At 38.8% G+C, this 72089-nt stretch overlaps 3 protein-coding genes across 6 annotated transcripts in view; all 3 read left to right on the forward strand.

Annotated features, from left to right (window-relative positions):
- Positions 1-15280: 15280 nt before the first annotated feature.
- Positions 15281-20344, forward strand: LOC131299166 (ninja-family protein 1-like). 2 transcript variants are annotated; one of them, XM_058324767.1, is made up of 3 exons: positions 15281-15453; positions 16225-16697; positions 19616-20344. In XM_058324767.1, the coding sequence occupies exons 2-3, from the start codon at positions 16235-16237 to the stop codon at positions 20104-20106; spliced, it is 954 nt and encodes a 317-aa protein (XP_058180750.1). In that variant the 5' UTR covers positions 15281-15453; positions 16225-16234; the 3' UTR covers positions 20107-20344. The 2 variants fall into 2 exon arrangements, with proteins under 2 accessions (XP_058180750.1, XP_058180748.1); XM_058324765.1 differs by having other exon boundaries at positions 15281-15438.
- A 12408-nt stretch (positions 20345-32752) lies between these two features.
- Positions 32753-34315, forward strand: LOC131299167 (uncharacterized). 2 transcript variants are annotated; one of them, XR_009190647.1, is made up of 6 exons: positions 32753-32877; positions 32965-33248; positions 33341-33476; positions 33556-33693; positions 33773-33888; positions 34149-34315. XR_009190647.1 is itself a non-coding variant. In XM_058324768.1 (5 exons), exons 1-5 carry the CDS (start codon positions 33177-33179, stop codon positions 34177-34179), a joined length of 465 nt encoding a protein of 154 aa, XP_058180751.1. In that variant the 5' UTR covers positions 33138-33176; the 3' UTR covers positions 34180-34311. The 2 variants fall into 2 exon arrangements, 1 of the variants encoding a protein (XP_058180751.1); XM_058324768.1 differs by lacking the exon at positions 32753-32877 and having other exon boundaries at positions 33138-33248; positions 33341-33448; positions 34149-34311.
- Positions 34316-71013: 36698 nt separating this feature from the next.
- The window catches only part of LOC131299168 (glycerophosphodiester phosphodiesterase GDPD6-like), a 7973-nt gene continuing 6897 nt past the window's right edge, over positions 71014-72089 (forward strand). Inside the window, exon 1 of one of the 2 annotated variants that reach the window (XM_058324770.1) lies at positions 71014-71156. In XM_058324770.1, the coding sequence (XP_058180753.1) occupies positions 71144-71156 (13 nt within the window). In that variant the 5' untranslated portion in view covers positions 71014-71143. The remainder of the gene's footprint in view (positions 71157-72089) is intronic. The other variant, XM_058324769.1, reaches the window with a different exon arrangement.

The following is a 72089-nucleotide window of genomic DNA, read 5'->3' on the forward strand; positions in this document are numbered from 1 at the left end:
CATGTGCTTCCTAAAGAATTGCAAGAAAGTGTAGCCACTTTTGACTTTTAGATTGACGAGGATTTTGTTGCTTCAACCACTCCATGTGCTTCCTAAAGAATTGCAAGAAAGTGTAGGGAGGTATTCCCGAACAGATATAATTAAGACATATGGTATGAGGCACCGTGGTAAAGATCTAATAAGAGAAATAACATGCGAAGTCATTGCTCCAAATAGTCTGTTCGGCCTAGAGTAAGGCCGAACAGACTGAGAGCTCATGAGAGCTCCTAAGAAGACAATGGTCCAAATAATTGATAAATAACCAGTTACATGTGAACTGGTCTAGACAATCTGTTCGGCGATAAGACAGCCGAACAAGGAAAGAGCTCCAATCAGTTGCTAAGGCAAGAAGAACACTCTGGAAAGGTCCAGAAGCTGTGTTATTCCGTTAAAGAATGAAATCCCGAGGAAATAGGATCTAGAATAGATACCCAATGAAAGTGGGATGATCGGTCAGCTATGGAAAAGAGTCCTAAGTGGACTAAGGTAATGAACTGATAAGGGAATGAGAATCCAAAATATTCTGGTTTCCTATACGAGGTAGGAAACCTAGTGCAACACGGATACTTGGGCGGCAAGCATCCATGAATCTATAAATATGAGGTAAACCTAGAGATAAAGGTACGATATACGTTGCATTCTCATATTCTCCTACTGATAATTAGGGTTTATTGACTAGTACGTGATATTAACTTTGGCATTGGAGGGCCTTTGCCACGAGAGGCAAAGGTGCACTCACCCCTTATCTGAGATTAGGGTTCTGACGACGAATTAGGGTTCCGGTGAAAAGGCACGAATAAGCCGTTGCAATCCAATTGATCCGAAGCATCAATTGTTTTCATCCCCATACAGAAAGTATCATAAGATGAGCTAACATATATACCCTAATATATCTAACAAAGATGGAGATATAAATGTCTTACTCAATATAAGGTTGAACATCGCTTGTGTTCTCTGACACGTAATGTTGTGCTTGCTGCCATGCTTCGCGATCAATAGTCACAGCATGGCCCCCTGGTAAAGGTCTTTCAATTTCTCTATTATCAATTGTCATGTTCCTGGCGGTGGGAATCCTAATTGCATCTAACCCAGATAAATACTCTGTGCAAAACTCAACAGCTTCCTCTACAATATAACTTTCAGCAATGCAACCCTCGGGACAGTTACGATTACGAACATAACCTTTTAAGACCTTCATGAACCTCTCAAATGGATACATCCATCAAAAGTGAACTGGACCACAAAGTCGAACTTCTCTAACAAGATGCACCGTCAAATGAACCATGATATCAAAGAATGATGGTGGAAAGTACTTTTCAAGTAAACATAATGTGATCACCATATCAGATTGCATTTTGTCTAACTTCGACACATCTATCACTTTACTACAAATAACATTAAAAAAGAAACATATTCTGATAATCGCGTATCTCACTTCCTTTGGCAGCACAGATCTTATTGACACAGGTAGAAACTGCTGCATCAAAACATGACAATCATGCAACTTGAGACCATAAAATTTCAAATCCTCCATCGAGACACGACTTCTGATATTCGAAGAGTAACCTTCAGGAACCTTGAGTTCAGACAATGTTTTGCATACTCTTCTTTTCTCCTCTCTAGACAAAGTATAACATGCTGGAGGTAAGTATGTTCGCTTGGCTCCAATTTCTGGTGCTAACTCTTCCGGTCCACCCATAGCTACATGGTCAAGGCGAGCATTAATTCCATCCTTTGTTTTTCCAGGAATGTTCGATAATGTCCCAAGGAGTGCTTCTAAAATGTTCTTCTCAGTGTGCATATAGTATCCACGATGTGTCGGACTAACAAGTACTTCCAATACTTAAGTTTAAAAAAAATTGATTTTTTCTTCCAACACTTTGTACATGCGTCATTTGGTGAACTTTTTGTTTTGTTTTTTTTCCTCCATATTGTTTCAATCCCTTCAACCTTTCATAATACCTCCTCTCCCGTTAACGGTACATGGGGGACTCTGAAATCTTGCTCTCCATTGAAAGCCTTTTTTTGCCTCCGATATGGATGATAGCGTGAAAGAAATCTTCTATGACCTGTATATATATTCTTCTTGGAATGTTTCAATCTACTAGAAGAAGTTTCCTCACCACAAATTGGACATCCATAATAGCCTTTCACCGTGCAACCGCTCAAATTTCCATACGCGGGGAGATCATTAATTGTCAATAATAGTACAGCCTTCAACCTGAAATGTTGTTGCTAGTAAGCATCAAATGCCTCAACGCCTACCTCCCATAACATTTTCAAATCATCAATCAACGGTGCAAGATAAACGTCAATGTCATTACCAGGTTGTTTTGGACCAGATATCAATAATGTTAGCATCATAAATTTTCTCTTCATGCACAACCGCGGAGGAAGATTGTAGGTGACAAGTATAACTGGCCAACAACTGTACCTGCTGCTAAAGGAACTGTACGGATTTATTCCATCAGCAGAAAGAGCTAGGCGAAGGTTTCTTGGCTCCGCAGCAAAATCTAGCCACATGTTGTCCACCAACTTCCATGATGGGGAGTCTGCTGGGTGACGTAGTTGGCCATCACATTCTCTTTGACGTGCATGCCATGTCAAGTTCTCCGCTGTTTCTACCGACCTATACATGTTTCGGAACCTCGAAATAGGTGGAAAATACCATATAACTTTTGCAGGCACACTAGTTCTAACTTCTGTTGAATTTTTTTTCAACTTCCATCTAAACGTTTAACATGTAGGGCATGAAATCTCATCTTTGAACTCCTTTCTGTAGAGCATACAATCATTGGGACAAGCATATATTTTCTCATATTCCATACCCTATGCAGCCAAAGTCTTCCCCACCTCATACATGGATACTGGTAGTTCATTACTGGCAGGTAGCAACTCACTGATTATCTCTAGGAGATTTGAAAACCATTTATTAGACAACCCACTTCCAGCTTTGAAGTTAAATAACCTAACTAAGGCAGATAACTTTGTAAACTTCATGCAACCGGGATACAACTGTTTTTCAGCATCTTCAAGTAATTTTTTAAACTTATCAGGATCAGTTGCACAATCATTGTATGCAGCCTCAACCATTTCTCTTACCTCTGCTATAACATTTAAGGGAGGCGTCTCAATTTTCTCACCAAAAAACTCAGGCGGATTGACACATGGTGGTGGTGTGGTGGTAGCCGCTTCGCCATGCCATATCCATGTATCATAACTTTGGTCAATACCATTGAAAAAGAGATGATTTCTAATCTCCTGAATGGATTGTTTTCTCATGTTCCCACATAGTCTACACGGACATCGTATGGATTGGGGATCTTGACCATGCATAATAGCAAATTTCAAAAAACTTGCAACCCCTTCCTCATAGTCTTTTGATCTTCTGTCCTTGAGCATCCAAGATCTATCAATCTCTTGTAGATTCTAAAATACCTATACTGGTAGAACATTAAAAAAAGAAAAAACTACGGAGGAGGATTGAAGTACATAAAACAATTCTCATATTTCTAAGAAAAGCAGATATCCACACATGCACCCTATACCATCAGTCTTATGCAAAATACCAACAAGATTTCACAAAAAAAAAAAAAAGGTTAAAAGTATATAAACTAAATAAGTAAAGAGCAAACAACTAAGCTTACCAAGAAAAAATACTATTGGATTGAAGGGAGCACTTCTAACAATCAGCTTGATATAAGCTCCACAACCATGTCACTGTTGCCGATCTTTCTGTGGAGACACAAAAGATAATAGAGTGTAAGTTGAATTTGTATCAAGTTGGACTTACTACCGATTGCAATGAGCATATAAAGCAATTCGACAATGAAATGACAAACAATTTCAAAACTAGTGATACGAAGATAATTGACCAAAATGGCCATTGCATTTACTTAATCATGTACTGTTATTCTGTCAGTTGTAATAGCTATTCAAGTTAAGTGCAGCAGTGAGATGCTTTGGCATCCTAGTTTGATTGTTGAGCAATTGGGTTGATATGTTGTTTCTAGTTGCTCACCACTTTTTATTGACCTATCCTTGTGGGGTTGTCCCTTGGAATGTTTATGCCTTACTAGGGGGTACGTCCCTAGGTTTATTGTGAATCTTTTATGTAGCAATTTGTTGTGTGGCTGCCCTGTAATGCTCTTTGCTGCTATTGCTGCTTATGGCTGTGGCTACTTTGGCTGCTTGCTGCTGTAATGGCAGTAGGTAGATGCTGCTATTGTTTTCTAGAGCTGATTTCTACAACTGTTCAGATCTGCTACATCTGTTCTGATGTTGCTTCCTGTTGTAATGGCAGCTACAGTTAGCTGCTAAACTGTACTGTTATGTTGCAAATCTGATCTGTATTGTTTTATTCCTAAGGCTACTGCCATGTTGCTGCTATTCTGCTATTTCCCATGGCTGTGGTTGTCTGTTTCTACAGATCTGCTATTGTATCTCCAGCCCAGCAACTAGACGGATCTCTTGGTGTTGGTGTTTCATATCCGGAGTAGCTGGTCTTCTTGACAGCTATGGGTTGCTAAAAGTGGTTCCTCTAGGCAGTGGTTCAATCCAAATTGCTATCGGCTGTTTTCTGTTAAGTCCAAGGTGCTGCAGTTACTTGTGCTTGTAAATAAGCTGAATTTTGTCAACTCACTGGTGGCAGCTACTGAAGCTTGTTCAGTTCAGTCCAGGTATCACAAAGACTTATTTCTGGTTGTTCACTAATTCGGACTGCTCCCATTGGTGAATCAGATTCCATCTCAGAATTGGAATGGCGCTTTATTCCTTTTGTAGATGGTTTGGAAACAAATGTATCTCAGGGCTTCTCTTGATATTATTTGTTTTGTCTCCATCTCATTAGTTCGCTACATACTAATATTATCCACCCCATGTAGCCATTTGGCTTAGCTTTCCAATTTTCAAACAATCTTTGTTTTGTTTTGTTTGTCTCCTGGGATATGCCCCTTATGGGCTATATATTCGGTTATCCCTTTTTTTTTAATTTCAAGCTAATTTACCCAAAAAAAAAAGTGCAAAAGAATAAGAATTGAGACCAGCATTAGGAGAGGGACGCAAATTGGAGTAAGCTGGAGGAACACTTTCCACCTTAAACTCGTCTATTAATTTCTCCTACTTTAGTGCATGGGCCAAGTTCTCCCTACATTTACTCCACTTAACACAAACCAAAACCTCTGACAAAAATCTAGAATAAATGTAGCTACAAATACAAGAATACCAGAATTAACAGCTTCAAGTCTTCATGAAAATGGGGTTAGTTTCTAAAAATCTGTATGTACCCTTGGAAACTACTACTCCTCCAGGGGAAGCTTCTACGTACTCCTACCATATTTAAGGCTCCCTTTCCCCAACAGTATGGTCAAGGGGCATACAAACATCCCCATTAATCAAGGGGTCCCCCCAGTGCCCATCTCCCCTGTTGAAACAAACAAATCAATAGCATATGTAAAAATAAAACTACTCTCAATAACACATGCATATGTTCGATTTGCGATTTTGTCAAAGAATCACTTTTCCTCAAAGAATTTTACCGATAACTTACAAAAATAAATGAGGTAGAAACATAAGATGGGGTCATACTTTTTGTAAAGTAAGGATTTTTAGATCTAAAAGCTTTGGCTCTTTCAAGAGGTCTAGATTTCCCATTGCTGGATGAAAATGGATTTTTGACAGTAAATGGATAGTGTCGGGGTCTTTTGGCAACGGACAAGCCTCCTACAAGCAAAAATCAAGACATATTTTAGAGTTGAAGAGCACATGAATCTTTTTCATAGTTCGTTCACAAAAATGGATATCAAGACATATTTTAGAGTTGAAGAGCACATGAATCTTTTTCATAGTTCGTTCACAAAAATGGATATTCTTAACTCGCACCTACAGAGAATAAGCAAAACAAACATCAAAGCAAAGCAATACTTACTTTTACTTTCTTGGCGCTTGACAGCCTTATTAATATTTGGAATTGGTAGCTTTAATTCAGTACTAGTGATTTTACCATAACAATCTCCAAAACAGAGAGTACAATCGCAATTCCTAAAAACCCTAGAACTCCAACAAAACGGATCTAATTTCTGAAGAAGAAAAGGAGTACTCACCGTGGGTAATTGAAGATCTCAGTGAAGGCGCTGTCACACGATGAAGGCAAATAAGGGAAAGATGCAAGCGAGAGGAGAAGGAGCCGTCGCATAAATCGTTTCTAGAGAGAGAGCTGAACGGTTGAGAGTAAGAGAGCTGAAGGAGATGGGTTTCTCCATAATGGTTTTTGTTTGTCGTACTCGAGCAAAAAATTAGGGGGAAAAATTGGGGGGGAACATTGGGGGGAAACGTGGGGAAAATCTTCTGGAAAAAATTGGGTTTAGAAACCACCGCCATGATCGACATTACCAGAGAAGCTGCGTGCAACTGGGTTTACAAACTGTGTGCAACATTATATGTTATATATCTTTTAATAATATTCAATATTAGTATTTTGCAGATCTCTATTAGACATAACTATTTTAATAATCAATATCGCTGATTTTGTTGTGCTAATTGATTAAATCATTATCGTAAAAACATTGTCTCCATTGGATTTAAAAAGCTCCTTGATTGGGACTCAATTTATTTTTTGGATGATAGCTATCGTCCGATCAAATGTGTAACAATCCCCGATCAACTTTATTTTTTATGTGGATGATGAACTCCATAATATGTAAAAGATAGACAGTATGGATTGAATTAAAACTCTGGCGGGAGTCGGGTCTTGCAATCTACTCGGAATGCATCAAATGTGGTCCTATCAGGCATTTGCTCATATCCGATGATCTCTAATTTTGGTGACAATGTTGGAATTAGTGAGACGTGAAATCCTAACGGTTCGGATCGACCACTGTAAAATTTGAGTTGATAACGACCTTTATATTCTATATGTACAATGTAGTTGTCAACAAACTAAGTTTTGTGTTATACGTGAACATACAGTAGCCATTCGACTGTGACACGATTACGATGATCCAAACCATGGCTTTTGTTTTCTTTGTTAATTATATCATACTCGAAAAAATTGGTCTCAATCAGGTTCAGAAAAGCTTCTTTATCAAGTCACAATGTCACTAACAAAATGGATTTTTTCCGTCCGACCAAGTGTGTAGCGATACTTGATTAATTTCATTTTTGCAGGAATGATTTACTTCATATTATGTAAAAGATGGACAATTTGGATCGAAGAAAAAGACTGATCAAGTGGGCGTCGGGTATTGCAATATAATACTTTACTGCATTGAGATGCATCAAACATAGTTCAATCAGGAGATTGTCGATATCCGATGATCTTCGATTTTGGTGACGATGCTGGAATTAGTTAAAGATGAAATTCTAATGATTCAGATCAACCATTATTAAAATATAACAGATTGATTAAGTTTAGAACTTATTCGTACTGTGTGTAATATGAAGACGCTTAATTATTGCGCGGAAAATCACGAACGTAAGTGGGTGCTTTGATTCAATAAGCAACAGTCAGAAATAGCATATATATATTTAATATCCTAAGACATTCCAGATTCTCTTGTGCGTGCTAGCTGTAGCTTGTAAATTGTTGCTGGTCGGGTGAGGGTGTGTTCGAGCCTTGGGCATGACTTTAATTTCCTTTTTCAATGGTTATTACAGTTACAATCACGCTTTTTTAAAATGAGATCTTTAAGTAAACAATCACTGTTTTACTAAGCGAGATCTAAAATATTTAAGTAACAATCTCAGTTTTTCTGAAACGAGATATATTCTTTTACATACAATCTCAGTTTTTCGAAAATGAGATATATTCTTTAAGTTATAATCTCACTTTTTAGATTATTGAGATTAAAAAATCTTTTCATCTCAGTTTTTTCATATAGCTGAAATTAAAACTATAGTCCATAACATTTTATTACGCTTTTACAAAAAGTGAGATCTTCTTAGTTTTTGGACCGTGACCTTTATATCATTTTGTAGTGGTGTCTTCTCTAAACCCAAAAACTCATTTTCGCATAATCAGTTCTAGAATGAGGGAGCCAAACGGTCAAAAACTCTAAACTCATTTTGGATTTTGAGGTAGGTTTTTTAGAGCAATGAGCGAAGAGAGATAGATAAAGATTTTTTTTTGAAAACCGTGCGCAAGGATTTTGAGTACACAAACGAACAAGCCCAAGTCCAAAAACTCTAAAACGAAAACATAAAAAATGTAGGTACCCAAACAAGCCCTGGAAAGGAACTCTAAAATGAAAATATAAAAAGTAGGCACCCAAACAGGCCCTGAGTCGAGAGCATTTTCAAATGCAATGTGGCTCATTTCCTACATGATGATGATAGTCAGCACTTCTCTTATCTGCAATTTTTTTTTTTAAATTTTGGCGATAAAAAGGAACTCTAAAATGGAAATATAAAAGTAGGTACCCAAACAGACCCTGAATTGAGAGCCTTTTCAGTTGCAATGTGGCTCATTTCCTACATGATGATGATAGTCGACACTTCTCTTATCTGCAAATTTTTTTAAAAAAAGTTTGATGATAAAAAGGAACTCTAAAATAAAAATATAAAAAGTAGGTACCCAAACAAGAGCATTTTCAGTACGTTGCAATGTGGCTCCTTTCCTGCATGATGATGATAGTCGGCACTTCTCTTATAAGCCAAAAAAAAATAAAAATTTTGGCGATAAAAAGAAACTCCAAAATGAAAATATAAAAAGTAGGTACGCAAACAGGCCCTGTGTCGAGAGCTTTTTTAGTTGTAATATGGCTCTTTTCCTGCATGATGATGATAATCGACACTTCTCTTATCTGCAATTTTTTTTTTTAAATTTTAGCGATAAAAAGGAACTCTAAAATGAAAATAAAAAAAGTAGGTACACCAAAAGGCCCCGAGTTGAGAGCATTTTCAGTTACAATGTGGCTCATTTCCTGCATGATGATGATAGTTGGCACTTCTCTTATGTGAAAAAAAATTAAAAATCAAAATTTTGGCAATAAAAAGGAACTCTAAAATGAAAATAAAAAAAGTAGGTACCCAAACAGGTCCTAAGTCGAGAGCCTTTTCAATTGCAATGTGGCTTATTTCCTGCATGATGATGATAGTCGGTACTTCTCTTATCTGCAATTTTTTTTAAAAAAAATTGTCGATAAAAAGAAACTCTAAATGAAAATAAAAAAAGTAGGTACCCAAATAGGCCTTGAGTTGAGAGCCTTTTCAATTGCAATGTGGCTCATTTTCGGCATGATGATGATAGTCGGCACTTCTCTTATTTACAATTTATTTTTAAAATTTTGGCAATAAAAAGAAACTCAAAAAATGAAAATATAAAAATTAGGTACTCAAACAGGCCCTAAGTCGAAAGCTTTTTCAATTGCAATGTGGCTCATTTCCTACGTGATTGATTGTGTGTTGTATTTTATACAACCATTGTGTATGTAGCACTTCTGTTTTTTGTAAAAGAATTATTGGCCATAAAAAGCTATCCCTATTTTCCTTTCTTGTCAGATGGCACAACATATTTGAAGCGTGTGGTTAACATCAAGGCTTTTTTTGCAGCACGTGTCGGAGAGAAGCGCGTGTGTGAAACAGCTGTCCGTGACGTCATCTGAGTGTGACTTGAAACCTCGTACCGACACGTGACCCTTTTTCTCCCCACCTTGGTCGCTGACATACACGTACTCCTAGGAAAAGTGCACCTTTTCCTCTCTCTTTTATGGTCCCACATCCTCAACTCCTCTTCAAAAGACAAGACAAAAACATTATTCTCTTTTCTAAAAACTAATCCCTCCGTCCCAATTTACTTGTTATTTTTGGAGTTCGTGCCATTTTTTAATTAATTATATCTTATGATTTATAATATTTTAGATGATTTCAAAAATATTGAATTATAGAACAAATTGAGATTTATCAAACAAGATCTATATTGAATATAAAATTCATTACCACTTTAAATATATAACTAGTTTTTTAATCCAGTTAAACCAGAACTGGGACAAGTAAATTGGGATGGAGGAAGGATTTCGTAAATGAGAGTGAGAGAGATAAAAAACAGATATCCTTAACCCAACTTGACTTGGCGCTTCGGGGGAGGATTTCGTAAATGCGAGGGCCAAACTGTAAATAATAAAATTTTGAAATTTTAAGGTTCGAGAATCTATAGTTTGTGTGGTTTAAGTTTTGAGGAGATTTTTATAATATTTATGTGTTCTTAACAAACAAAAAATAACTAATATTAATATTTAAATTTAAAAAAAAACCTTGAAACAATGCGGAGGCCTTGGCCCCCATGAGCCTTATAGTAGTTCTGTCTTTGTGCTTCCGGCAAAATTTTCATCTTATTTTTTGGCACAATTTTTTTCGGTTGTTGGCATAATTTTACTCCAAATTGTTCGTCCCTTATACTGTTTTAGGATGTTTCAAATTGCTATACATCTTTACAAAATCAAAACTAAATGTATTCAATCTTCTAAAAATAGTCCATTTACCAAAAACAATTATTTCATTCAAAAGTTAAAATATAAGAGTATCCACAATGCTATAAAAAGTTTTTAAAGTTAGCAATATTGATGCAAAATATGGCTCACAATGATATAATCAAACTTAATAACCTTCTTAGAAATAATCTAATTTTAGGCTTTGGATAATCAAAACTAGCAACCTTTTGACAATAACCAATTTAATAGACCCTACATATTTTCAATCAAATACACCAATCATTATAGAAAAATGTTCTATCTCTCTTCCCTTTTACTCTCTCTTTCTTTTCGAACAATATTTTTGAAAAAAAATATTTTACTAAAACAATGTTTTTTTTAGAAAACAATTTTTAAAAATAGTTTTTTTTTTCAAAAAAAAAGTTTCAAAAACCATTTTCTATTTCTAGTAAATAGTTTTTATTAATTTCAAAACTATTTTTAGAAAATCTATTTTCTACTGTTCACAGTTTTTAGTTTTTTATAGTTTGAAAAGATGACGTGACAAGTTTTGGTTATTCAATTTTGATTATGTCATTATAGACATATACATTGCTAACCTTAGCAATCTCATAAATGGATAATCAAAAGCTGATGTGACATCTTTTAGTTATCAATTTTTTATTATAGCATTGTGGATACCCTAAGAGTAATGTTGGAAATCAATGTATCTTTTTTAAGTGTGAATGCATTTATTGCATGTTTCCTTAAAAAGTTACTCCCTTCATCCTAATTTAAATGTTCCCTACGGATTTCAGTGTATTTTCAAACCAAAAATATATATTGGAAATTGATTTTAGCACTTCAAAAATTGATGGAGTGGCTCCAAAACGACGTCATTTTGTGTATCAACACATTTCAGTTTTGAAGTCCCTCCATCAATTTTTGGAGTGCCAAAATTACAATCCACATATATTTCTATCATTGAGTACTTTAATTTGGTGTAAGAAAATAAAAAAATAATATGTAGAAATATATTTTTTGAGTTTGAAAATGCACGGAAATCCATAGAGGACATTTAAACTAAACAACCAAAAAGACGGTGCCAAAATACTTCCAAAAAAATTATCCCAAAGGAGGCTTGTTATTTGGAAGATAATTTTCCTCTCAAATAGTGTAAAAACCACCATCCTATTATTTTTCTCTTCAAAAATGATAATCGGAAATGTGAATTGGGCATTGATTTCATCGATTTGTACATCCTCTCTTTCTCTCTCTTTTCTTTTGAATTTTAAATTCAACTTTTTTATACATATAAGAAACATGTCTTCAATTGACGAAAAAAATATGAAAGTAAAGGTAGAGATGACGAAACGAAAATGCCAAAATCACTGGCAGATTTATTTTCCTGACTGACTTTCACACTTCTTTTTAGCCATTCGGCCTTTTTCTGTAAATAAGTAAATCAAAAATATTGTTTGTTTATGTTTGAAACAAAAGAAAATTTGCGCCCAGCTCCAAGCTTGACCAAAAATTTGTAAAAACATTCTACATTATTAACCACTTTCTATCAAGTCTTGAGATTCAAATAATTTCTATATTACCACTCATCTGCTAGATCTTATCTAGAGCCGGCCCTGATATTTTGGGAATCTAAGGCGAACCTACAAAAATGAGACCCTCAGTTCATTTTATGAGCAAAATGATAAGTCGACTTCAAAGGCAATAATTACTAGCATTCAACAAGGGCTTCTCCTTAATCACAAGAACAAATCGTGTTATTCTAGGGATTTGATTTCATCTCATAAACGAAGGAGGCGCTATCCTTTAATTGTCAACCCAAGAGAGTCTTATATGAACTAACTGAGTTAAGTGATTCAAACCTCCACATGGCACTCGGACAAGGTTGTCGGTTAGCTAAATTTGATTATGACTCATTTGTAATAACTGATGAAGATACTAAATTCGTCATTTACAAAAAATTAGGAGTGCGATAAATTTACCGCGTAAAGAGTTTTGTCGGGTGTGTAGATTTGGTCAGCTTTCAATTTTCATGGACATGGAGTCAAAGCTTTCTTTATCTAAGACAAGGAAAAACTCAGTTGTATACTTCATTGATACTGAGGTAGTAGTCGACAATATGGCAAACAATGCCAGGACTCAGGAGCAGGGTATTGGTGCCAGATAGAAACGACAAGATAACTACGTCCAAAGAGAGAGAGAGAGAGAGAGAGAGAGAGAGAGAGAGAGAGAGAGGTGGCTGAAACCTAATTGTTCTCACCGATGCTCGCTAAAACGGTTATTGATTGCAAGGGGTGGAACAATACAAAGGGTGTTGGAGGAACATGCATGAGACAAAAACATAAAAGGAAAGGGAGGTTTAGGCACGTAAAATTTTGTTTGAATTTAATTTGCTACTGATAAGGAAATCAGGTATTAGTGTCTTCTAAAACAAAACCGTAACCTAATTAGAACTTTTTTCGAGGACATGATTTATCTCAGGTCGTCCTTCCAAATCAAGACCCCAAAAAGAAATAAGTTAAAGGACAATAAACTTACTATAGGATTACCTTGTTAACTACTACTAATAAACACAAGTGTCTCATTTTGAATATCTTAACCATTCATTTTGTAAGCTTCTATGTTGATATTATCCATCCAAATTAAATAGATCATTTTAGTCACATAAAGACGAGTGTGGTTCATTTGGAAACATAAGCAATAGGAAGCAATTACCACTTGTCCTCATTACTAATATTTTCAATAAATCCACCATGTTTTCTTAAAATACGCTATGAATGTGGTTCATTGGCATATATACTGATCTCCGATTAATCCAAACACTACAAGAAAAATTAAAATTTGTGACGAAAAAGTGGCGACGGAATTTAATTTCGTCACTAAATGAGTATATTTGGCGACGAAAAAATAAATTCCTCACTATTTTGATAACTTCCGTGATTATACTTGTTTAGCGACGAAATACATTTTTTGTTGCCGAAAGCTTAAAAAAGATGTCGAAATTATTTTTCGTCGCCAAAGATAATCATTTGGTGGCAAAAAATATATTTTGTCGCCAAATGAGAGCAATTTAGTAACGAAATATTTATTTCGTCACCAAATGCTTAACTTTGGTGACGAAAAAAATTTCGTCACCATTTTAATGCTTTTAGCGACGAAAAATATATTTCGTCGTCATATGGGCACTTTTCGTGACAAAATTTATGAATTGCACTTTTGTTACTAAATGTATTTCGGACGTAACTCTTTTATTAAAAACTCCGATTGAGATAATTCAAATTGGGTTTGAACAATAACTCAATTGCCTACAAGTTTCATGTTTATCAAATTTGCTAATTTTAATGTTTAAAAGTTCAAAATTACATTCGAAATATATTTTCATGTTCAACATATGTGTTATATATTAGATATTTCAAATATTTATTGAAAAGAGTGTGTGGTGCCGTTGGTTGGAACTTGCGCGAAAAACTCAATGGACTCGGGTTCGAAACCCAGCAGGAGCAAGAAAGAATGATTTTTTTTCTCATATGAAAACCTTTTTTGCAACGAAAAATTTCGTCACCGATGTGTCACATTGGTGACGAATTTTTTCGTCGCTAAAAGAAATAATTGATGACAAAAAAATTCGTCATCAAAAAGCACAATAAACGAGGAAAAAAATTTCGTCACCAATTATTCATTTTTTGGTAACAAAATATTTCGTCATCAAAAGGCACTATAGGTGATGAAAAATAGATTTCGTCACTAGGTAGGAATCCTCGACAACCTTTAGTCGACAATTTTTTTTTCGTCACCTATATTATTTGTGACGAAAAATATTCAATTTGTGACGATTTTCATTCGTCACCCAATTGAATTTTTCTTGTAGTGAAATTTTTACGCCAACAATGTATGTTTCAAGATTTATAAAATGCGGGACTCAAATGCAAAATTAAACCGCAGGGGGGATTCTATTTTGCGTTAGCATCGGAATCGTCACATTTGGAGACCGGTGCCGACCCTTTTTTTTTCTGAGAAAATCACACAATTAAGGATGTCATGTTTAGGTGAGAAGATCTCCATTCTTAAAGAAGGCAGTGCGAAAAATCTGGTTGGGGTGAGAGAAAATTACTTTTTCAGTGTCACGCGTCATGATGTATTGACACCTGTCTTCTGTCAACTTAATATTTCAAGAATATTCCCTCTCTTTTTTTAGCTGGTAAGAGGTAGTCGGATAAATTTACGCGCAACTCAATTATTTTCTATCCGATCTAGTCACAGGCAGGTCATTCACTCTAGAACTAGAGAACTTACAAAAGATTTTTCTCGTACGACCTGACCCTCGTAGATTGCCAAATTTCAAACTTAGAATATATGAGTTTACAACTTATTCCTGTTGTCATTTGAGCTACTTCTTGGATCAACAATACTACGCATATTCCTATAAACCACATCCCTCTCACACATGTGTCAACTCCACACATTTATTTATAGGATGAACCCCACATATATATATAAGATAAGAGTAATCGGGGAATGACCAGTAGGTGTGTCATAGTATTATTGTTAAAAAAACACTCATTTCTTATCTCCCCGTTTTTTGTAGTAGCCTTTTTTTTCCCCCTCCTAAAAGCGACTTAAGTAGGAGTGTATCTCTCAGATATCAGGAGTCAGGAAGTAGTAACTGAGAAGTGTGAAAAATAAAATAAAAATGAAATAAAAAAGAGTCAAGGCATCAAGTCGTAACCGTGCATGAGACCTTCTACATCTACACTTCACCACGTGGAGTTTCAAATTTCCCTATATAATACCCCCCTCTAACAACTCACTCCCTCCCCATCTTTTCTTCTATCTTCTCTCTCCACATAAAATAATTGGGTTTTTTTTTTTTTCTCTCTCTCTCTCTCTAGCTTATCTTGTCGCCGGCGGGAGAGCTCTCGCCGGAGTTTGTTTTTCCTTCTGAAGTCTTCCTTGCTCAAGTTACTGTCGAAACCTTGTAAGCTCATTTTGGGTCTCTCTCTCTCTCTCTCTCTCTCTCTCTCTCTCTCTCTCTCTCTCTCTCAGTTTTTCTCTCAGTTTTTTATTTGAATGGGGGTTCTGGACCTGGTGGTCGTGGGGCCCAATCAAGATTCTTTTATTTTAAAAAGCTATTCCTACCAGTTTTATAGTGATCACCTATTATAATTTTAGATGCATAAATTCGTATATAGACACGGGTTTGCACACAAATGTATCTGATACTATTTTTATATCTGTTGAATTTCACTATTTTATGGAGCGTTGGATGATTCTTAATGCATCTATATTCAAATTTGTGCATTTTGTCTATGTTTGAATTCGTGCCCACAAAATTGCATGCGCAGACTCTTCCAATAATACCACTGCCTGGATTTGTTGCCCCACCAAAAATTTCAGGAACACATTTTTAAAACACAAGCACAGTCGTAGCAGCTCGATGTACATATGCGGACTCATATGAATCGAATAGTCCTGGACACAGTTTTTTTCGGAATTGTGTCTCAAAATGACGTATACGTTCGTAAGATTGCTCATAAAATCTGTGGGTGGTACTGGTAGCTGTTTGAATGCTGAATATTCCGCCCTGTATTTTGCATGTTAGTTTAGTCGTAGCTATCACCATATCTACAAATCCAAATCGATCTCTCGATCGCCCCTCTTCTATTTCTTCTCTTCTGATCTTCTAAAAGGAAGACAATTTCCCAGCAGAATCATGCAATACATTTTAGAGTACTGCTGATCTTTTTTACTTGTCTGCTTGTAGTAGTAATTCAATGGGGGAAGCATGCAAAGATGGTGTCAACCAGCTTCCAGTTTCAGAGTCACTACTGGACCTCGGCCTCTCCTTAGGCGGCTGTTACAGCCAAATTCCCTCGGCGATCCCCCTGACTATCCGAAACCCGCCGCTCAGAGGAAACCCGACCCGAAACGACGCCGTGCTCACTGATTTCTTCGCTGTGTCGCCGCCGAAGAAGCCGACGGCGGCAGAGCTGGAGGTGAGGAGGGTGAAGGCAATTCAGGCGAGGAAGAGATTTGAGGCCAAGAAGAGGCTGGTGGAGAAGCAGAGGAGGGGAGGATTTGGCGGCGGCGGTTGTAAGGAGGAGAAGAGTCCGGCGGCGGCGGAGAGTGAATCTGCTGGTTGGGCAATCGACTCGGCTTCGAGGAACAATGCTTTTTGTCGAGCCATGGGGAAACTCCAGAGCAATGTGGGTCCATCTCACAGCCTAAGGACTCAAGGTAATCTGTTATCGAAAATTATTCAATACTGCTGGAGTATATGAACAGTATATTCCCTCCTCTCACATAACACATAGGGCCCACGCGGAGGACATATGTGGAATTTATGTGTTATGTGATAGGAGGAAGTATACTGTTCTTATACTCTGAAATTATTGAATAATTACTCAATTTGTTATTTAATTTTATGTTTTGGTTTTTGTTTTTCAATGGATTTTAGTAATGATTTCTGATGGGTTTTTTTTTTTTTTTTTTTTCCTCTTTCAGTTGTTTGATTGTGCAAATGCTGTATAAATTGGTCTAATCTAACGTTATGTTTGAATACGTGGATATATATAGCTATAATCTTTGGTGGAAAAGAGAATCCAATTACTACGATGACTATAGGACACGGTCAACTAGAATTAATTAATGGGACAGACTGGACTGGACTGGACTAAAGGGTGAAACAATAGTAGACTGGAAATAATAATTATCAACTAATTGATAGAAAAAATTTCTGTTTATCCTAATTAAGATTCGGTCTTGCTATTGTCAGCCCACTGGGCTGATGATAAACACACTAAAAGACAAAAAAAATATGTATTTCTGTGCACTTTTTACATCTTTTAATACACATTCACACACCTACCATCGTCAATCCATTGGGCTGATTTTAGAATTTTCCATTAAGATTTGTCCGGATCAAAACATCAATTATTTTGAGTTTTTTTTTTAGTATACATTTGAACCGATGGTTTCAAATTCTTACAAAGCAAAACAAAACTTTTTTGATAGGATTGGATGAAAATAAATGAAGATACTCATTTATCGATATGTCTTCAACCTTTTTCTTTGAAGTTCAAAGGGGATGTTCCCGTGCGAATCTCAACAGATACTTGGTCGGATTGTTGATCAGTTTGAACTAAAGGAAAAAATTTAGATGGAATACTAGACAATATTCTTTGCTTTCAATAAGTCCATACAAATCTATAGGACATATAGAATGCATGCATGTTTATGAGGTATGCGCATCGGCCGAACCACATTTTCATAGAATTAGATTTTTCCATTAGATTAATTCTAGGAGCCCAAAGTATCTAATTGGCTAACTTTCCTTTCCCCTCAAGGACGTCCCTGTCCTCCAATTCAAAGCTTTCATATAGACAAATCCGTGATGAATGATAGAACAACACTATGACGAATTTGGGCTTTGGCGGCAGTTTTATCGTCCGCGATAGTGAAAAATATCGGTAAAGGGGTATGCAACCTGTGGTAATAACAAGCTCTCAGAAAAAGGTAGTTATTAATGACAGTTATTAATGGCGGTCGCAAAGTTTTGCTACTCTATCATTTACAGTGGTAAAAAAAAAAAAAAAAAAAAAACTGGTAATAATAGAGGAATATAAATTGAATGTATTTATATTCATAAAAAATACAATTGTTCATGTAGCATAGTGGTTAACACTTAGGGTACTATTTGAAAGGGTAAAACCTAGCGCATTTTTTCTCAAATAAACCTTACTGTAATTTACAGGCGTTTTCTAAATCGCCGTTACTAGTATCGTACCTTTACCGGTGCTATATTAATGCTACTAATAGCGTCCTAGTATTGGTGACGCCTGTATAAACGGTATTTGCATTACCATCGCAAGAACCACCGGTAAAAGTATTATTAGTGGCATTCATCCATTTAACGACGATGTTTTATTGTCGCAAATAATCATATTTGGCGTGCTGAATCTGATAGCGCTAGCATTTTTGCTCAAAAAAAGCTTTAGCGGCGTTTTCTAAACCGCTGCTACTAGTATCGTGCCTTTACAGCGGTATATTCGCCGCTAATAGCGTTTTGCTATTGGTGACACTGTATAGACGACACTTGCAGTACTGCCAATAAAAGTTTTATCGGCGGTTTTTATGCCTTCAACACCGGCATTTTATCGCCTTGAATAATCATTTTTGGCATGCTGAATCTGTTAGCTCGAGCATTTTATCCCAAATAAACCTTTACCGGTGGTTTTCTAAACCGCCGTTGATAGTACGTTATCTTTACTAGTGGTGTGTCCCTGCCGCTAGTAGTGTTTAAGTATTGGTGACGCCTGTAGATGACATTTGTCTTTAACAACGGTGTTTTATTGCCTCAATTAATCATATTTGGCATGCAAAAGCCGTTTCACATGTGTAAAATTATATGAGCTATACAAGATCCAATCAGATTCTAAAGCAAGATTAGATAAGTTATAGTTAACAAATTGATATCCATTTACGAGGAGATTTTTTCCCTTCCATTTGAGCTCCATTTTTTCCTCTTCCATTTGAGCTCATTTCCATGACGCCATAAAAGAATTCTGTTTGGTGTGCCTTGCTTTGATTTCTTGCATTCTTTTTGCAAAGTAAAATTTGGTATTTCTTTACTTGGTTTAGAAAGGCCATCAATATGAGTTAAAATTCTATCCACCATAGGTGGAAACCTTTGGTTTTCCACCACAGCCTGTTATGGGTCACACCAAATATTTTTTATTATAATCTAAATCGTTCATCTTGTAGAGCTCACATAATAGTACATACATGCAAAAAATGAGCTTGGGTAGACATCAATAGGTATATTAAAAATTGAATTTCGGTTTAGGAAATGGACTGCCATAAATAATTTAACTTCAAAATCTCTAACCCTCTATTCTGTAAACCAAAATTTAAGTTTTGATATACCTATCGATATCTAATCAAGCTGATTTTTTTCATGGGTATACTACTCTATGTGTTCTACAAGATGAACGGTTCAGATTATAACAAAAAAAGTCTTGTAGGACCCACATGCGGTGATGAAAACCCATGGTTTTCACCTATGGCGGATAAAATTTACACTCCATCAATATTCCTCTGCTTTAACTATAGATATTCGCTTACATGTTATCCATTATGGACCAAACTCGATTCAGGTGCTGAGACTTCAATTCCAACGAAATTTCCCACCATTTCCCAGCCCGCATTCATCTCTATGGCAAAGGACAATGGAAAATCACTCTTGGCCAATTACAGATCAGACGGAAAATCGCCTATACCCGGAAGCTCTCTATCGACCTCTGCGGCTATGGCCAATAAAATGGCAAATGGGAAACGACTCGCATCTTCTGACTCTCGCCCCGAAACTGAGCAATACCGAAAACTTAAGAAGGGGAGGGTCTTACCCGATGGTGCTCTAATGCTGAACGAACTGTTTACACAAATGCCTAGTGTTATCACTACCGGTAATGGTCCCGAGGGGAGGAAAATAGAGGGGTTTCTATTCAGGTACTTGGAAACAACAGTGAGGATCGTCTGCGTTTGCCACGGCAGCTTTCTCTCTCCCGAGGATTTTGTCAAGCATGCCGGTGGAGGCGAAGTGAGAAACCCCATGAAACACATCACTGTCTTGGCGTCGCCCTTTTAACTAAGTGCATTGCGTTTGAAGAATGAGGAGAAAAAAGGCTAATGAGCCTTCTCTGGTTCTCCCTCTTTAAGATGTAAAGGGTAAAAGTTCTTTCGCTTCACATGCAATGTTGTGAAGGGTTTGTTTGTTTTGTCTTTTTTTTTTTTTTTAAATTTTTTATTTTGGGGTACGTCCTTTTCCTTCCCTTTGTGTGGGAAATCAAAAACTTGAAAGTGCTTATAAAGTTTTTACTTCTTGAATTGTTGGCTATTGTTGATCCTTTAGATGAATTTTTTTGAATGCTTCTTCAATACTCCTTTTACTATATATATATGGGGTTGAGATTGGAATTTAAGATTAGCATAGGAAATCTGATAATTAAATTTCAAACAAATTTATATAGTAGTTCGGCTGATTAGTTTGTCCACTCTTTAGTGAAGTCTTCCCTAATAATCATTGGTATTCACTAGGTTTGCAATGCTTACAACATTGTTGATTTTTAGAGAAGCCAACAGTACTTCTTTACAAAAATGAATTCTCTCATGAAAATCTATCACAACTGTATCGCCCCATTTAAACCACCACACAGTAACTCATTGGAGTCTAATCATATGGCCCAAAATATGTAAGTGTAAGTTATAACTTGTCGAAATAAAATAAACCATGTACGCTCCTACTTATATTATTAATAAAAAGTTATAAGTAGTAGCTTACATATATGGTTAATTTGTTTTATTCTCAAGATCATCCACGTAGGGAGCATTACAAACTTACCATATTTCATAAATGCAACGTAATCTCCACCCAACTAAAAGAAATGAAGTCCAGATTTCATAATCCGGTGTAAATCGATCCAGATTTCATGTATTCATTTAATTCTTTCTACTCATGAATCATTAAATAGTCCCTAGTTTTCAGATTTTGCAAATCTCACACAGATTTTGCAATGAATGTTACCGTCCTAAAATCCCGTTCCTTTTTTATGTGGAGGATTAGTATAAATATCTAGCCTTTGTGGAAAACCCTAAATATGAATGTATACTAAGCTCGGCTTTGTTGCTGCCCACAGTTCAGAAAAAAAAAAATCGTCTCGGGTCCACTGTAGATGTTTGGACCTGGGTGTGTGTTCGATCTACTAGTTTCTCAAAATAAATACTTATTTTTTGAATTAAAGATAATGTATTGTGAAAGAATGATTAAGTATTTATTTGTAAGAAGAGAAAGTGGAATGGGCCGCTCACTCCTTATTTGTAATTGTATTGTAATAGGGCAAAAATATCAGCGTCTTGCCGTCAGCCCGCGGAGTTTGTCAAGCATGCCGGTGGAAGCCAAGTCGGAAACCCCATGAAACAAATCAGTGTCTTGCTGTCGGCCCTTTAAGGAAGTGCATTACATTTGAAGAACAGAAATCCTAAGGGAACCGACACATTCATATCGATGGGGTACCGACGGGAAAGTGGGGCTCACTCCGGGTCCCGCACGGATGATCTGAATTGTTCAAAAATAAAATCGAGTGGGTCCCGCGAGAATCAGCTCAATCCGATATATGTTGGTGCTTGATCCAATTTTTCATTTTTTTTATTCAAATTTCAGGACTCAGAACCCAAAGTGGGCCAAGCATTCCCGTATGAATGTGGTCGCATACCTATAGTGGGGTGCATGAGGAAGAAAAGGTTAAGGAGCCTTACTTGGTTCTCTTAAGTTGGTAATTAAGGGTAAAAAAACTGTTTCAAAGTTTTTTTTGACTCTAATTAAGGATCGCTTGTTTGTTAAAAATTATCAAGTGGTTCCTACTAACCAATAAGTTGTTAAAAGCCTCTTGGCGTGATGACTTGTTGCCTACTGTTGATCCTTTATATTAGTGTCATCACTTATTGCCCAAAATTGTTAGTGAAACTTGAAAGTACTTATAAAGTCTATACTTAGTGAACTGTTTGTCTACTGCATGTTAATACTTTAGATGAAATTTTGAGAATGCTTCTTTCAATACTTCTTTTACTATGGGGTTGAGCTTGGAATTCAAGATTATCAAATGAAATGGGATAATTAAATTTCTACTTTGTAAAACAATTATAGTAGTTCAGCTAATTAGTTTGTCCACTCTTTAGTGAAGTTTTCCTTAATAATCATTGGTATTCACTATGTTCGCAATACTAACACTGTACACCCCATTTAAACCACCGCACAATAACTCATTGGAGTCTAATCATATGACCCAAAATATGTTAACTCAAGTTATAACTTGTCGAAATAACGTTACAAATTAAACTCACCACTCATCCATGCAAGCAATGAGCACTAGAGTTATCATGGTATTTCACATGTTTTTTTCCTAGTGACTGAAGTCACGAGAATATATATTCCACAGGTTTTTCTTCTAATCTCCACATAAAGTACCAAGCCCACATGATTGTTGGGTTGTTCTGATAGGCTGTCAGCTGTGTAACACCCATAAAGACCATGAACTGATAGAGCCTAGTGTAAGGACCCCATATAGACCATTGGCCTGATAACTTGTTGAAACCTATCAACATAGCCCCCAAAATGCCCAAGTTACGTAGTAGTTTACTTGGTTTCTTATATTTTGAAGATCATATATTAGGCTACAGACATGAGGTGGGATAATACAAACTTTTGCCTTTATGTCCTCACAAAGGGTACGTTGAGCAGTAAAGTGTAGTATTTTTTTACTGGTGTTTACCCAAATGACCGAGTCACCACGATACTTCACCAAGGTATTTTACGGCTCTTTTCCTGTACAAACGATCGGGTGGGCTCGAGACTTCGTCCAGCCACCAGTAAAGATCTGCGCAATATTATGGCAGCTCTGATCACTAGGATTTACCACAAAAAAACTCTGGTAAGTAGGAAAAAGACCTGTGAAATACTATAGTGACTTTAGTGCGCAATCCATTGCAAGGGTGCAAGGCCATAAAGGTGGAGAATTTCTAACATCCTGTTCCACATCAAAAGTCCACATGGATGATCTTAGGAATATGAAAAATCATGTAAGCTAAAGCTTCTACGTACTTATAACCTGTGCTTAAGCATTTTGGATCATGTGATCAGGTTCCTTAAGGTTGTTGGGTTAGTTATCGAGTACATGGGGACAATTCTAACAACACAAGGATAAACAACTTAAAACAAGAAAACGGATGGTTCAGTAGATAAGCTTTTCTCCCTCGCACGTAAGGTGGGACAGTGAAGTGCTTCAATCCCAATCCCTTGTTTGATTGGAATACTAAGGGTTAGGATAACAAATTGCATTTTTCAATTATACCCATGGATGAAAACTTGGTCTATGCATTGACGGATAAATTTTTTAGTGCTGAGCGGGTACCACGTGGTGCCCGCTCGGTGCATCCGGGCCATCTATTTCCGTTTTAGACAGCTTGGATTTGGAGAGAGAGTAATGGGGTGAGAGGAGAGAGTGTTTTAATCTGGACCGTCTAACAGACTTTTGGGCAGCCCAGATGTGGGTGCTCGATACCACATCAGCCGGGTGACGTGGTACCCATCCGAACCCAAAAATTTCTCGCATGGAAGACCCACTCACGAGTTTGCAATTTTTGGACAATTTGAATTTTTTTTTTCATCCAATCAATTTCCAGATTTGGTGGAAAGTTGAGCAAAAAAATAAAGTACTATAATTTTCAATCCGGTTGAACCAATGCGAAGATCTTATTTTTCTGATCATTTTATCTTAAAGGGTCATAATTAATTTTTGATTCTAGGGCTCTCATTAGTTAGCCCTAAGAAAGTCATAAAACTAAATATTTCTTAAAGCTAACTAACGAGAGCCCTAGAGTCAAAAATTAATTATGACCCTTTAGGATAAAATGATCAAAAAAATAAGATTTTCGCATTAGTTCAAACGGATTGAAAATTAAAGCACTTAACTTTTCAACCATCTTTAGATAGTTTATATATTACTAAAAAACATGGTTAAAAAGTTAAGTGTTTCAAATTTCAATCCATTTGAATCGGTCAAAAAATCTTATTTTTTTATCATTTTATCCTAAATGCTCATAATTAATTTTTGACTCTAGGACTCTCATTAGTTAGCCCAAAAAGATATTTAGTTCTACAACTTTTTAAGAGCTAACTAACGAGGGCCCTAAAATCAAAAATTAATTATGACTCTTTAAGATAAAATAATTAGAAAAATAATATCATCACACTGATTCAAATGAATTAAAAGTTAGAGCGCTTAATTTTTTTCTTGAGTTTTTCTTGTCCTTGCACCCCCAAAACGACACAGTTTTGGGGCACTACAACCCTATGTAATAGAGGGTATTATTGGTATTAAGTTAAAATACCATGGGCAAGGTGGTCATTTTGCAAGAGGGAGCGTGGGAAAGGATTCCTAATTCCTGGTACCCCAGGGTATTAGTAATTTGGCAAAATAGGGGGATTATTGTAACGCCCCTAATTTTGGGAACGTTAGATAGGCAATTTCATTAAAAAAACTAAATAGAGTCTGGCTCAATATTCAACAAAAGTAGGGGAAACTAAGGTTCCTATGTACTGCTTCGCCTGGTCCTCCTAGCCAGCTGTTCGGCTCCGAAAGCATCCAAGGTGTACAGCTCACCCTGTTCATCTACAAAGTCTGACATATTATACCAGCGTCGCCCACAGTATAATATGTCAGGGTCACCAAAGGTAACACCATGAGCTACAGGAGTTCAATAGAATAATTCATACCCACTAACCCTTAACTTACAAACAATAGAACATAAATTAACAATTTCCATAAGTACAGTGCATATTTAACAAAACGGTCAACAATGATACATCCACATTCGCCATTCAACTAACATTGGTGTTCAAGATTTCGGAGTTTCTCCTACGCGACTCGTCGTAGACCGTGTTGCCATTTTCCATTTCTCATAAACCAAATCATCATTTCCAAAATCGTTTTTACCCACCCAATTTCGGTTCCGCCGCTCCGGGTTCCCAAGTATCCGCCAATGGTTCCGCTGCTCCGGGTTTCCATTGGCACACAATTGGCATTGGCACCTCTCCGCGGTAACCAAGCCACACACCCTACCTCGGTTCCGCCGCTCCGGGTTCCTGGATATCCGCACAATGATTCTGCCGCTCCGGGTTTCCATTGGCTCACAAACACACACGTACCACATAATGGGCTACTACGTCCAGCCACATTGCGGGATCCAAAACATTTCTCCTTTTCAAAACACGCCTTTTCATTAACCACACCATAGGTGTCATGTTTCTACTTTCTCGATTTCTGTGTCTCGTTTTCATGCATAAACTCCGCGGTAGGACTTTTCACATAAGTAAATATAAATCATTCATTGTAATCTTGAAACTAAACTAGCAAAAGCAGCCAACTCTATATTACTAATCATGCTCAAACCATCACTTAAAGCATAACGCCACATGTACGGACGCCTTTGGAGCGAAAATCACTTATGCTTTACAATAAGACAAGTAATATAAGTAATTCATATATATATGCTCATAACCATCCTAAGATCAAAATACGAATATTTTTATCAAACGATAAAGTCTTATCTTTCGAAAGTCGTTCTTTCTTCCTTTGTGGGAAGTTCAAAACAACATATGTTTATTAGAGTAAAAGTCAATTATTCAATATGTTCATACCACCATTAGCAAAACAAGTTTACTAACTATCATGCATTCCAAATATTATAAGCAATAATCTAACTTCTATTTATACTAGAGATAGTAAGTAGAGATATTCTACATTATACTTAGAACTAGAGAGTAAGGACATTCTACCGTTCTTCTTGGCGGTAGGGCGGCTACGGAAAAAGTAAGTCGGCCATATAACGGAGTAACTTCCTATGGTAATTTCGAAAGAGAAAGGTTTCTCTCGGAACTAGTTCTTGACCTAAACTACTAACTTTTTGGATCGAGAGGGTGGTCGAGTGGTGGTTTAGTGGCGGCCTAGGATGAGTTTCTTGAAGAACTCAAGAGGAAACTCAAGAACAACTCAAAAACAAGAAGAACAAAGAACAATTGCAAAGATTCTAGAGAGAGAAGTTGAATGGGTGAAGGTGTGAGTTGAATGGCAAAGATGGGGTGCTATTTATAGCCAAGCATTGGCCTCTCCCTCTCCCTCATGGCCGGCTCCCCCTCCCTCTCTTTATCCCATAGATTTTGCTCCATTGTCTTGTCATTTCAAGCATGCCAAGCCTTCCATGACTTGTCTTTTTCATTTTAGGCCATAACTTAGGTAATCATGAAGGGTTTTTAGTCTAGTCTTGTCCTAGGAGAGGTTGCTTGCAAGAAAGAACAAAAGAAAGTCTAGTAATGGGTTGTTAAATAGTACTTAGGTTGAGTGTGAGAAGGGCTAAAAGGGTAGCTTGTAAAAGTGCCCAAAACACAAGCACACACTTCATTCCTCCCTCTCTCTCCCATTCGGCCTCTCTCTCTCTCTCTCTCTCTCTCTCTCTCTCTCTCTCTCGTACCAAGTATGTATGTATGTGTGTGTGTGTGTGTATATATGTATATGTACATCTAGGAAAATCTAGGAAAGTAAGTCTAGGAGGCGAATTAAGTTCAAGGCTATTCTTCCTAGACTTGCATGCATGAACTCCTACAAAAATCTAGGAATACTATTTATGGAAGCAAAATGATGGGATTTGGTTTTGACTTGTCTAATCAAATCTATGTGTACTTCTTGGATTTTGGTAAGACTAACTTCTATTACTCAAGGGATAAAATTTTTCCTAGTAATTATTGTCCAATGGGTAAGACTTTTCCTAGAAAGTGTACATATAAGTATATAGGCTTGCTTGCATGGTGAGTCAAGGTTTACTTCCTTTGGAAGCAACATGATTACTTCTTTTGGAAGCATAATGATGACTACTCTAGGCCTAAAGGGTTCAATTAGGGTTTTGGAAGGGTTCATAAGGTTTCAAGAGGGTTGAAAGGGCTCATCTAGGGTTAGGAAGAAGTAACTAGGTGAATTGGTAGTTAGGTATCTCCAATTAATTGGTTATAAGCTAACTATACTTGCTATGTAGGATTTTTAGCCAAGAAATATAATTTTAAAGATTTTATTAAACACACTAGGATAATATACAAGTGCTTCTATAAGCATACTTGTCTTTTAGAAAAAGACTAGATTGTCCGGTTCGAAAAGATATAATTTTATAAGTTTCAAATCTCATTATGACGGATTATTAGAAATTAAAAAGGAATTTTAAAAGCAATCCAAGTAATTAAAATAAAATTCAAATATTTAACGAAATTTTTTATTTACCAAAAATCAGGGTCGTTACAATTACCCATCCCATCCTCTTGTTAATCCCCTCCATTTTTTTGCAATCAAACAAAGAGTTAGAAGACCCTTAGGATTAGCAATCATATCCCAAGACCTAACACATTTATCAAACATGACCTTTAAGAGTATAAATGATCTAAAGTTGGGTTTCTCTTTCTAGTGTTAAGAAGATGATCTACAGTGTTTAGAAGATGATCTACAGTGTTTTAGCCCATAAGACACAGTAATACGTACGTTGTATGCTATCTGAATGTGGGATGTCTTTTCTGTGGTTAAGGCAGTCGTTTATATTAGCAGCGGCAAAGCTAAGAAATGAAGTCAGAGGGGGCCGAATTATGAAAGAAATTTTGGTTCGGATTTTTCAAGACTAAATCTAGTCAATCAATTTTTACATAATTGTTTTGATAAAATGAAGAATTAATCTCAAGTATTGTTGATATCACATTGCTTTATGACTGGCAGCATCATTACCGCACGATATCACGTACAATAATTTACTGTGCTCAAAATGAAAAGAAATTGGTGGGGCCAAGGCCACTTCCGACTTCACGATAACTGCGCGAACAACATTTGTTAATTCTTATAGTTACCTATTGGTAGGCGGTAAATCTATTTTAAGGGGACTGTGTGCAAACAGAACGGGATTTGGTTCGGTTCTGTATCGCTTTTCAATTCAATTGTAATCCGTATACTCAATTTCTGTTAGTATTAAGTAATGAAATGGTATGCTGGATTTTCGCCGATGTATTCGTTCCTCAAGCCTTCGTTCCTGAACCAAAAATAAGTCCTTATTTTTTAAGAAGGCAATTTCAAGCTAAAAAATTATGAACTTATTGAAATCTAAAAATATGCAATATGGATCTTGTTTGGAAGATCTCGATGAGATCTTTTATACGATGCAAAAAAAATTGAAAATTTATTTTTTATTTACTTTATTTTTGAGTTTAAAAATGTGAAATAAGCTGCTTATTTTTTAAGGTTTCTGAAACGGGCCCTAACAAACGTACGTAAACTTCAATCATTACCTCATTCAGTGTTATGGCTTATTAATTACAGCTAGCTCAATAGTTGTTTTTGTTATTCTTTTTGTGTCAATTTATGATGCAAGGTTTACAATCTCATGATATCATCAGGATATATAAAAAAAGCTGTCAAACAATCTTGATTAGTACACATCTTGCAAATTCAATAAATATAGATAAACATAGCTTGAGAGACGAGATCGACATAGGGTATATACGTAAGAAATAGAGCCAGTCGAACAACGCACCAAACGTCTGGGCGTCCAGTCACCTATGATTCCGGTCTCAGATATGGAGACGAGGTCTGGCCTAAGATTCGGTTATCCTTTTGACAACAGGAACCAAACTCTTTGAACAATTAAACTTGGGATGATGCTATGGTGTCCACCCGCTGTTTGGGGACACCGTAATTTTTGGCATAACTGACCATTACAAGCATAACAAAAATCAGTAACATATATAACTAAGGCCTTACGAAGGTATAACCCCTAAAATCCCCAGAATTTTTGGGGATTTTGGGGGTTATGCATTTATAAGGTTTTGGTTATACACAACACTAGTCTTGGTTATGCTTGTAATGGTCAGTTATGCCAAAAATTATGATGTCCCCAAACGGCAAGTGGATGCCGTAGCATTTCCCTTAAACTTGGTGCAATTTTGCAACAACTCTAGGCTTGGAGGGCTTCTGTATTTTGGTAAATATATTTTCTTGTGTTATAGTAGCAAATTTTTAGCTGAGAGTGTTTTCTTCTAGGGAAAATCTATGGTGTCCACTGGCAAATCGGGGACACCATAACTTGCATCCAACGGTAAAAAAGGAGGCCACCAATGCAACTTTGACCAAAGATGACCGGTCAAACCAATCATCCCAACAGGTAACAAAATTCGGTATAATAAAACCACTGATGGCATAACAAGTTATAGGAAAAAGGCCACTTTAATTGAACGGCATAACATGACCTAAAAAGGTATAACATTCATCCAAAATAGGCATAACAAGACTACTAAATGGCATAACAAGGGAGGCATAATGGGGAAACCATTGAGGAGCATAACAAAAACCAACTTAGGCATAACAAAAAGTTAAAGAGGCATAACAAAAAGCAAAAAAGTTATAGAAGCATAATATGACCACATATAAGCATAACAATAACCTGTTGTAGACACCCCAATTTGGGCTTCCAGATTAGTTTACTTACGGTTTTTGATTCCCCAATGATGAAATGGATCAAAAACACTCCGAGAATGATAAGTGCTTGAGTTTTGAGTGTTTGAAAAACCCTTAAACCTAACCTAATCTGAGCCACTTCAAAAGGCCAAAAACCCTAATGACGCGCGTTGTTCCTAGATCCTCGCGCGACGGTCAAACTGCCAGGTGGTGGTCAACAGTCAACATTTGACCGTTGACCATCGCATGCCAGGGCACACCCTCGCGCGACAAATTGACTCCATCGCGCGCCGGACCAAACTGTCGCCAACTTTTCTTAAGGAGGAAACCTGGCCACCAATGCACCTTCAACCAACCTCGTGGACTGGCTGAACTCCTCTGTTTGCAGCCCATACCTACCTCATCTCTCCTTATAAATACCTCCATGGTTCATCCATTAAAAGGGTTACAACTTTGAAAGGTTACAAAGTTCCAAACAACTCAAGCCATCTTGTTTCCTTGCTTCTATCATTCATACGCCCTCAAGAACATAGTTTGTTCTTCCTTTTTCAAACAACCTCAAAGCTCAAATACTGTTTCAAAACTCAAAAGCCAAAGGTATAGCTTACCTTTGTTCTATTTTCTGTTCTGATCCCTGAGGGGGGCCGGCAGGGCCAAGGTTGGTTATCAATACCAGTCCTAAAGCTGGCAAGGTTTCAAAAGCCGTCATGGTACGAACCAGCGCGCGATGGTCCCACTCTCGCGTGCGACACTCCGTGGTTGCGCGAGATGGACCGCGTGGGGATTGGTGTCCTACTTTTTGTGTATTTATTTACGTATAGATCACTCTGCAAGCATGTAAAAAAACTAGTTTATTGCTTTCCTTAGTAAAAACTGTTAGCTTTGTAGTTAATTTGCATTTCTGCTATCTTGGAGTACCCTTGGGATCATTCTGGACATGTGCCAGAACCCATAAACATGTAAACCAAACACACTGGTTAAAAGGCTCAGACAATCGCGCGCCAGGCGCATCCATCGCGCGCCTGAGCATACCGTCGCCCGCCAGAGTGAGATAAGCGCGCAATAGTCTGCCTCTGACCAGTGAGTGGCCTTGCACGGGTAGCTTGACCTTAGGCCATTATTTTGTCCCCACACTGTTTATGGGGTGTTTTGTTAGTTTGTGGGGGGTTTTTTAGCCTTTAAATATTGCTTAGAACTGTATATTATGTTGCCTATAAATTGCTTGGTTTGTCCTGGGTGTGCACTGGTCCTTCTAGAGCCCAAAGGGTTTGAGAATAAAAGATGTGGGTTTGAGCTCATTGGCGCGCGCGTGTCTTAGAGTTACGCGCGTAGGTGTGAACAGCATGCGGTGACTTGTTCAGTGCATGCTGGTTTCTTCCTGCTCACGTCACTCCAAAACAGGGGCTTCCCAGTTTGTTTAAACTCCCACAGCAGTCTGTTTTCATCCTATACTAACTGCTCATCCATGCCATCTATCACATATTGCAAATTGTTACGGTTTTAATCCCCATTAAACTGTTCTCCCGCCCTTAATTGGCTAAAGAATTGATTAATCAAACAGAATCGCAAACGTTTTCGCAAATGCCTAAGTAGAGACCGATATCCGGATTGGGCAAAAGGGTGCCTTAAAACCCTTCCCCTCTCGTAACCTGGCTCCCGAACCCAGATATGGTTATGACGGACTGGTGCCTTCACCTTTTTCAAAAATCAAACAGCGCAGCGAGCGTTTCAAGTTCGGTTCCTTGGGTGTCGAACCTTCAAACCCAAGTGGCAGTTAGAAAATTTTCGTCTTTGGTTCATTGGGGTGATATTGAAATTAAGAACATCTTGCACGAATTTGACAAAATTGGAGGTTATGACAGTCAGGGGGTGGTGGTTCATTTTACACTGGACGAATGGACGAAGGTGGATGAAAAAACCAGTGGCAATGAAGTCGGCGTGTCCCAAATTTCATCTGGAGATGTAAGTGTGATGACAATTACTTTCATAACAGTAGCAAGTCTCTTACTTCGTCAAAATATGATACTGGCGAAGCACTTTAGGTCTGAAATGTTTTCTGATTTGCAAGCACAAATTGCTCAAGAAATGGACCTCAAGCATGGCCTTGAAGGACAATCCTCTCACCTCTTCACGCAACTCATGAGATTACATACATCTCAAACTTCAACATTGAACGAGTTTGAAACCCACGATCCTATGCTTAACCAATTGAAGGTTGTCTCAACAAATCCAACGCAAGCGAACCACCTTGCCTTTGAAATGTTGTATAAGCCGCAACAACAAGAACAACCACCACCACAAATGGCTCAAGAAATGGACCTGAACCAATCAGTCATCCTTGAACAAGAATCCTCTCCCCTCTTTACGGGAGTACATACATGTGATACTTCAACACCCAATGAGTTGAAAACCCTCGATTCTGCGCTCAACAAATCCAAGGCTATCTACGACATGCCAACCTCTTATTTTGATCAATATAACATGGGGATTGACACTCGAAATGAAAGGATAAAAATGGACATGGATGAGGATATAGTTTCACCTTTACCGGTATCGGGCTTTAAGTCACGTGGTGGTTCGAGTAGAGGTACTGACACTTGAAAGAGGAAGATACAACAGGACATAAATGAGGCTGTAGGTTCACCGTCATCGGTATCGGGTTTTAAGTCGCACACTGGTTTGAGTAGGGGAAGGAAAAAAAGTTGGCCTTTGGAAAACATGTCCTGTCGTTTTGTGCTAATGATAATGTGGAAGTCAATGATGAACCACGGCAGTTGCGACAACGTGTTGAGTTGAAGAAAAGCCAGTTCCAGCGTTCTCCGTTTACGAAGGACGGTCTTAAGAAGAGGAATCCTCCAAAAAACAAAAATCAAGCAAAAACTCAATCAACGATTATTGTGGATCAACATGAAACTATGGACAACATTGATATCAACGTTCCCATTGTGTGTATCTTAATATCATTTACATTTATTGTCCTTTATGTATGGTGTATTTCCAATTCATGATTGTGATATTTAATTTTCTGTCCAATTCAACAGTTTCGTGGATTCTATAAAAAATTCAAGTCTTTGAAGTTTGTTGGTGCTATGCAGGAGTTAAATCCATAAAGCAAGGTTATTACTCATTCCCAATTCCCCTTGTCCAATGTAGTATGAAGTCTAGCCCATTCTTGTTTTGTATTTGTTTATTGTCTTGTCTTGTCTTGTATAGCCGTATATTCGAGAAACGACGGATTCTCCAACATACCCAACCCCGGAACCCTTAAACGACCATGAAAAGTTGTTAACGGCTTTCATTTTTTATCCTTGTGATCCATTTACTGGGTACATTTTTCAAATTTCGCCTATATTCCTTTGTTTTCCCTTGTTAACTATGACATTTGTTTTTCATGACCAGAATCATACTTTCAGGGATGCTTACATGCACTTGAAAATGTTTGGAATTGAAAGATTCTTTGCAACCCGGTATGATTTGTGCAGCTTGAAACACAAAGCATGGATATTGGACACGATTTGTGTGATATGATTTTGCCACCTGGTTGAAGTATTTAATTTATTATGATTCATTTGCATTTTAGTCCAATGTGGTTACCTATGTATGATTAAATTTGGTAGCTGTGCAAATGACAAATGAGGAAAGGTCCAACCATCCAGACAAGCGCCACTTTATGTGGTATTTGCCGGTTATTGTATCGGTTAGTATAATTACTTTCCCATAATTAATTTCCCCTTGTCCTCTTTCTATCCTCTAATATTGGCATTGTTTATATTTCTTGTAATTTTGTAGAGGCAAATATTAGGCAATCCCAACCTCAATGATTGTGATTTGAAGAAGTTATGTGATAGCTACTTTGGAGATGCAAATTTTACTACTGACCTTAGCTCATGCTCCATGGTAAAGTTAAAAAATGTTGACCTAAGAAGTTAGAACTTTTGCAAAACGATTGTAAATTAAGATTTCAATTTGTCTGACCATCTGTCTTAGCTTACCTTCGGTCGTAGATATACATACCAACAAATGATGGTGGGAACCATTGGTTTTGCATCAAGGTAGACCTGGGCATCCAGATGGCTTACATTTTTGATTCAAAGCCGGCCACTCGATCCAATTTGTTCTGTAAGCGACTGACAAAAAAAGTGGTATGCCACACCTCACATAGATCATGTTTTACAGTTTTGCTGGTTTGTTTTCTGTCTGATTACTTGTATTTATGATTAGATGGAGGCATTACATCGTGCCTTGCGGTTGCAATATAGAGACCTCTATAAGGCTGATGTCAGCAAGTTTAACATTGCTAATGTTGAAAGGCAACCTCTGCAGCATGAGATCGACGAGTAATTTATTAAACACTTTGTTGTGTTACTTGTGCTACTTCTATTACTTGTGTTTCAAGTGGTTTACTGACAGACATAATCCTTTGCACGCAAATTTAGGTATGATTATGGATTGTTCATTATAAAATTCATGCAAGGCTTCAATTACCCATCTGGTGTACATAGGGTTAGTGGTTGTAAAGTAAAAGTACCTTCGTTATTGCGTAATGAACTGGTTGCTATAGTTTTGGTTTCTAAGGTTTATCTTTTTGGATTTGTAGATGGATGATACTGAGAGGCCAAGGTTGTTAATGGATTTGATTGTTGACCCAAATAATCGGGAAGCCGATACGGTTGTGGAAAAATTTGACGAATAGAAGACAAAAAAAGGTAAAACGGGCTTTGTGTACGCAGGTGGTCACTTGGTTCGTTTATACACTAACAATCTATAGGCTATGGGTTTTTTTTTTTGAGTTTGATCACTTGTTGTGCCAAAAGGGCTTCAAAGTAGTTTAATATGGGGTGGTAAATTTTTGATCTCCAGGGGGAACTACCATAGTCGGGGTAGTCGGGAATCCGCACCCGCATACTCCCACTCCTTGGAAGGGTACTAAATATAGATATTGGGTATCTGTGACTTTTGCTTATATATTGAACTGGACCTGTCATTGTTTAGACTAGGTTTGGGTGAAACTACTTGGGCTCAATTTGGGATGCTTGTACATGTTCAATGGGATTGTCATTGTTGGGACTTGGTTTGAGATACAATTGATTGACCTTCCGATTGTCGGGTTGTAGTATCACCCACATTTCTGTTGTAGTCGATGGCTTTGGTGGTTATTAACATTGTACACCTCCTACTATTAAAACCATGTCTTTCAATTTTTCTGGAATGCTTTACAATGGCATTGGCGGACACCAATGAAGACAAACATGTAAGGATACATTTTATTAATAATTTGTGTACTAAACTAAACACTTACATGTCATTTATGAAGTATTTATAAAGAATAAAACTAACTAGTAACGTAAACGTTTATGATTTGGGGTTTTCACGTAGCTGGGTTGGAAAATGCAATACGAAAACAAATAAATATTCAACTTCAGTTATTTTGTTAAAGTTCAGTTAAATTTTTAAATGTGACAGCCCATTGATTGAAAAATATGTTGTTGTTGTACATCTCACATGTTTGTATTGAACCAATTGAAATTTTTGAAAACCTAACAGAATGCCAACACTCTTTTCCGACGATGGTCAACTATTAAATTAAACTGATTTTACCCACGATATTTTTTGATGAAATTTTACCCACAATATTGCTCCACAAAAGAATTAATTGAAAGTAAAAAATCATTTATCTATTCATAAAGGGTGGCCAATTTTTTTAAACATACCTTTTTTTTTTGTCACCCATTGCTTCTCCCACCAATTTTTTGATGAAACAACACACGGCACTGATACGTATTCCCTCCACAAATCAAACACGTTCAATTTTTGTTTCAAAACATTTCCCGCCCATGTCAAAATTTTCAAACCATTTCCCCACTTTAAAATATTTCTCCCTCCTGTCACCTACCCTATATAAAATTTACCCTCTCTCTCTCTCTCTCTCTCTCTCTCTCTCTCTCTCTCTCTCTCTCTCAAGTACTCAATTTCAGTTCCACCCTCTCTCTGCTTTTAAGTTGGAGGATTAAACAAGCAAGGCAGCCTTCTACCACCGCATAAATGTGATTACTAGGTATGAAACCCTTAGGTATTGATATGTCTTGGATGTTCTGCGGCCAAAACAACCTATGTTTAAGTAAGTTATCTCTATTATGGCTATTTTAATGTAGTATTGTATGATCGATTTAGCTTTCGATTGTAGAGGGCAAATGGCTTAGTCCAGCACTAATAACAGGGGTGATGATTGGTTTCTCCCTCAGGGTCCTCTTTATGACCCAACAACACCAAATTGTCATTGTGGGATGTGGGCAAACTTGAAGATTGCAGGGCCTAACTCCAAATACAAGGGGACTTTGTACTATTCCTGTTCAAAAATTACAGAAAGGTGTAAGTTCTTTATGTGGTGTTTGCCCATATTCGGGCAAAGTCATGCTCTGGGATTTGATGATTGATGTGATGATGGATTGCATGGATACCCTGAAGTTAGTACGAACAACGGAGCCCATGTTGCTGTCCTTCAAACAAAGGTTGATCTGCTTGAACTGTGCGTTCGGTTCATGAAAAATATAATCAACGGATTGCTCTGGTGTTTATTTGGTGCAATAGTCATTATATTTTTTAAAGGTTAAGTTTTTGGAGCCCTGATTTTAAGTAAAATCAAGTAACACTATTCTGTACGGTACTTTAAATTTTTAGGGTAATGCTACTTTGTATTATATGGCGCATGATTGGAACAAAATGCTTTGTTGGTGGTATTTATCATATTTATTTAGGTGCAGTATGCGCCAGTTATGTTATTTCCTTGTTCCATTTGGAAAAGAGTTCAGTACTTTGTAGTTGTCGGAGATTAGACCACATGGTTATCCAAATTCCTAATTATACTATCATTACCTGTTGTTTCCATTGTGAATCAAGTGGAAAAGATAGTGTAAGAGGAATTTGGACTACTACAGCAGGTTTTTCGAGGAGTACGAAGATTTTACAAATACTGGTAGTCTGCAAGGAGAAGGAAAGGAGGGGATAGAATTGCAATGAATACAATGGATCTCAATGATCCTTTCAAAAAAACAAAAAAAAATTCCCCTCATTTTTTCCTTGTTCTTCTTGGTTCTCTTTACATACATGAATACCACAAGCTACATCAAAGAGGCGTTAAGGTTCTTGGATTTCTCTTTCGATACATAAGTAGCACAATTTACATCAAATAGGCATTATTACTACATATGAGGAAGGACCAGGTTGGGGTACCTCCGGAGCCTTTGACAAGGGCATGACGTGACTATAACTCCAAAACCTGGAGAGGGTATGGGAGCTTCCTCCTCACGCAACGAAGAAAGTAAATAGAAGGCTTTCCACCATCTACCTTGACTAGCTGACAACATGCACATGGTTACATTGCTGACCAGCCCCCTAATTCACTTATTATAATAAGCTTACTAATTCGATTGTTGTAGTGTTTTAAGCCCACTAATTCGATTCTTGGATTCCCCAAAACCTCCCATCTTGATTATAAGAACAATCTCACTTAAATAGATAAATATTGTGACAACCCACACAAGCCAACAGAAAAACTTCTCCAAGGGGATTTCAAAAGAAGAAGAACTGGGGCATGGTAGTATGGGTTGCTTTGCTTCATCAGAAACAACCCTCAGGGATTTCAAAAGAAGAAGAACTGGGCATGGTAGTATGGGTTGCTTTGCTTCATCAGAAACAACCCTCAGGGATTTCAAAAAAAGAAGAACTGGGCATGGTAGTATGGGTTGCTTTGCTTCATCAGAAACAACCCTCACCCCTACTTATACTAGTTTTGTATTTGAGAAGCCGTGGAGTGACAGGACTACACTACCCTACAAAGTAAAGGAGGTATTTTTTGGCAAGTTGGCCTGGAAAAAAATAATGCTATGAAAGGACTACATTATCTTCCAACAATTATTCTATGACCACACCCATATACACACCCAAATACACACCTACACACACAAGTGTGTGAGCCCCACTCACACTGCACTCTCTAGTGTGTGTGGGTGTGTATATGGGTGTGAAGATGGGTGTGGAGATAGAATTACTCATCTTCCAAAATGAAAGAGGGCATTGCAATTGAAAAAATTCAAAGGTATGTAAGGACTACGCTATCTTCCAAAGTGGAAGAGGCATTATTGGCCCTGCAGAAATTATTAATGCTATGAAACGACAACACTATATATCTTCTTCCAAAGAGGCATTATTGGCCCTACAGAAAAATACAAGCTATGTCAGGTGCAACAGTATCTCCCAAACTCAAAGAGGCATTATTGGGCCTGCATAAAAATTAAAGCTGAGAGAACTACACTATGTTGGAAAGTATACGAGGCATTACTGCCAAGTTCGGCTGTAACTTCATCTCTAGATTATTGGCAATGTGGGGGCCAACAAATTTGTTTGTATCCGTCATTTTTCAATATCTCCAAATTTTACACAATCGATCGGCCAATCGGTCATAAACGACAGAAGTAGACTCTATTCGAAAGTGAAGTCTCAATTTACTTGTCGCAGTTGTAAGTCTTTAAAGTGCTGAATTTTGAAGTTTTCAAGTTTGGGAATACATTCAATAGGTGAATCGGTCATTGTGGAGATACCGGATGCATTTCCCTAAAATTTGAAGTTTCCTTGCAATAAGCTGTTGTTTAAATATGAAAGGACTGAAATATGGTAACTTCGAAAGTGAGCTTGTTGAATTATTGTGAACTTGATAGATGATAATTTTCGACAAGAGTTTTTGACAGTATTCTATCCAACTAAAGGAAAGGAGGAATTATTGCCTTTCATGTGGGGTGGACCCCATTGCGTATGTGAATTATTGGCAACTTCATAGATGATACTTTACAGCTATTAATACCACACCCAACATGGCCACATTTGCGTACAATACAACGTCCTCTCTCAAAAAAATCCCTACCTTTTTCTCTTTCAATGCCCATAGTTGATGTAAGGAGGATGAAATCAATGAAAACCCTCATAATGACCATAGTATTAGTATACCACAGGCTTTACCTTTTTCTCCCTTAGAAAACCAAACTCCATTCTATTTCGTTCATTGACAAGCATTATTGTATAATCAGTAATTTGGATATGGTTCGGTGGATGGTGATCTGTAATTGGACCATCATAATTCTCATGTCAGGTGAAACCGTTCAATCCGAAGCATGAAGGTGAGACCATTCAATTATGAAAACTAGTAAATCAATAAATTTTTATTTTAGTACGACACGACAAATGTGATAGTATTTTTAACATATTCATGCCCAATTTTATTTGCAATATACATTCGTTTGAGTGGTGAAGATAGTTTCTCTCTCATAAATGTAACTGTCTTCCAGCATTTAGTTCATGGTAACTGCGGCCTGTTGGGCAGCAACATGGACGTGCGGAATAATCCAGTTTGTCCAATTCTTTGACCAAAAGCAACTGAGATCATCCACATGCTACGGAGCAGATTTGTCCCAATGCGTTATTTCTCCTTCTGGTTGGTGAGCTTGTTGATCCTACCGGAGACAACGCGCAAACGTCTGATGAGTATAAGCATTGAATGAAGTGCAACAACACAGGACGAAAATCAATTCATAATTCCTTTTGAAAGAAATTAGTTGGCGTTAATTTTTGGGTTTTAACCTCATGTTATCACATATCGATATGTTGTTGGGATTAACATGAGTTGCATTAGTGACGTGAATGAGGTTGAGATAAATTTTACAAGAACAAAATGAGTCCGGCGTCCATATTGTCTGATTGAATATGTGCTTTCTACATTACATGATGGTTGCCTCAAAGTGCAGTAAGTATGGGGGATAATCTTAACCACAATCGATCACCCAATCAGTCATGTGCCATATACAAGTTGTACGAAACTTTGGCTTCTCTAGTAAATAAAACAAAACCCAGCAAACCACAACCGGTGCCACCATTAAACGGGCACCATATAAACATAAGTAAGTCAAAAGTCCTACCAAAGCATAAAAACTGGACCACCAAATTCACGAGTTACTTCCCCGTTAGTTTAATAACATGCCAAAAACCATAACAAAACCTGCCAATGGACATCAACAGCAATTACTACCCTACCGAATAGTTTACTTCCACCATTCCTACATAATGCCTTACCATAATGCATAAAATACTACATAATACCAAGTTAATAGTCACCTAGTCCTCCCAACAAACACCAACAGTAATCAGTTTAGATGAAGTTTTGTTCAGTCACCAATTCAACAGCAATTGTGTCAACAAACATGTGCAGCCCCTCACCATCAATCATCATCAAAACTGTCTTCATCTTCATCATAATCACGACACACAACGCGCTCCACCTTTTTCAACTTCTCCCACATGCTAATCTGGTTCTCTTGCACAATGAGGATCATGTCACGCAGGCCTTCCAAAGAAGCAGGGTTGTTCACCTCCCGATGCAACTTGCTTTGGCCTTCAGATTTGCCAATTGTACCAGGACCTATAACTGAAATTTAGACTTTTCCCCACTTGTCTTGATTAAGGTCCAATAATTTCTGTCGATCATGAATGAAACCAGTGAGCAAGTGGCCAAGAGGGAGCGAAGCAGTAGGATGGTCATTTGTCCAAGCATCATATATACTGTCCTACCACATGCTCGGAATATCCGGCTTAAACCCATTGTATACCGCATGTAGCAGCATTGCCTGCTTAGCATTAAGCTCACGTCGTGGGGACTTAGGGTGCACATTCCACCAAAAAATATGGTGGAGGAGAACAAAGTCTTTTTTCAATATGTTCAATAAAATCTTAGGATTAGGATTGTCCTCGGGTGGCCAACAACCATGGCACAACGTCATCCAAATGTCATGACAATAAACCATGGCCAACAACAGCATTATCCTTTCCACCTGGTCAACCTTGAATGGATTTATCCCCGCAAAAAACTCCCTAACAAGGGTCCAATTTGCCCTCCCCTCATACTTGCAAATTGTATGTAACCCCAAATGTTGGAGAAGTTCAGGAACACACTTTATTTTCCTCAACTTCTCAAGCACCACACTCCTCTCCTCAATTACTAGCCTTGATACAAATGCGTAAAGGTTTGGAAGCTTGATTGCTCTGGAGTGAGAATCACTCTCACTCTGACCATCTGTCTCACTATCACTCTCACTCTCAGTATCATCGTGTGACACACTCTTGCTCATCTCCTCATAAGAGTCACCAGAATAGCTGACATTGTTTTCCTCATCTCCCCGCCCATCGGTGGATTGGTCCACTGATATTGCTACATCTTTACACTCAGCAAGCCTTTTAGATCTACGTAAAGGCAGAAGAGGAGTGGAATCAGGAATTTTCCTTTTGGCAGGCGTCATTGGAAGATTCTACAAAACAAACAAATCAAAATAATATCAGTCCATGCCATATTTGTATGCTGTTGAATTTATAAAAGTTGTAAGCCCGATACCTACCTTATGGTGGGATAATGTAAAATCATGGCCTAAATTACAACCTTATTGGTTAATGTGGGATGTCAAGTAACAAGTTAGAGATAGAAATCAACCAATTCTGCAGATTTTCATACACTAACTAACATAGATTAACTAACACACAAACTAAAGATCAGAAAAGTCAACTAAGCGAAGGAAAATTCGTAATAAAATAGCACCAAACCTATGACACGTGAAATTTGAGAAAAGTATCAGAGATAGAAATAAACCAATTCAGCAGATTTTAATACACACAAAGTGAAGATAAAAAAATTCAACTACGCCAACAAAAATGAGTAATAAAAGAGTACCAAACCTATGATACATTAAATTGTAGCACAATATCGTATGTCATTTTATTACATTTTAATAACATGACAAAAGGATCAATATCTGCAATACGGATAGAATGACATCATTTGAGGCCTTAAGTTATAAAGTTCCACAAACACTACATCAACTTCAGCCAAACAAATAAAAAATGACTAAATAGGAACATCGTCAATTTGAGGCATTGATGACAACTTTGGACATGTCCGCTTCTCGTGACCTTGGCACTTGCAATGGCTACATTTCCTGGGATTTCGAGAGTGTTAGGCAGTAGAGTTCTTCCCAGGGTTGCCTTTTGTCTTCACCACAAGTGGATCCCTCACACCAAACAAAGTATTGCCATCACTTGGTTCACCAATCTCTACGTTACACTCCATATTCTTTCTCATCTCCCACCGCTTCCTCATCCAGGATGTCATTTCGTGCTCCACTTGCCTAGCATCTTCCAATGAGTCCTGCACATGCGCCACATAGAATGACATCAATTGATAACCCGAACTCAATATCCCATACCCAGCCGTGTGGGATATACTGTGAGAAATTTCGCCGATATTTCGTTGTTGGGCCGGAGGCCGACCAAACCTTGTCCATCTTTGCATAACTAAACTACGGGGAATGCTTGATAGGTGTTCATATTTCATGACCACAATCATGTGGCAACAAGGTAGACCAAATGACTGAAACATCAAGCAACTACAATTGATTCTACTATCAATTGGATAATACTCGACCGTCCAATTGGATTCTGGACTTAAGTACATCTCAATGAAGTACAATCGACGCTCCACCTCATCAACACAACGCGCCACAATCAATGCAAACGCGCGTTGTATTTCATCCTGAAAGAATCTGAAAATGTATTGTGTGTAGACCTCGGTTCCATTCTTCTCTAAGCTTTTCAATTGCGTGATTAAGATAGGGGTACTATGCTCTGTTGCCGTCTCGCCCTTGCATCGGTAACTCGCATCCTAGCCAGACCACAGTGGTACTGCTGAGCTTTTGTAGCTCATGGTATTACCTTTGGTGACCCTGACATATTATATCGGTGGCGACGCTGGTATAATGTGTCAGACCTTGTAGATGTTCAAGACGAACAGTTCACCGTGGAAGCTTTTGGAGCAGAGAAGCTTGCTAGAATGGAAGAGCAGGTAGAGTAGTATTAGGAACCCTAGTTTCCTTCCTTATTGAATAAATGTACCCTTTACTATTGATGTATTTATGATGTAATAATGAGCCAGGCTCTTTTTATTATGTAATAAATGCCTCATTAACGTACCCAAAATTTGGGGGCATTACAAGACACATCTCTAATTTCGTTGAAATCACCTCCAATGCACCATGGATCATGAGAGTTTGCTTTAAGAACCACCAAATCCTCCCAGAGTTCTCTTCTAGAAACTACAACGTTCGGAGCATAAATATTCACTAAGGTACAAGGGAAATCATTGATAGTCCCTTGTAGCAGAATGAAAGATCTATGAATAATCACATTAGACGCTTTAAAGAAAGAATCATTCCAAATGATTAGCAAACCCCCTGACACTCCAACAGAACTAAAACATGCAAATTCCATGTTGCTTACACCCCAGATTCGTTGTATTGCTATGCGATCCACTGATTCCAATTTAGTCTCCTGAACAAACATCATATCTAGTTTCCTCTTTTTTATTAGTTTCGACAAATACCTCTTTTTTACCCCGCTCCCCAACCCCCTGATATTTCAAGACAAAATCTGCATAAAAACCGGTTGTCCCCAAATTTTCACCACAAATTGGTCACTCGAACCAACTAAATACCCCTCTCCCTCTCGCATAAGAGAGTGGCCTCCTTATTCTCAAGCATATTCATCTTTTCCAGGATTCTATCATCATTCGGTAAAAATTGAACATTTAATTCAGCCCCAACAGCCATAGTTGCGCTTACCTCGTTGATTGTACACTGAAAGCTTTGAACGGAATCCGCCGAAGAGTTTGAGATTGACTCTGAACCCTCCTCTCCAAAGCCATTCGACAGTTCCTCGTAGATCTAAATGAGGTTGGACATCTGTCTCTGCCTTCTCCTTCTGCACTCTGCATCATTCAAGTCCACCATGAGATTAATGCTAGGGATATGGGAGAAAGGGGGCACACCATCTACCACTTGGTTAGAAGGACCTAAGATGGAATCCTCTGAGATTTTCGAGTCCATCAACCTAGATTTCACGGCCAAACCTAAGATGGGATCCTCTGAGATTTCACAGTCCATCACCCTAGACTTCGGCTTGGGATCCTTTGAGATTTCAGAGTCTATCACCCTGGACTTCGCAGCAAAGGGATTGGAACTGGGCTGCCCGTCCATCTCATGGGCCTAAGTCTGATGGAAGCCCACCTTACCACCTTCTCTACCTCGATCCAACCCAAGACTTTTCTTTTCCTTTGATGTATTAGCCCAACCCAAAGAATGCGTTTGAGGCATTGGTTTAAAGTCCACCAAATCAATAGGGTCCATAGAGTCTGCCACAGCAGATTCAAAATCCCCTATATCAATCTTGTTACCTGCGCTGAAATGCATTAAATGCATGTCAACATCTTTCTGCCTAGGGCCCCTAACCTCTTCATGATCCATCATTTTCCTCTAAACAACTAGCCCCTTTGTTGGTCTAACCCGGTTGCCGTTCTCACCTACCCCATTCTCCTTATTGGTTGGTTTTTGTATTTTACTTTCCACGTCATCATCTTCAACATCCCGCTCCACCATGCCTGGCAGTGGCGGCTCCAGAAATTCTTCTAAGGGTGTTTAGAAATTGCACTATACTATCTTGAGAAACCACAACTATATATAAATAAAAAGTTATACATAATAAGTCTTCTTATAAGGGAGTCCTTACTTAGCTTAAGTAAAGGACTTCACATTTTTTGATCGAATTTTGATGATCCGAGCTGCTCAATGTGTTCAGAACGTGATTTTAAAGGTACTCGCGAGAAATTGACAAAAAAAAAAGACTAGGAAGCGCTCCATCCGAGCAAGTTTTTTTTAACCGTTCAATAAAAACTTCTCAAATGAAGCTCTTATCAGTCTTTTTTTTTTTTTGTTGATTTCTCGCGACGACCCTTAAAATAACGTTCTGATCACATTGAGCGGCTCAGGTCATCGAAATTCTATCAGAAAAGGAGACATCTGCACTTTGCTAAGCGCGGACGCCCTTAGGTGAAGCTAACTGTATACATAATATCTAAAATGCGACCCAAAAATAGCAAAGTATATAAGCTATTACAATTGCCCTCGACGAGTTTTCATATTTTGAAACCGTTGCATGATATCCTCGTTATCAACAGTATCAAATACAACACTCTCTATATAAGTAATTAAGCAATCATTCATCCATTGATCTTCCATTTGATTGCGCAGATTGCTTTCAATTTCAAGTGGATTAATTTGTGGGCTATTTTTGGGGTGGGTGTTCATTAAAATTTGGATTGGATGTTCAAACAATTGGGTTGGCTGTTCATTGACAATTGAATTGGGTGTTCAAAGTAGGCTAGTTCCAAAATTTACATGTATTTCTAAGCAAAAAAAAATTTTGGGTGGTCAGTTGACCAACCATGGAAGGACACAAATGGAGCCGCCTCTGATGCCTGGTTTCCAACCACCTTCCCTCTGCGTTTTCTCCATTGTTGGTTTTACTCCCACCTTCATCATTGGTTTACAAACCCACTTTCCTATCTCTTCTGGGTCTACAAATGATGATTCTTCCTTAACCAGCACCCCATACTTCACTCCATGCACTTCCAATTTGATCCATCTTTTCTATCCTCAAAGTCTCCTTCGTTGAATGAGAGATCCTTCAAAGTCTCCTCATCCAACAAAATGAAATACCCCCATACCTCCCTAATGCATTTGAAGGTTGCAGCATTCCATGTGTTGAGAGGCACGCCTAAGCAAGTCAACCACACGAACCTTTCAATGCTGGCTGGCTCACCCTGCCACGGTTTCACCGTTTCAAACCATCTTTCCATCCACGGCCCCTTGATCAAAGAGTCTCTAGCTTCGCTATTCTGGAAAGTGATAAGCACTGATCTCCCTCCCAATGCTTGAAACTGGACCACCTTGTTATACTCATTGGTAAAGCTCTCCTTTAACATCGACAGCGAAACAACCCTGCTCATAACCACCACCGCATTCCGATTTAACCAACCATTTCCACCACCATCAGATTTGATAGTGATATCTTGTTCTTTTGAGACCCCCAGATTAGATGTCTCACCCCTCAACACCTGGATAAAAGATCTCCCTGGACTTCTCCTGTTCCATAAAGACCCCCTATTCATTAATAGTTCTCTCCTCGTCGCCCTTAATACTGCTGGTTTTAGCCCTCTGCTTTAATCCAAGATCCCTCTCTTTATGGAATCTAGGTACCCTAGGTTTCTGTTGTCCCTCCCTGAGATCAAAACATGCCTCTTTGACAAACAACTTCTTATCGTCTACCCATACACCATTCAGTTTAGAGACTTCCATTCCAGCCGACACATGGCAATCAAATCTAACAAAACCAAACATACTGCCCTTTCGTTTACTTCTCTTCCTTGGGATGAAAGCATCCAACTACCCCAAACTTGTTAAACATCTTTGATAACCAAAGCCGATCCCTTCCCTCTAGAATGTTGTCAACAAACAGCGTAAAAATCTCCATAACCACAGGCATCCCATTGTAATGGGGTTTGTGGTTTCTAACTACTGGAACCCAACCACCATGACCTCCCTTCACCGCACCCTTAACCACTGCCTTCCCTTGCGCTCTGGCCCTCTCCCTCTCTCTCTTTCTTTCTCTCTCCATTCTTTTTGCTACTTCCCACTTTTTAGTATCATGGCTTTAATTTAACAATCAGCAAAAGATACTACATATATATCCTTATTTTTAATGAGACAAAATCAATTGCAGGAATTACTTTCTTTGATAGACAATAATTCGAAGCATCCAATGAATTGCACAATAATAAAAACTTTATCTATTCTTAGGATTTCCCATGATCGTCAGTTCATGCTAGAGAGTCTAGGGTTGTCAAATATGTGAGTTTGGGTGGGTTGTTACTATTGTATATGACTGTTTTACTTTTACCCAATTAAGAATGTATATATTAATATCCGGTTGGGTATGGAGAGGGAATGGTTTTTCTGCCCCACACCCGAATAACCATACCAGCACCATCGTATCCGTTTTAATTAATTTCATTGTAATACCCTTTATACATTACATCTCCCTTACACAAATATATTTTTCTTAACCTGGTTAGTGATAAAAATTTACATTGTTGATGTTTTACTAGTCACTTACATTTTTTACTTAGTTACTATATCTTTGTTGCACTAACTTGCATCTTTACGAATTTTATAACTTTGTGGTATATTTAAGTTTTTTTTTTTCTTAAACACTATTTTATCTAAGGTTTCATAAAATCTTTTAAAGTGTTCAACTCTTAATTTCTTCGATGTCTAATTGGGTATTGGGTCAACCCGTTTTACTTGTTATACATATGGAAATTTGTTTGGTGGCTTTAAAGTATCCCCAATTGAATACGGATATGGGTATAAAAGTGAGCACAGTTTGAGGATCAAGTATGAAAAGAGTACCCCGAATCTTTTTTTTTTTGGGTCAATCGATAGGAAGGGATAGGGGATGGGTGCTGCAATTCACAGTGATAAGACTCGAACCCAGACAGTTTTTTTTTTTTGATCCTAGTTTACCTAATAAGAAAGTGCCACAACCACTGGGCGTTGCCGTTGGTCTTTAGAGTACCATGATCTAAACCCAACCCATTGTCATTCCTACTCGTATGAATCCTTGGCACATCTTGTGGCTCAGATGAGATGGAGAAAAAGAATATTCTTCCAATAGAAATCAAATCGATGGCAGATCTTTGACCCACCGTAATACCTTAATAAATCATGAAATACATAAACAAACCATGAAATCGTAAACGCAACCCAACCACCAACAAAATTGGGGATATACACATACATAGGTAATTCACCGAAAATCATGGAATTATTATCCATTTCTTCATCAGACATTCATGAACAATGAAAAACACCATGAAATCTACTTTTATTTAACAACAAAATACGTAAGTATATTCTCATTTATGAGGAAAACACTAGTTCAATTGAAAAGGCAAACACATCTTTTTTTAAATAGCTTCAGATGCATATATATATATATATACAAACCTAGAAACAAAACCCAAAGTCATTGTTTCTGAACCCGTTGATTTTGGCAAAGGTGAAGTTGAACGACAATGGCAACGGAGCGCCATTCTTCGGTGACGGTCGGGATTGAGTTGTCTGGGCAAATCACGACGATTGAGAGCCGCTGCAATTTGACGGCGATGGCCCAAGAGTGGGTCAAGAGTGGGCCGGGTTGTGGATCGCCAACGTGATGAAGATGGAGAGGGATAGAGGACGAGGGACAGAATGGGATGGGATGATCGATGGAGCAGGCGGTGTGAGATGGGATGGGCGGTGTGAGGTTGACGGGATGGGGGGGGGAGGGGGGGGGGGAGGTTAATGGGTGGAGGGCAATGGGGAATGGTAATGTCGAAATAAAGGAGAGGGGTTTCATCCCCTTCTTGGATATGTACAGAAGAAGTTTAATTAGCAAAGAATGGAAGGCATGATTTTTGGGATATGGAAGATCCGAAAATAATGCTAGAGGACTCCTACAACCAAATCCCATTGAATTAGGAAAATAATCCAATCCAGTCCTACTAATTGGAAAAACAATCCAATCTAATCCTACTAAATTAGGAAAGCAATATAATATGACATAGTATATGTATATCATAGTGAAAATGGTAAGAAAGGTAATTCATACACTAAGAAGATGAAAACATAACCATGAAAAAAAGGCAGGATGAATTCTTACATAGCATGTATAAAGAGGATGAATATTTAAATATTCCTTAAAAAAGAAAAATAATACCATGCCTAATGTACACACTTTTTGCAGGTGCTTAAATTCGAAACTTATACTAGTACCGTAACAATTCCCACAAACAAGTACTCTTCAAAATATAGTTTTTTTCAAATAAAAAGTTTAACGATTTCAATAGTAATTGCAAATATCTAAAATGGAGCATCTATGAATAAAATAAAATAAAAAAAAGAGCATCTTTTTGTTTTAACTAGTGTCCGGACTCAAGCATTTTGACAAACACTTGGCATGCTTCCCACCAAGACAAGGAGACTTTCTGGAACAATCTAGAGTTCCCTAGAACAATGTGGAAGCCCTAAAGGATTGTAGAGAACTTCTAGAACCATCTCCCTAGAATAATCTAGAGTGTTGTACACAAATCTAGACTTGTGTAAATAATTGTAGAGAAGAGTAGAATAGTTGAGAAGCTTCTAGGGTATGTTGTGTATAAATAGGTGAGTACCTCTTTTGCCCAAACCACTTGCAAGCTTTGCACTCAAATTGATAATAAAGCGCGCATGCTCTCTCTCTCTCTCTCTCTCTCTCTCTCTCTCTCTCTCTTCCATTTTTTAGCTTACTTAGGTGCAAGTCAAGGCAACGTAGCATGTGACTCTCTCTCTCTCTCTCTCTCTCTCTCTCTCTCTCTCTCTCTCTCTCTCTCTCTCTCTCTCTCTCTCTCTCTCTCTCATTTTTTAGCTTACTTAGGTGCAAGTCAAGGCAACGTAGCATGTGACTTTGGAAATTCTAATTAAGGCCATGACAGTTGGTATCAGAGCAAGGTTACGAAGGCATCACAACTAAGGAGGAAAGAGCACCATGTCGAAATTTGTCAACGAAGAGAACCGTAGAAGGCAACGCAACACTAAAGCATGGTGGAGGTGACTGTTGCCGATGTGAAGGAGTGGCTTGATCGGTTGGAGCAAAGCGTGGAAATAAGGAAACCTATTTTTTCTAAAGTCATTGTAGCTTTATGGGGAGTAAATATGAATTGTTGCTTTTTTACAATTAAAAAATACGCACCGTTACATTTTCTTTCTTATGCTATGCTATAGGGAAACCAAGTGTGGATAAGAGCATATAAGAAAGTTCCTAAGTTTGTGACAGAGAATAATATTATAGATTATATTCTGCGGCAACCAATCACCGCGATTATCCAAGTTTATCAATCTTTTGGACTTGTACAGGATGTGAGTAACGTGTACATTTAGACATTAAATGACTTCTTGTTTATAGACTTTAACTGCTTTTTTTATGTCACTAGTGGTTGGGCATGTGCATTGCACGTGGGTTTTTTGGCTGTGTATAGTCTTTAGTGTTTCATTGAATGAATGTTATCTGATCATGAGTTTTAAAATTGTAGGATCATTCATGACAGTAATCAGCATTTCTTTAAAGCATAATGAGCATGTTTAAGAAAGGAAGGAGGGCAACTCCTTAAAATTGGTTGGGCTAAGGGGAGAGAAGTTTTAGAAAGTGTGTTTTCCCTGTCTTGAATACGATATGTGGTATGCGGTTGTGTGCAAAAAACATGAATAAAAAGGGAAGGCAAAGACCCTATTTTTAGTTATGGAAGTGACCTTACAAAAGGGAAGCAACTGTTCGGAACGGGCACAAAGGTTAATGGCGAACTGATGCCATTTGAACAGACACCATTAATTGGATAACATCTTTACCGTTGGAACAAAATGAAATTTAAGTTGATCTTTACCGCGTGGTTCCTGTTCGTTGTCCTTACGAGTGCATCACGTAGAGTTTTATAGAAATAATCCACGACATTCATTAAGTTAGATATAAGTTTTGTATTTGCCTTTTTACAAAATATTCTCAATCTTTGAACTTGTTTGATCCAATTGTTTAACTTTTCTTTTTAATTTTTTCAAACTTCAGCATCCTAAATCTTTAATATAAATTTGAAGTTTGGATCGTGTTTTGCGAATGATTTGATTGGGCTGTTTTTTTGCATGTTATTTTTCAAAAAATAGTATTCTGTACGCTAAGAGCAAAAATACTACCAAAAAAGAGACAATTGTCTTTATTAAGGGAAATTTAGTTTAATTCATTATTATTTAGTTATTAAATTTATGTCGTTGGTATGAAATGAATTATTCATGTAAGTTGACGCCAAAATAATAAATACGGGAAAAATTTACATTAGGGCAAAAAATATTTTGGGTCCATTATTTAGCATAAAACAACAAAGATCTCTTATGAAGTTGAATTTGAAGGCTTTAGTAATTCATGGAGTCGTTGGTTTAGTTTATTGGACTTTGATCTGCACACAACCTGAATTCCAGGATCTGGGAGTAATGGTTTGGTCCTTCAATTTTTACAGAATACTACACTGCAAAATTAGTAGGCAAATAATCAATCAAAGAACGAGCATAATTCCAAAAGAAAGAGAGTCATTATACAAGTGATCCAAGGGCCATGAAACACACTGCCATTTTGGTTGGCCCATGAATTAATTGAGAGAAGAAAATTCAAGTCAAAGACATTTGTCAACGACTAGAAAGAGTAAGGGTGATTACTCCAATTGTCATTTATTTGTCAAGCCACTGCATACATTTTTACTTCTGAATGAGTCTAAGAGTGATCCAGTTCCATATCTGATTGAGTCGTAAATTTGTACTTCCTTGTTCTTGTGTACCTAAACTTTTTTTTCTTCTCTTCTTTGTCTCCCTTTGTTAGAGAAAAATCCGGTTGATTGGTTGCCTAATTGATTGACTGAAGATCTTTGATTGTAGCATAGGAATATTGTATATTTATTCTTTCCTTGTTTAGTTTCTCTGTATGTATATAAAGAGCTTCGTTTCTTTGTAAATGATTCATTCAAGAAATACAGAAATATTCTCTCTATTTTCGCTCTCCTAAATTCATCATGGTATCAGAGCTAGGATTTTATACCTAGTATTTTTTTTCTTTTTCTCTCCCCACCATAGTTATTTTTCTCCATCAAAATTGGATCCAAGTTTTGATTTTTCTGAAGCCTTTCATTTTCTCTATCAACCTAACATGGGAGATGATAGTGCTTCTTCTAGTCTCAAACTAGGGCTTGACCCGTCAAGCCGTTATTATTTCCATCACTCAGATACTTCTGCCACCAAGCTTTGCTCACAACTACTAAATGGCAAAAATTGGGCAACATGGAGCAGATTTGCTCTTTCCGTTAAGAACAAATTAGATTTTGTTACTGGAAAGTTCAAGAAACCCTCCAAGTCTACCAATCCCGATGAGTTCGACCTATGGGAAAGAGCCAACCATATGTTGATCTCATGGTTTTCTCATTCAGTTTCACTGGATCTAGTTTCAAGTGTGCTTTTTGCTCCCACAGCCCAGCACGTTTGGGAAGATTTTCAAGCTTGCTTCGCTTAAGGTAATCTGCCTCGAATATTTTAAATCCAAAGTTCCATTGGTTCACATGTTCAGGGCGCTATGTCAATAGCAAACTATTACACAAAGCTGCATGGATTTTGGGATGAGTTAGATTCTTACCGCCCTCTTTCCACATGCGATTGTTGTCAATGCGGTGAAAGGAGTAAGCGGCATACACATCATAATGAGGATCGTCTCATGGAATTTCTCATGGGGCTCAACGATACTTAAAATCCCATTCAAGGCCAAATACTACTTCTAAAGCTAGTACCTGATATTCGGGAAGCTTACAATATGGCCAGGACGAGAAACAGCGAGAAATTGGGAATAATTCACCCACGGACAATTTCTCAGTTGTAGCGGCTATGCGGTTAACTAAAAATTCCAATCCAAACAAGTTTTCTAGTAACTCGTCTTTTTCACCTTCTAATTCCAATACTGAAGGATTATTTTGCAGTTATTGCAAAAAGGATACACATACCATTGAAAACTACTATAAATTATATGGATTTCCACTTGGGCACCCATGGCATGATTCCAATTTTAAACCAAAAAGCTACCGCCCGAGACTCCAAAATTCGCAACATGGTGACCGCTCCAATCCTGCTGCTGCACATGCCGCATCGCCCAACGGTGCCACTCCGCCTCTCTCAGGACTTTTCGCTGAGCAGTATCAATAATTGACCACTGCCATGGTAAATGCGCCACAATTCTCGAAGGGTAGTAATGATGTTTTTGCAAATGTCGCAGGTTTGTGTAATCATCCCTCTGTTAATTCTATCTCCTCGAATTGCTGGATTTTAGATAGTGGTGCCACGGACCATATTGCTTATGATTCTTCTTTATTCGTTCACTCTCATCCACCCCATACACCTTGTGTTAATTTACCTACTGGTTCCACTGTGCCCATTAACTCTACTGGCACACTCCTCTTCAACAAAGATGTTATTTTAAAAGATGTTCTCCATGTGCATTCCTTTCGATTAAATCTTTTATATGCCAGTAAGATTACTCAATCCTTAAACTGTTGTGTGATTTTGTTTTTGGATTTCTGTATTTTGCAGGACTTGGCTACAAGCAAGATGATTGGATGGGGTAACCAAAGTGGCGGCCTTTATTACATGTCACTGGATCGAACCTTACCAACTGCTTGCCATACTACCCATCCCAATGCTACCTGGCACTATGCCTTGGCCACGTGATGTTTAGTTACCGAGTAGATACATTTAGTTACCGAACACGTGATGTTTGGGAACACGTGGTAAATACGACTGGACTTATCGCCGGGCAGTATGAAGAACAGCGATATGGAACAATGACATGTGAAGTCCTTGATCTATATAGTCTGTTCGGCTAATGAAAGGCCAATGACAAGTGAAGACAGTGGTGCGAAACTAACTGTTCGGCAAATAGAGACATTCTGATTACGATTGGACCAAGTTACACGCGAAGTCATTGGTCCAGGCAGTCTGTTCAGCGACAAGATGGCCGAACAAAGAAAGAGTTCCAAATCGATTGTTGGAGTTTGGGGAACATTCTGGAAGAATCCAGAATGTTGGTATTCCATTAAGGAATAGGATCCCGAGAATATAGGATCTGAGAAAGATACCCAATGAGAATGGGATGTTCGGTCAGTAAAGGAAAAGAATCCTAAAAGGACTTTTTTCCATAAACTGATAAAGGAAACGAGACTCCTTGATATCTTGGGTTTCCTATACGAGTTAGGAATCCTATGGCAACAGGAATGCTTGGGTAACAAGCATACGAAAATCTATAAATATGAGGTAAACCTAGAGGCAAAAGGTACGCAATACATTGCATTATTATTGCTTTCCTACTGATAATTAGGGTGGAGTTTTCTAGTACGTGATACTAACGAAGGCATCGGAGGGCCTTTGCCACGAGAGGCAAAGGTGCACTCACCCCCTGTCTATTTTGCAGATTAGGGTTCAGACGTCGAGCTAGGGTTCCGGTGAAGAGGCACGAATAAGTCGTTGCGATCCGGTTGATTCGTAGTACCAACTGTTTTCATACCCCTACAATTGGCGCCGTCTGTGGGAAACGAAAGAATTCCCTTTTGAAATACGACCATGGTGGAAGTAACTCCAGCAACACCGCAAGAACCAAAAGATGTGTTCGATGGAGGAAGGGACAAATCACCACCTGGGGCTCCGAGAAAGCCCCAGGGTGGGCACAGGAGGAACACGAGTAAGGACCGCCCCCTCACCGTACATCATAACTCCAAAAATAGAGGAGATGGAGAGACGGCTTCGAGATCCACGAGAAGGAGTAAATCCCGTCAAAGGGATGAATCGATCGCGCACTCCAAGAGTGTGCACCATAGCGACGACGTTCTTGATAGAAAGAGGCAAGAAGTCGAGGAGTATGCTCGTCTGATTAAAAAACGAGAGCATGAGATCAGAGAATTGGAAAGAATTACGGAGCATCCGGAGGATTCTGGACTATCTCGAAGAAATTCTAGAGGCAGTAGGTATGCTGTGGTACAATACAGAAAAGCTCCTTCACGAGGAAGAAGGAGCAGAAGCAGGAGCAGAAGTCCTGTTATAGGGCGTCATGAGGTTTCTCCACGAAAAAGGGGAAGAAAAAGTAGAAGCCGAACACCAGAGAGAAGGACTTCTTCACGAAAAAAGAGGAGCAGAGACCGAAGTTCTACCCCCGAGGAAGAGGACACGAGAAAGCATCATCGAGACAGGTACGAGAGACCTGATGCTGATTGGGTCAAGGCTTCGGCCCACAAGTCAAAGGAGTAAGAGGATGGGACAGTAACTGCACGAGAAGCAGCGCGCAAGGCCCTGAGTAACATTGCAGCCACCCCCTTTACAAAAAGGCTACAAGAAGCAAGATTGCCGAGCAGAGTGAAACACGGAGCGTTCGTACTTTATGAGACAAATACGGATCCCGTGGCTCACATACAGCATTATCAACAGGCCATGTTTATGCATGAAGGGGATGATTCCATCTTGTGCAAGATGTTTCCCTCCAGTCTTGGCAAGGTGGCTTTATCCTGGTTTCATAAGTTGACCCCACGATCCATACGAGGATGGAGGCAGTTGGCAGAGGAATTCACTGCTCGGTTCTTAACGAGCAGAAAGGCCCCAAAGACTTTTGAGAGTCTTTCCACCATGAAGCAGGAGGAAAACGAGCAGATCAGGGATTACGCAAAGAAGTACTGGGAGACTTTCAACGAGATTGAAAGTTGCAGTGAAGAGTATGCAATTGCCACGTTCAAAACTGGTTTGCCTGTTCGGGGAGAGCTACGCCGTTCATTGAATAAACATCCGGTAGCCACCTTGGCTAAATTGATGGAACGGATAGAGCAACACGCCAGAATGGAGGATGACATACTCCGTGAGGATGGCAGGACGGTTGCCGAACAGCCGAAGGCACCTGCGAAAAAAGTGGATAAGCCAGAGCCCAAGACTTACAAAGACAGAAGGGAGTACGGGCAGGCTAAGAAAGAGCCATACAAGGACAAGCAAGCTCCTGACCCCAAGTCCTTCTTTTCTATCACTACGGTTTGGAAGGAGCCAATTTACAGGATTCTTTATCGAATAAAGAATCAGCCATATTTTAAATGGCCCCCAAGTCTAGGCGGAGACAAAGATGCAAAACGTGCTACGAATCAGCACTGCAGTTATCACAAAGATTGGGGCCATATGACCGAGGACTGTGAGATATTCAAAAGGCACCTTGATGATTTGGTCTCTCGGGGTTATCTCAAGGAGTTTATCCAGGAGGACCCTAAAGAGAAAGGGAAGGCTATGGAGCTGGGATACGAGCAAATCCCTAAAGGCGTGATCCATATGATACATGGGTTGGCTGCACCTTATACGAGGAGTGAGGTGAGGCTGTTGCAAAGACAGGTCAAACACGATCAGCACATGATGCGATTGGGAAACAAGAGAGGGCGAGAGACTGATGTATGCAATGAGAGCTTGGCATTCAGTGATGATGACTTGGGGGAGGTCCAAATACCCCACAACGATGCATTGGTCGTAACCCTACGAGTTGGGGAATATGACATCGAGAGAATTCTAGTAGACTCGGGAAGTTGTACAGAGGTATTGTACTATGATGCATTCAAAAAGCTGGGCCTGGCCCAATCAGATTTAGAACAGTCAACAACACCTCTTATTGGGTTCGGTGCAGGAGCAGTCTGGCCCCTTGGAAAGGTTACGTTACCTGTTCGGGCTGGATCAGTGGTGTTGAGAGCAGACTTTTTGGTAGTCGATGTCCCATCTTCCTATAACGCGATTATAGGGAGGACGTGGTTGCACAAAATGAGAGCAGTCTCCTCGACTTATCACCAGATGGTGAAATTCCCAGGTTCAAATGGGATTGAAGTCCTTAAAGGCAATCAGAAAGTGGCTCAACAGTGTTTGATCTCCATCATCAAAACAGCCCCAAAGGTCCATCATGTTCATACGTTGGAAGCACCTGATCAACCAACTATCGAGGATGTTGGAAGAAGCCCGGATGAAAAGGTGGTTGAAGGATTGGAGAAGATTCAGATCAATGAGACTGATCCTGAAAGATATTTTTTAATTGGAGAATCACTACCAGCAAACGAAAAGGCTGAGTCGATCAGATTTCTAAAAGAGTATATTGATGTTTTTGCATGGGTGCCAGAGGAAATGCCCGGGGTGGATGCAGATGTGATCTGTCATCATTTAAACATTGACCCTCAACACAAGCCGATCATTCAGAAAAAAAGAAGGGCAGCCGTGCAGCATGTAGATGCAGTGATTGAGGAGGTCGATCGTTTACTGGAGGCCAAGGCAATACGTGAAGTCTATTACCCAGAGTGGTTATCCAACACTGTTGTGGTAAAGAAGAAGAATGGGAAGTGGCGTGTCTGCGTGGACTTCACAGACCTGAACAAAGCTTGTCCTAAGGACAGTTTTCCTTTGCCCAGGATTGACCAATTGGTTGATGCAACCTCTGGCTACGAGCGAATGAGTTTTCTCGATGCATATCGAGGGTATCATCAGATTGCTATGTTTGAACCTGATCAAGAGAAGACTTCGTTCATCACACCACGAGGGTTATACTGTTACAGTGTCATGCCATTTGGGCTGAGGAATGCTGGGGCTACATACCAAAGACTTGCAACCATTATGTTCAAGAAGCTCATTGGGAAGACTTTGGAAGTTTACATAGATGATATGGTGGTAAAAAGTCGAGAAAAAGGAGGGCATATTTCTGACCTAAAAGAAGTGTTCGAAATCTTTAGGAAGTATAAACTAAAACTCAACGCCTCGTAGTGTGCGTTTGGAGTTGGTTCAGGAAAATTCCTGGGCCATTTGGTAACTATGAGAGGGATAGAGGCAAATCCCGATCAGATTGATGCCTTACAGAGACTACAGAGTCCCAAAACTACCAAGGAAGTCCAGAGACTGATCGGGATGGCAGCGACACTTAACAGATTCATCAGCAGGTCAAGCGACAAATGCAGACCCTTTTTTCAGCTATTGAAAAAGAGGGAGGGGTTTGAATGGGGAGCAGAATGTGAGCAAGCTTTCCAGGATCTGAAGAAATACCTGGCCAAACCCCCACTGTTGTCAACTCCACAGCCAGGTGAGTCTTTAATTCTGTACTTAGCTGTTTCCGAGCACGCAGTAAGTGCAGTCTTGTTGAGGGATTTGGGGATCGAGCAAATCCCCATTTATTATGTTAGCAAGACATTGTTAGATGCAGAGACGAGATATCTGCCTTTAGAAAAACTTGTCCTGGCACTTAGGACAGCAACCAGGAAATTGCCACACTACTTCCAAAGCCATAAGGTTGTGGTTTATACTGAGTATCCATTAAAATCACTGCTTCGAAAGGCAGATTTCTCGGGAAGGGTCTCGACGTGGTCCGTGGAGTTAAGTCAGTATGATCTCGAGTATCAGCCACGCACAGCAATTAAAGGCCAGGTGTTGGCTGATTTTGTGGCAGAGTTTTCCCCCACTATTGCTCCCTTGCCTCCTACGAGAAAGGAACAGGCAGCTAAGACATCATCCTTGAAGGATCAACCCATAGCCGAACAGGATCCCAAAGAATGGAAGTTATTCGTTGATGGATCAGCGTGTAATACTGGTTCTGGAATTGGAGTTGTCCTCTTTCCTCCTCAAGGAGTTCTGATTGAACTCTCTGTTCGGCTTGGATTCAGTGCATCGAATAATGTGGCTGAATATGAAGCACTCTTGGCAGGATTGAGAAGTGCGAAGACCCTTAAAGCAGAACGGGTCAGGGTGTATTGTGATTCCCAGCTTGTTGTGAATCAACTGTCCGGAGAGTACGAGACTCGGAATGAAAAGATGGTAGCCTACGTGCAGGCAGCAAAAGACTTGCTTGATACCTTCGAGAGGGTATATATTGAGCAAATAAGTTCTGGACAGAATGCTCATGCAGAGTCTTTAGCTTGGTTGGCTGCAGTAGTACCAACAGAGTTCAAAAGAAGGGTGGCAGTAGAATACCTAAATGAGCCGAGCATTAGGAGGAGTGTAGACTTGGTCTTGGACGTGAACCAAGGACCAAGTTGGATGGACCCAATAATGGAGTTCTTACGAGACGAGATACTCCCTTCTGATAAAAAGGTGGCCCACAAGATAAGAGTCAAATCTGCTAGGTTTTGGCTGTCCCCAGAGGGTAAGTTGTATAGGAAATCCTTTACAGGTCCCTATTTGCTATGCGTACATCCTGAGATGGTACAGAAGTTCCTTCATGAGATCCACGAGGGAACATGTGGGAGCCATGCTGGAGGGAGATCCATTGCCCACCGAGCAATTACTCAAGGCTACTGGTGGCCACACATGCAAGAAGATGCAAAGGTGTATGTAAAAATTTGTGAGAAGTGTCAAAAGTTCTCACCAATGATTCGAACACCCGCCGAAGATCTGGTGCCTTTGACAAGTCCCTGGCCTTTTGCTCAATGGGGGATGGATATCGTGGGTCCATTGCACAAAGCAACTGGGAATCGAAAATTCATGCTTGTAGCAACTGATTATTTTACAAAGTGGATTGAGGCAGAACCACTAGCCAAAATCACTGAACCTATGATAGAAAGGTTCGTGTGGAAAAGCATAATCACTCGTTTTTGGGTCCCTTATTCATTGATCACAGACAATGGATCCCAATTCCAGAAGAAATTCAAGGCTTTTTGTGCCCAATATGGAATAAGAAATTATTATTCCACCCCAGCCTACCCTCAGAGTAATGGGCAAGCAGAGGCGTCTAATAAAACTATCCTTGATGGAATCAAGAAAAGACTGGACAAAGCTAAAGGAAAGTGGCCTGACGAGTTACCATTGGTCCTGTGGGCTCATCGAACAACGCCTAGGAGGTCTACGGGAGAGACCCCCTATTCATTGGCCTATGGAACAGAGGCTGTCATACCTCTGGAGGTGGGACTGCCGACCAACAGAACCGTTTTGGTTGAAAGTGGAGGCAATGACAGGGCCCTTCAAATCGAGCTTGACCTTGCCGAGGAGAGGCGAGAAAAAGCCTTGTTACATCTTGCTTCTTACCAAGAACAGCTGATGAAAAGCTACAACAAGCATGTTCACCCTCGAGAATTTGGTGTTGGGGACCTCGTGCTACGAAAAGTGCTCGGCAACACCAAAGTGGCTAACGAAGGCAAGTTGGGGGCAAATTGGGAAGGTCCGTATCGAGTGACTGAGATTGTGGGCATAGGGGCCTATAAATTGGTAGATTTGGTTGGAAATCCAATTCCGAGGCCTTGGAATGTTCATAATCTACGAAAGTTCTTTGTTTAAAAGAAGCATTCAGTTCTGTTTTAGATTTGCACTACGTGATTGTGTGGGAATTACGAATATAATTCCCTTGTTCTTTATTTTAGTAGCAAGGGATACGAATAAACGCCCTCTTGAGTTTTACTGATTATGAATAATATCACTTTTTTAGTATAATTGTTCTGTTCTAATCTGGAATATTGGTATTTGTTTTAAATACGAACTACGAGATTAGTTTCCCTCGTTCGTATTTGGGAGCAGGGTATACAGTTCGGTATAGTTCAGTACATGAAACTGAAACACAAGGGTATACAGTTCGGTATAGTTCAGTATGTGAAACTGAAACACAGGTATACTTGTAAAATTTTCAAGTATGAAACACTTGTAAGATTTTCAAAACTTGAAGTACGAGAAACTTAAACACAAGTACGAAACACTTGTGTGATGTTCTAAGTACGTGATACTTAGGCGTTTTTATGTGAGTACGTGATACTTAACAAGTATGAAACACTTGTATGGATTTTTAAAGTACGAGACAACTTAAACGAGTAGTTCTAAGTACGTGATACTTATAGGTTTTTGTGTAAGTACGTGAAACTTAACGAACTGCAAGTACAAGACTTTTATAAACTTTTATTGGCATGGCTTGAAAACATAACGAGTATATGTTAGCCACATTTATTCAAGTACGAGAAACTTAAAAACGTTAAGTACGTGAAACTTATAACTATCTGTTCTTAAGTATCAGCAAACGAATGATGGTCAACCAGTACGAAATACTTAGACTAAATTGCATCCAAACAGATGCAGCAAACAGGGAAGCCGAGCAACAAATTAAGGTTATGCCACGAAGGGCCGAATACCTGTGTTAACAAAATATTTAACTGTACTGGTGCCACACAGGGCCAAAATATGCTTATGGTCACGCTGGACCAGCAACCAAAATAGTTCATATACTTACCGAATCAATCCACATTTTGGACCTCTGGAGTATCAGTGTTGATCTCAGTATCAGCACCATCTTCGACTACGTTCTGTTCCAAGTCAATGGGCTCAAGGGTTGAAACCCGAGCAGGTGATTGAGTAGGATGCACATTAGCAGCCGTGTCTTCTTCAGCATCGGCAAATTCTTCGATCTGCTGTTCAATGTCATCTACTGGATGCTCCGCTGGTTGTTGAATGCTCTGGGCACGGGTGCTCGGCAAATCATTATCTTCCCAGAGGGGCGAATCTTCTGCAACCCCCATTTTAGTCAAACAAGCCTCCCAGCAGGCAGCCCAGATCTGATCTTGAATGGCAGGCATCTGCTCCACGTAACTGGAAGTGGTAGCATCAAAACCCTTCTGGTATCCGTCTTCGTAGGCCGCCTTTTTTGTATTGTCAATTTCGGACAGTGCCTGACTGAGACCCTCCTCGGCAGTTTCGAGTTTTTCCTTGGTCGCTGCTGCTTCCGCCTTTGCCTTATCTCTCTCTCTCTCCAGCCTTGCCATTGATTGAAGTTGCCTTGTGTTATCTCTCAACAGCCTGTTGCGCTCTTGTTCAACCTCTTGAAATTTTTGATTCAATGCAACCATCTTTTGAATAAACTATGGGTTACCAAGAGAGAGTTAGTAAAGTACAATACCAAGTTTGCAACTTATTTGAAGAAAGGTTTTTAGATATTACCTTAATTCCACTGACAAGATCAGTGGATACTAGCCGGTCAGGTGTAGATCCGGATTCCTTTTGCATATCCACAGGGAGAAGCAACCCTTGAGCTAGGGCAAGTGTTGTTTCTGATGAGCTAGCACTGTCCCCAACATGAACAGGACGGTCACCCCTAGGGAATGAAGGAGTCCATGTTTGTGGAAGCACTTGAGCAGTTGGTGACACAGGGAGATTGGTTTCTGTATCAGCTTGTGAAACAGAACCAGCAGGGTCCTCAAACCTAGGTCGTTTGTCCCGATGAGCGTTAGCAGCATCAAAGGGAGCATCCAATTCACGAGGAGAAGAGGACGATCTTACTGATCCCCCCTATTGCGACGTGATCGTGGGGGCGGGGCGCCAGTAGATGCTACCCTGCTGGTAGCACCACGTCCCAGTGTGGAGACAGTAAGTAAAGAGCTCAGGTTAAGAGGTTGACGGGTCATTGTACCTGGTGATCGAGAATAATCGGACGAGGGAGACTGGTTGGTATCACGATTTAGAACCAATTGTTCGGGTTGTTGCTGTTCAGAAACTGGTCCACGAGTAGATCTTCTGAGTCTTAAACGAGGAAGCGGCACACCTTCCGAAATGGGAACTTCACCAGGTTGACCAGCAACAGTAACCCCAGCTTGAAGTCTTGAAATGCGTTGTTGAGGAACAGTTGATGTGGAAGTAGAAGCAGTACTGGTGCTGGGATGGGCAAGTCTTCTGTCAATGACCCCTCTGTATGCAGGGTCGTATCCCAGCAGTATGTCCGCGTCTCGACCCCGACCAGCTGTTCGGGTACCTGGTTCTCCTGTGTATTTTAGGATCTTGTTTATGTCCTCTGTTCGGACGTAGCTCGGCTCACGTCTAGGACGTTTGTTAACGTTCTCAGCTGCACAATCAGAGTTATTAAATCAAAAATTAGACACAATAGAAAGCTACGAGAAAGCAACAAACAAACAAATAGCAAAGATGAAAAATAAGAAGCATACGTGGGTATCCCCATATATGGGGGCAGTGGAGACCCACCACCTGACCATCCTCTCCTAGTGGCTCAAAGGCTCCAGTGACGTAAAGGAAATTGATTTCATGATCCCGAGCAGAGTCTGACAGGTTTAGCACGAGACGCTTGTCGGCCCTTCTAACTTTGAAGTAATAGGTGTTGTATTCAGGGTTTAGTACAATGCTGTACCACCACTGAATATCCCAAATTCCTAACTGGGTCCCCAGAATCCTATTCAAAGCTATTACACCCATTATCAACCTAAAGACGTTTGTTGATATTTGCATGGGGGTAAGACGATACCAGTTTAGGATCTGGCGAAGTAATGGGTGAAGGGGAAATCGAACTCCGCCTTCGACGATAGCAACAATGGGGATACACATTCGATCCCAGGAACCTCCGTCTCTATCTGCGCCCAGAGGGGCGAGTTCGAGACCAACGTTCTCTGGAACGTTATATTCCCTCCTAAATGCCGCCATGGCAGTAGGGGTTTCACATAATTTCCTAAATTTACTGGGTCTCAAGGGATTCTCACCATCGTCAGCCATGGGTATACTCAGGAAAGAAGAAAGACTGAAAAAGGGTGCAACTGAAACCCTAGAAAACGACTCACGAAATCGAGAATAGAGATCTCAGATAAGAACCTAAACAGAAGAAATGAAGTAAGAACGAGGATCTTACAAGAATATGGTGACGATTCCCTGGAATGCAATCGAGTTTGTAGACGACGGCAATGGCAAAAAGCTTAGAGAGAGAATGAGTTTTGGGTGGGGAAATCCAAAATGAGCCCTTTCTGGGGTTTAGATGCCAGAGACGGAGACGAAACGTCTCGTCTCACGCCGTTACCTTTTAAGTAACGGGATAAAGGGATCAAGCTAACGTCGTATTGACGTCGTTAGGATAAAACGTCAGTTCACATTTAATGTAAAAGCGTACGATATGCGCCACGTGGAGTCATTACCTCGAGATGGTATAATGACAGAGGCGCCAAAAGGCATCAATGAGATATTGAAATTATGACTGCACGGGATCAAAAGAGTTTGGTCTAGATAGAATTCTGTTTCTAAGCATCATATATTGCCCCCGAACAGTGGTAAATACATGAAGCTGGGGAGCAATTGTAGGGAGGTATTCCCGAGCAGATACATTTAGTTACCGAACACGTGATGTTTGGGAACACGTGGTAAATACGACTAGACTTATCGCCGGGCAGTATGAAGAACAGCGATATGGAACAATGACATGTGAAGTCCTTGATCTATATAGTCTGTTCGGCTAATGAAAGGCCAATGACAAGTGAAGACAGTGGTGCGAAACTAACTGTTCGGCAGATAGAGACATTCTGATTACGATTGGACCAAGTTACACGTGAAGTCATTGGTCCAGGCAGTCTGTTCGGCGACAAGATGGCCGAACAAAGAAAGAGTTCCAAATCGATTGTTGGAGTTTGGGGAACATTCTGGAAGAATCCAGAATGTTGGTATTCCATTAAGGAATAGGATCCCGAGAATATACGATCTGAGAAAGATACCCAATGAGAATGGGATGTTCGGTCAATAAAGGAAAAGAATCCTAAAAGGACTTTTTTCCATAAACTGATAAAGGAAACGAGACTCCTTGATATCTTGGGTTTCCTATACGAGTTAGGAATCCTATGGCAACAGGAATGCTTAGGTAACAAGCATACGAAAATCTATAAATATGAGGTAAACCTAGAGGCAAAAGGTTTTCAATACATTGCATTATTATTGCTTTCCTACTGATAATTAGGGTGGAGTTTTCTAGTACGTGATACTAACGAAGGCATCGGAGGGCCTTTGCCACGAGAGGCAAAGGTGCACTCACCCCCTGTCTATTTTGCAGATTAGGGTTCAGACGTCGAGCTAGGGTTCCGGTGAAGAGGCACGAATAAGCCGTTGCGATCCAGTTGATTCGTAGTACCAACTGTTTTCATACCCCTACAATGATGTTTTTGCAAATGTCGCAGGTTTGTGTAATCATCCCTCTGTTAATTCTATCTCCTCGAATTGCTGAATTTTAGATAGTGGTGCCACGGACCATATTGCTTATGATTCTTCTTTATTCGTTCACTCTCATCCACCCCATACACCTTGTGTTAATTTACCTACTAGTTCCACTGTACCCATTAACTCTACTGGCACACTCCTCTTCAACAAAGATGTTATTTTAAAAGATGTTCTCCATGTGCATTCCTTTCGATTAAATCTTTTATATGCCAGTAAGATTACTCAATCCTTAAACTGTTGTGTGATTTTGTTTTTGGATTTCTGTGTTTTGCAGGACTTGGCTGCAAGCAAGATGATTGGATGGGGTAAGCAAAGTGGCGGCCTTTATTACATGTCACTGGATCGAACCTTACCAACTGCTTGCCATACTACCCATCCCAATGCTACCTGGCACTATTGCCTTAGCCACCCATCACATGTCTGTCTACGCCTCATCTCTAAGTCCAATTTTTCTATTTCTGTTCCTTTTGAAAAATTTTGTAATGTTTGTCATTTGGCCAACAGACTAGATTACCATTTCCATCAAGTTCTATTTCTTCTACCTTGCCATTTCAATTAATCCATTGTGATATTTGGGGTCCACATAGACATCAAACCTATTCTGGTGCTTGTTATTTTTTAACCATTGTGGATGACTTTACTCGTTGTACATGGTTATTTCTTATGTCTCATAAATCTAATGTTTCTTCCTTACTTAAATCTTTTTTTACTTTCGTTAATAACCAATTTAATGCACATATTAAAATCTTTCGGAGTGACAGTGGTAGCGAATTTCTTTCTCTACAATCATTTTTTATAACTAAAGGTGTTGAATTTCAAACATTTTGCGTCTCTACTCCACAACAAAATGGAGTTGTTGAATGTAAGCATGGTCATATATTGTGAGTTGCTCGTGCTCTCCTTTTTCAATCAAATATGCCCATTCGTTTTTGGGGTGAGTGTGTTACCACCGCTGTTTATTTAATCAATTGATTGCCTACTTGGCTCCTTTCTAACATTACACCTTGTGAGTGCTTGTATGGTCATCTACCAACTTATGACCACCTTCATGTTTTTGGAAGTTTATGTTATGCTACTATTGTCAAACTTGTTTCTAAATTTGCTCATTGTGCTAGGCGTTGCATTTTTTTAGGCTATCCTACAAGCCAAAAAGGTTACAAATTGTTAGATTTAGATTCCCACAAATTTTTGGTAAGTAGGGATGTCCGTTTTCATGAGCATATCTTTCCCTATAAAGGGACATCTTCTCCTGATTTTCACCCCGTTCCTGCATCTGCACCTGACCTCAACTACACCACACATTTACCCAATTCTACTACCCCACTTACCCACGATATACCAACCGATTACCCAACCAATTCAACTACCCCAGTTACTCCACCCAACCCCACCGATCCCCCAACCGATTCTTCACCGATCAGTAACATTCCACCGCCAATCACTCAACCAATTCTACTAGACCCACTACCTTCCGTTACTACCTCTACATCATCTAATGCTCCTCGTCACTCAACCCGACCTCGCACCCGATCTGCATGACATGTTGACTATCAAATGCCCTTTGCCTATACTGCTTCCCAACCATCATCCATTCCGTCGCCATGTCTAACCCGAGGTATAAGGCACCCTCTTTCTAACTCTCTCTCTTATTCACGTATTTCTCCTGCCCATTATTCTTTTCTCGCTTCTATTTCCGATCTTCGTGAGCCCACTAACTATGATCAGGCAATTCTTGACCCAAAATGAAGGGATGCTATGCAAGCTGAACTTGATGCCCTTGCTCGCAATAATACTTGGTCTCTTGTTCCTCTACTTATTGGTCATAAGCCCCTTGGCTGCAAATGGGTCTACAAGATCAAGTACAATTTAGACAGGTCTATTGAACGTTACAAGGCCCGCCTCGTTGCTAAAGGTTACACTCAAATTGAAGGAGTTTATTATTTAGAGACTTTCTCTCCCACTGCAAAGCTGACCACTGTGTGTTGTCTCTTAGCAGTGCCTTCTTGCAATTGGATCTTCCACCAAATGGATGTTCATAATGCCTTTTTGTAAGGCTATCTTGATGAGGTTGTCTATATGGACCTTCCTTCTAGTCTTCGTCAATAGGGGGAGAATATGGTATATCGGCTCAATAAGTCATTATATGGTTTGAAGCAAGCTTCCCGTAATTGATTTGCCAAATTTTCTTGTGCTATTCAAAAGGCAGGTTTCACTCAATCAAAGGCCAACTATTCTTTATTTACCAAGTCCGAAAGCAACACATTTACTGTAGTACGTATTTATGTAGGCGACATTATTCTTCTTGCAACAATTTCACATCAAAGATCTTGGCAATCTTAAATATTTCCTTGGAATTGAAGTCTCCCAATCCAAAAAGGGAATTTTTATTTCCCAACGGAAATATGCAGTGGATATTCTGAATGATGTGGGATTATTAGGATCTCGCCCTAATTCTTTCCCAATGGAGGCATAGTTGAAATTGAATTCCGACGATGGCGATCCATTACATGATCCAACCAAATATAGAAGGTTGGTTGGGAGATTGATTTACCTAACAGTAACAAGGCCAGATTTAGTATACTCTGTGCAAATCCTAAGTCAATTTATCTAAGAGTTTTACATTTCATTAAAGGGAATCCTAGTCAAGGATTATTATTTCCTTCGTTCAATGATCCTACGTTAAAGGCTTATTATGATTCAGATTGGGCAGGCTACGAGACAACTCGACGTTCAATTACAGGATTCTGTGTATTTTTGGGAAATTCTTTGATTTTTTGGAAATCAAAGAAGCAAACCAATTTGGCTTATTCTTCCGCTGAAGCCGAATATCGAGCCATGGCTGTAACATGTTTAGAAATTACATGGATACGACACATTTTGGAAGATCTCAAAGTTCCACAAAGCCAGATAGCATCCTTATTTTGTGACAACCAAGCAGCTCTACACATTGCCAAAAATCCCATTTTTCACGAACGCACGAAACATATAGAGATTGATTGCCACATTGTTCTGAAAAAATTGTAAGCTGGAGTAATTGCCCCATCTTATGTTTAGTCAAAATCTCAACTTGCAAACATCTTGTAACGCCCCCAGATTCTGGGTACGTTAATAAGATTTTTTATTACAAAAATAAGTGAGTCTGGTTCATTATTACATCTCAAAGTCTTACAAGAGTACTTTAAAACAAACAAGGAGGGAACTAGGGTTCCTAACTACTGCTCTGCTTCTTCCTCCATCTGGGCTAGCTCTTCGGCTCCGAAGGCCTCCAAGGTGTAGAGTTCACCCTGTTCACCTATGAGGTCTGACATATTATACCGGCGTCGCCACCAATATAATAGGTTAGTGTCACCAAAAAGGCAACACCGTGAGCTACAACGCTCAATAGGATAATCCAAACCCTCTAACCCTTAACTTACAAACAATACATCATAAAGTCAACAATTTCCACATAACACATGCTAATCTAGCCAAAATAATTAACAATGACAAATCCGCATTCGATATTCAATCAACGTTGGTGTCCAAGAGTTATGAGTTTCTCCTACGCGACATCTCGTAAGTCGTGTCTCGTTTTTCTCATTTCATAACCCATTCATTATTTCAAAAACTCGTTTTTAACACACCCAACCTTGGTTCCGCCGTTCCGGGTTCCCAAGTATCCTCACAATGGTTCCACCATTCCGGGTTCCTATTGGCACACATTGCATTGGCTCCTCTCCGCGGATAACCAAGCCACACACCCAATCTTGGTTCCGCCATTCCGGTCTCCCGAGTATCCTCACAATGGTTCCGCTGTCCCGGGTTCCCATTGGCACACAAAACACACACCACACAATGGGCTACCACGTCCGGCCACATTGCGGTTTCCAAAATATTTCACCCTTTTCAAAACACGCATTTTCATAAACCACACCCTAGGTGTCATGTTTCTACTTTTTCGATTTTCGTGTCTCGTTTTCATGCATTGACTCCGCGGTAGGACTTTTCACATACTACATCATTCAATGTAATCTTTAATCTAACAAGATCATCCAACTCAATATTATACCACAAGCAATTCATGTATGCATGCTCAAAACCAACCTAAAGATCAAAATACGAATACTTCTAACAAATGATAAGTTTCTACCTTTCAAAAACCGTTCTTTCTTTCTTGTGGGGAAGTACAATACAACATATGTTTATAAGGAGTTAAAAGTCGATTATTCCAACATGTTACACTTCCATTAGCGAAAATAAGTTTGTTAACTTTCACGCATTTCAACCATTCTAACAAAAGATAACCTTATTTACTTCTAGAAAGTATGATCAAAGATACTTCTATTTGAACTAAAGACGTTCTACCTTTCAACATACAAATTTATACCATACATAGAGTGAATGGACTAGGATTCCTACCTTACTTCTTGGCGGTAGTCGGCTACGAAGAATTGATCGTCGGTTTTGTGATTCGGTGGCGTTACGGCTCCGGATTGCTTCGAAAGGAAGAGAGATGAACTTTTCTCTTCCTAGAAACAACTTACTAACTAAACTAAGCTACTTTAGAGATCTAGTGGTGGTTTTAGAAGTGGTTTGGTGGTTTCTCTCAAGAACTCTCAAGAAACTCAAGAAAACTAGAACTTTTTGAACTAAGAACACTTAGACTTTCTAGAGAGAAGTTGGAGCAATGAGTGAAGGTGTGAGTTCAAGCTTGGAGTGAGCTTGCTATTTATAGGCAAGGCTCTCCCTCTCCCCCTCAAGGCCGGCCCCCCCTCTCTCTCTCCATATCTCATTTTTTTTATTCCAAACATCAAGCTTTCTTGGAAGATCAAAGTCTAGTCCTAGGCTTGCATGGCAAGGTTTAGTCCTTTGGATTTGATCTTGGAAGATTTGTGTAAGAAAGGAGAGTTTGTACATAGTTTAAAATTGATAAATGTACAAAATAGGACAATGGAGGTTAGATTTTGCTTGGAGGAATATACAACCAAGGATTTGAAAAGATGTAAGAAGATCATGGTGATCAAATCAAGGTACAATCCAATCTCTCCTCTCTCTCTCTCTCTCTCTCTCTCTCTCTCTCTCTCGGCCTCTCTCTCCTCTCTCTTGCACTAGTATATACACACACACACACACACACACACATATATATATATATATATATTACAATGCACAAGAAAATAATAAACAATAGGTACTTTTGGTATTTGAGTCAAGGAAACTTAAAGGCTAAGATTTTTCTATTAAACTAGTTAATGAGCACATGTGTACTAAGTCAATTCTTTAGTCATCCAAGTACATATATAATATATACATAGGTACTTATGTGATCTAGGGAGATCATCTTCCCATTATCTTAATCCAATTGAGTACAAAATCCCAATATAAAATAATATTAGAGTACTTAGGAAATCTTAGGTCTTAAATCTAATAAGTACTTACAATATAAAATATAGGTACAACATCACATGGGAATTTAGAAATTGACTAGTTTATTAAATCCTAGTACTTAGTAGGAAGATTGGAGCTATTACCCAATGGATAATAAATCCCCTAGTATTTATTGTCCAATAGACAAAAGTAATAAGGAAATTTTTATAGTTAAATAATCAAAAATGTCCTTTTAAACAATTATAAAATTATATTCTTTTATAGATATTAGTACTTAATCAAATCTTTCAATGAATACTTTTAATATAAAGAATAGGGTTTCTATTACCCAATGGATAAAAGTTCCCCTAACTTTTATCGTCCAATGGATAAAGAAGAAAACCAAAATAATAAAAGAAAATAAATAAATAATTTCAAGTCTAGGGTTGAAAAGGTTCACAAGGTTCAAATATGGCAAAAAGGCCCATCTATGGTAACTAGGTGACTTCCTAGCTCGGTTCCTCCAACTAATTGGTTAGAACTAGACTTGCCAAGTAGGGCTTAAAGTCAAGAAACGAATTCTGAAGGGCTAAAGTGTAATTATAACAAACTACAAGGAAATAAAAAAAATTAAATCAATTCAAGTAATTTAAATAATAACTCGAATATAAAATAAATTTTTTTATTTATCAAAATTCAGAGTTATTACACATCTTCACCAAACCTTTGGAAAAATGAACAATTTCAATATTTAAGTGGCAAGTTGGGACTTCATGATATTCACTCTCCAACTTGAGGGGGAGTGTTAAAGGAAAATTCGGTTGATTGGTTGCCTAATTGATTGACTGAAGATGTTTGATTGTAGCATAGGAATATTATATATTTATTCTTTCCATGTTTAACTTCTTTCCTAGTTTAATTTCTCTGTATGTATATAAAGAGCTTCGTATCTTAATAAATGATTCATCCAAGAAATATAGAAATATTCTCTCAATTTTCACTCTCCTAAATTCAACACCCCTCTTGCCTCTGAAAAACCTATCAATCTTTGTAGATTCCTCAATTACCTGTACGTGTACCAATAGACCATCTCAAATGTCATATTAAGCTTTGGGAGATAAACGAATGAAGTGTCTCAACCAAGAACTGCAAGAGTTTAAGTCCAAAGATTTTCAAAATCAAAGCATCAAATCTAGAAATTTATTTCTTGGCTAGCTATTCAAATGAACAACATATTACTTTAACTTTCCGAAAAAAGAAGATCTTGAAACAGACTAAACTTAACTTAAAATGAGTTAATTTGTTTTTATTTGAATTTTTGTCTCATTTGTTAGTTTTGTGTTAAACTTTTGTGGATTAAATCGTCTCGACGAGATGAATCAGAAAAGTAAATTTTTTTTTACTTTTACCGAAACATTTCAAAAAATAACAAAAATAATTCAACTTTATTTCACTGTGGATCTACATGGAAATCATGCATCACATCATCATCCATAAACGAATATGCTTGGAATATAAATCAAATCCCCTGCAATACATCTTTGACCAATCACTATCCAATGCCTATGCACTAGAGTATTTTTTGATCGTGTATAAAATACACAATAACCGAGGGGAAAAAAGAAACCAAGAAACAGCATCTAGAGAGAGAGAGAGGGGTGGGGGAAGAGTGACGTGTGCCAACACCATGGCTTCATTCGGTATGCATCCGACCCAACTCTTTCTCTTATTCTCTCCATGCCTTTGTTCTGTACCTGTTTTGTGTACGTATTCATAAGTGATATGTAGTTGTTTCTCTTTGAAGCCATTATTTTTGTTTGGTGTTTTTACCCTTTTGCTTTCTGGGTTCTGCGTTTGGGATTGTGTTTCTCATATATTTGGTGGTTTCATGATAAATGCAGACTTTGGACCCAATTAACTGTAATACTGCATCATTATAGTTATTGACTAAGAACTTATTTTTACGCTATTTTGGGCAAGTCATTTATTTACTTTGTTGGTGTTGAATGGTTGCGAATTGTGATTGATTACAACTAGATAAGCCATTACGATGATTAACCAGCATTGTAGCTTTTGCATTTAAGAATATCGGTTTTGAGTCATCAGAGATATAGTATGGACTGTGTGTCTTATGCAATGCAAATCATTGCTTCAGTTGTATGTTAACCGGGAGCTATTAATTGGATAAAGAAAAGATTTTATCATATAGTATATGCATTTGCTATGCTTAATAGCAGGACACAGAAGGCTTCAACTCCTGTAACTGGGATATAGATTAGTAATAACTGCGGGCAAATTTAATGGATGATTCCCTTATAGGCTTCTACAGAACAGACATGGCAGGGTGTCTGTTCTCTTGTTACAGGAGTTCATTGTGGGGTGTTTTGCTTAAACTCTTCCTAGAAAACTCTATGCTGGGACATAATCGGCTATGGAAAATTAGTAGGTGCTTCCAGAGTACCATGTGGTAGTACCTACATGGTACTCCTGCATATCACCACACACACACTATATGGGTCGACCATTGTCCGCTTGCAACCAGCAGAAGTCATTTTGTTAATATCCCACATGTAAAATTTTCGTTACATAATTAGTTGGGAGTACCACATGGAAATGCCACATCGTACCACGGG

Source organism: Rhododendron vialii, chromosome 8a (genome assembly GCF_030253575.1).
Source record: "Rhododendron vialii isolate Sample 1 chromosome 8a, ASM3025357v1".
Taxonomy (NCBI): domain Eukaryota; kingdom Viridiplantae; phylum Streptophyta; class Magnoliopsida; order Ericales; family Ericaceae; genus Rhododendron; species Rhododendron vialii.

What these genes read in the sequence shown, in the direction of transcription:
- LOC131299167 (XM_058324768.1), top strand. Translation starts at nt 33,177, where the DNA reads ATGACAAATGAGGAAAGGTCCAACCATCCAGACAAGCGCCACTTTATG. An exon ending in ATTTGCCGGTTATTGTATCG is followed by an intron (nt 33,249 to 33,340) that starts GTTAGTATAATT and finishes GTAATTTTGTAG; the next exon opens with AGGCAAATATTAGGCAATCC. An exon ending in AGCGACTGACAAAAAAAGTG is followed by an intron (nt 33,694 to 33,772) that starts GTATGCCACACC and finishes ATTTATGATTAG; the next exon opens with ATGGAGGCATTACATCGTGC.
- LOC131299166 (XM_058324767.1), top strand. Translation starts at nt 16,235, where the DNA reads ATGGGGGAAGCATGCAAAGATGGTGTCAACCAGCTTCCAGTTTCAGAG. An exon ending in TCACAGCCTAAGGACTCAAG is followed by an intron (nt 16,698 to 19,615) that starts GTAATCTGTTAT and finishes AACTCGATTCAG; the next exon opens with GTGCTGAGACTTCAATTCCA.